This window comes from Synchiropus splendidus, chromosome 15, assembly GCF_027744825.2.
Source record: "Synchiropus splendidus isolate RoL2022-P1 chromosome 15, RoL_Sspl_1.0, whole genome shotgun sequence".
In the NCBI taxonomy this organism is placed as follows: Eukaryota; Metazoa; Chordata; class Actinopteri; order Syngnathiformes; family Callionymidae; genus Synchiropus; species Synchiropus splendidus.
Window position 1 is genome coordinate 13983618 of NC_071348.1, and position 70899 is coordinate 14054516.

A 70899-nucleotide genomic window follows, 5' to 3' on the forward strand; every position below is an offset into this window, starting at 1 on the left:
GGCTGCTTATAACAATGGCTGCTGAAAGATGGAGCATGTGCTTGACAGATGGAATCGGCGCGTCCTCCATCATAGGAACTTGGCCTGCTGTGGTGAAGGAAGAACTGAGTCAAATAGCTTTTAGGATGCCTCCTGGATGCCCAGCTGGTGAGGTGTTTGGACATGCACAGTTGGGAGGAGTCCGTGGGGCATGCCCATGACATGTGGGAGTTTGGGGTTAGCCAATATAGACCAAGTGGTAGGGTTTGCTGAGGGAGCCAGGTTTCCCTGCTAGTCCTTAGTTTTTGTACTTGAAGTGCCTTCATGGCTTGACTGTTTGTGTCTGTGGCATGTGGTATTTTGCCAGCTAAAATTCTCCAAGCATTTACATATTGCAAGCGCTCACACATTATTATGGAAGAGTCTGTATAAAGTCTGTATAATGTATATAAAGCAATTCGGACATAATGAGGGGGAAATGTATTGACAGATGCTGTGTATTACAACAAGAAGAATTTTACTGAAAAAAATAAACAAGGCATGTAGATTAATAAATATATAGGGAAAACATGTACACAAAGAAAAGTCATGAAAAGACACATTCTTAGAATGAATTACAAAATCCATTAAGTAGTAAATTACAGCCATTCACAAAATATAAACAACTCAAACGACAAGTCGAAATTTTACTTCTAGAGTCTTGTGGATTAATGAATAAGCCAGCCGTTGATAAATAATTCCTGTTATCATCCAACGGTTAGGGATGAGAGGACAATACTGTAGCTCATATACAGGTATAATATTTCAGGAAATACATGGCACGTGTCCAATTTCAGCAATTGAAACCCTGAATGGGCGTTTCAGATTCCCCTTGTTTTTTTAAACAGCGTTTCCACTGAACAGTTTTGAACTCTTTGAACTGAATGTTAGAATCATTTCGACCAAGCAAATAGCTCGCAGTGTGAGCTGTGTGGCAGTGGGTCTTGCCGATGGCGTTTTTGCAGGGCAAAGTGGAGTTACATGACTAATGACAGTGGACTCCGGGCAACCTGTCGTGTTGCGTGCACTGACTTTCCCAACACTGGTCAGTTGAGCAGTTAGTTCAAACCGGCGAGAGACCCGGCGAGTCAGTGTGGGTGTGTGTGCAGAGAGGGAGGGGGAAGATCTGGCAAACTGGTGCTGCCTCAGGCTTACTACTGCGTTCGTGCTAACACTACTACAACTGCACTCAGATGACCCACATCCTGTAAAGATAGAGCAAAATGAGGGGGGTGGGCGTGCGTTGAAGGAAATGAAGATCACCTGACAGTCACATGTTGCGAGCAGGGCACTGGGTTCACCCTCCGATTAGTCAATAGATAAGCAGCACTGACTCGTGCAAAAAAGCAGACGTTGTGTCAACACTTTCAGAGGAGAAGGAAGCGCTTCATCAATAATGCTTCAAAGGAATATTCAGCGGGATTAGGTCCTTACATATTGTATCGACTTTTGTTCATTTACTTTTGCTTTTCTGATTGAACATTCTGGTGATGTATCCACTCAGAGGTCATGACTCTCGGTCACAAAACAGGGGGGATGTCCTGACCTGGTTGGACATGAACTCCTTATCCAGGTGGGGGGTTTTACCCATCTTAGGGTCTGTATCTTAGAGCATCAGAACGCCCCCTCCGCAGTAACGTTTCCCGCTTCGCAAGGGACAGAGCCGCTCCAGATCCATCGAGCCATAACGTCCCGTCACTGGTTTTTGCAGTCCCTCGCCAGCCCGGTGGGTGGCGATAATCAAAACACACACATACTACAACTGCGCGGGAAGTATCGCGAGATAGAACACAAATATCAGTCACTTCCGTTTCCGGGGCTTCGGCTTGGAACGTCGTGTGATCGCACACAGAAAGTTTCAAAGAATACAACTGGTAGCCTCTCAGCTTAAATCCTTGCGACTTTACTATATATATTTTTAATACATGTGGTGGGCAGAACGTGGAACCGAATATATCTGTAAGTTTTACAAAGTTGCTTTCGTCCTCAGTCGTTTTAAACTCGAACCGCTAACGTTAACTTAGCTCTTAGCTATTTTTTTTATTGTGGTTGAACGTTTTCACTTGCTGAGTTTCGGTGCAACCAGATTCCAATGGGACTTGACTGTTTTTGAAATTGCTTTCGTTTTTCTGATGGTCGTGGATTCTCTGGCAGAGCATTATAATGTCTCTACCTAAACGGGAGGCGGAGGACTTGCGGCCATGGGTGGAGAGGACAGTCAAGAAGGTGCTGGGTTTCTCTGAGCCCGCCGTGGTCACTGCCGCGCTGCACTGTGTTGGAAAGGGATACGACAAACGGAAAACGACCGGTAAATATACGCACTGCGTGTTGTCATTTAATGTTGCACAGGCTATGAAAGACTTCGAGGATACAAATACTGGCACCTGGCTAGTGTCATATAACGTCAAGTGTCGATTCAGACAAATGGAGAGCCGCAGGAAAGTAGAATAATTTAATGCATAAGAATTGGTTATTATAAGTTCCTTGGTAAACGTTAGTGTAGCAATATGTGTCAACAGTATTGTAACTTTATTATTGTGTTGTGGTAGGCCTTAATTCCACAACAATATTAATCTGGTGCTGTGACCCAGATATTCACTCAAGTTCTTTTAAAAAAAACTAAAAATTGTTTTGGAAACTATCCGACTTACATTCATTCAAGTTAATGTTCTATTTTCTTCTATTTTTATTTCTGCCATGGTGTCGTTTTAAGCAGCATCAGCAGCAAAAGCGCAGTATACGGCATATTACAATTCCAGTTTGTGTTGCGTTTTAAATATTTGTGATTGTAGTGGTTTCCAGAGTCTTAACCAGCTAATCCGAAAGATTGATGAGTCACTTGTGCAATGACAATGAGACAGAATGAACTATTCCCATGAATATTTGTTTCAAATATTTGAAAAAACAGAAAGCTTGTGGAAGTTAAAAAAAAAACTACTTTTTTAAGAATAATGTTTAATACTTTTTCAATCATGTTTCTTTCAGACCAGATGCGTCCTTTCCTGGATGAATCAACCGGCAGTTTTGTTGATCGACTTTTTGATGCTATGGAGGAGACGCGCAGTTCCCGTGGCAGTAAAGGAACAGGGGATAAAAATCGAAAGAGGGAGATAAAAGTAAGCATGTGCACACAAATGTTTTTTTCTCTAATTCAAACAGAAAAAGGCTTTGCTCTTGTCCCCCATTTGTCACTGTGTCTTGTTTACATGCACAGAATATTCAGACTAAGGCAATAGCTTGATTAAGCCTGTTAGTGCGTCGTGAGAAGTTGCCGTGCAGGTGAGAAATCAAAATTATTCATTAATTTGTCCCCTCCTCTTCAGTATGGGGCTTTGCATTCATTTGGGCTGGTAACTAGACACTGAAATCAATTTGAACAATTTTAAACGTGATAGTGAAAGTTCTCATCCATCAGTCCAGTTTGAGCCGAGCTTTCTGCATGAAAGACAGCAGTGGCGAAATTGAGCTACTAACTAGATTATCTAGACGGGTTAGTCCAAGTGTAAGAAAGTAAATTTCCTGTCTCACAATGTGTTTATAGGCTTTTAAAAATTCTGACCTTAGTCGGACATGTAGCTGTACTGACAGCTGCTGTGATGTCAGCTGTTATGTTATCCTTTGCTGGTAAATGTTTTGGGTGCCTTGACCAAATGAACCTTTTCCCCTAGGATGTGTTTGAAACTGAACCTGTCAAAGAAATTTTGGAATCTGGAGATGCAGCGGCCCCAAAACGAAAACGAGTGCATCGTTTTCAAGAGGTAGAAGATCCAGAGGTAATACCAGGCCCACCGTCGGAGAGCCCTGGCATGCTCACCAAAATGCAGGTAGGGCATATGTGGTTAACTGCTTTCATTCATTAATCATTTTGGAGTCGACTAAATGTGTTAAATATTGTCATCATTTCTATCTTTAGATCAAACAGATGATGGAGGCTGCAACAAAACAGATTGAGGAGAGAAAGAAACAACTAAGTTTCGGCTCTTCGGTGTGAACCCTTTTCTTCCCCAAACCTTATATACCATCAAAACGATCACAAGCATCACTAACTTGCCTTCTACACAACAGGATAGTCCCGTGGCACGGATTCTTGGAAACTCCGCGGCTGCTGTTGGATCTATCGGCCCCTCCCAGGCTGTCAGTTTCATGAACGATGCTATAGAGAAGGCCCGTAAAGCTGCAGAGCTCAAAGCTCGCATTCAGGCTCAGACAGCCAAAACTGGCATTCTTGGTACTTTGGGGACACCCACACCCCAGAACCAAGCACTTGCCAGTCTGCAAGCAATGGGAATTGCACCACTGTGAGTGAATTGTTGTGAATTGTTGTTTGCTAAAGACTATTGAGTTAATAGACATTTTGTTTGTTTAGAAAAGTGGAAATAAAGGAAATGAACAAGCCAACACCACTTATTCTGGATGATAAAGGTAGAACGGTGGATGCGACAGGCAAAGAGATTGAGCTCACACACCGCATGCCCACACTTAAAGGTAGTTACGCAATGGACTGTGAGACTCTTGATGAAAGAAGGCTGTCTCAAGCAGCTACTTGAGTTGCCTTTTGTCAAACCTGTGACCTGAACAAGTGTTGCATTCCTTTTCTGCAGCAAACATCCGCGCTGTCAAAAGGGAGCAGTTCCGTCAGCAGCTCAAGGAAAAGCCTGGGGATGATTTAGAATCCACTTCCTACTTTGATGGGAGGGTGACTCTAACAGCAGCACAGCGGGCTCGCAAAGGCTTCAAATTTCATGAACAAGGACGATTTGAGAAGATTGCTCAGCGAATTAGGACAAAGGTTGGTAATAATGTGAATTAAAAATGTGCATTATGAAACATACTCACATAATTTCCTGTTGCTGAAAATTTCAACAATAAAATATCTATTTTCATCCCACATTCTTCATTTAACAGGCCCAGTTGGAGAAGCTGCAGAATGAAATTGCTCAGGCAGCAAGAAAGACAGGAATTCAGACTTCCACTAAACTGGCCCTCATTGCGCCCAAGAAGGAGATTGGCGATGAGGAGGTGCCAAACATTGAGTGGTGGGACTCTTATATCTTGCCCACCAACTTTGAAGTGTAAGAAACAACAGCCGGTGACAAAACATACTTTTGTATTTCCCATTTTGATTACTTTTGTTCAATGTTATAACCCTCTGTGACGTTTGTGTGGGCCATACTCACCCTTTTCTTACTTTGTAGAACCCCTGAAACAAATCTTGCTGAGGTTGTGCTCTTCGGTGTGACAAATCTGGTTGAACACCCTGCCCAGATCAGCCCTCCAAGTAAGTTAGTTATACAGCATACATTTAAGTGTAGTGTTATTGCTGTATAAATATCACACTGCTTTCACTTTCAAACAGCCAGAAAAAAGCCTTTTTTGCGCCCTGCCCCACTCTCATTTCTCCTTGCTCTGCGCCATCACTAGTGAGTCAGGAGTCCAAAACATTCACATCTGAGTGGTGCATTCTCTGTGAATGGTGGCTCTACGCTAGTGAACGGGTAATCACCTGGTTTGGTCAAATTGTCTACATACTACACTGACACTGTTGGTGTACTCGTGACTGTTTTAACAACACCAATTCTGTGGTTCTTTGCAACGTGAAAACTTTCTGCTGTAGTGTCTGGCAGGACCACATGCAGAAGATGTGACGTCAGTGGATCACGGCTCTCTGTGGAACCCTTTGTTTACCTGTTTTGGATTGTGTTTATACAGTATACTGGCAGGGTTTTTGCTACATGTAAATGTGCATGTAGCGATGCCACGGCTTCAGAACAATGATCTCTTTTTAAACATGAAATCTCAGGTGATCAGGTGTATTTAAATGAAGTGGAAACCTCAAAACAAACTGACAGCACTGCACGTCATATAATTTTAAGCTAGCGTTATTATTGTCACCAATTCAGTAAATGTCAAATTTTCCCCCTCTGATTCTTTGTTTCTCTATCACTTAATTCTCTGCTGCATTCTGTTGTGTGTTTTTTATGGCGGGGGGCACAGTTAAAAAAAAAAAAAAAAAAAAAAAGAAGGGAAAATCCTGGTGGAAACCCTGCCCTGAAGGTACACGTTATGCACTCGCTTAATCTGTTCCCGCCTGCCATTTGAGTTTAGACTTCAACATGTCACCGAAAATATTTGCATGAGAAGTCAATATTGGATTTATCTAATTCAGCCTAAAAATGATCATGAGTAATAGTTTGTTCTGTGGTCCATGGCCTCTTTACTTTTTTTTAGGAATATTCTGTTTGAAGCAGGTCCTCTTACATTTGACAAGCTTTTGATTGTCCGTTGCTTTTAGTGGGACATATTCATGGATGAGACAGGCCCTTGTGCATCTGTTTTTATGTTTTCATATTGATCCATTAAACACAGGTCCTGTGTTGTCTAACCCCAAAATGCAGGTGTCATGCCATGGGCACATCCTTTTTTTTATGTGGCTACAGTGATGTTGTTTTCGTTTGCTTAGTTGACCATGACAAGCCTGTGCCTCTGGGTGTGTATCTGACAAAGAAGGAGCAAAAGAAACTAAGAAGACAGACGCGCAGAGAAGGCCAAAAAGATGTTCAGGAGAAGGTCCGACTGGGACTGATGCCACCACCGGAACCCAAAGGTGCCCTGCCATTTTACAAGCACGTGTTCAATAACAAGTCTGGCATGTCAAACCTTGACCGTTGTTTTACTGTTTTTCAGTACGTATCTCCAATCTAATGAGAGTGTTGGGGACGGAGGCGGTTCAGGACCCAACAAAGATAGAAGCCCATGTCAGAGCACAGATGGCCAAGAGGCAAAAGTACGTGACTCACTGTTTCACGGTGGACAACTCATTTCTTGACATCTCCTCGTAATAGTGAATTAAACTCTTTCTTCAAGGGCTCATGAGGAGGCAAATGCAGCTCGCAAGCTCACTGCAGAGCAAAGGAAAGAGAAGAAAGTGAAAAAGTTAAAAGAGGACCTCTCCAATGGCGTTCACATTTCAGTCTACCGGTTGGTTCCTAATCCGAATGGTACTGTTCGTGGTTAAGAATTGTCAAAGTAACGCACCTTCTGCCTCTCTGTAGTATCCGTAACCTGCAAAACCCTGCTAAAAAGTTTAAAGTGGAGGCCAATGCTAGCCAGCTCTACCTAACGGGCACTGTAGTACTACACAAAGATGTCAACCTGGTTGTGGTGGAAGGAGGTGAACTGAATGAGCATTATACTTTCATTTCCCAGCCATTTCAATGCATTGAAGCATGAAAGTGACACTGACCCTGTATTCATTCTAGGTCCCAAATCGCAGAAAAAATTCAAAAGATTGATGATGCACCGTATCAAATGGGAGGAGCATAACTCCAAAAGAGACGGTAAGGTGCATCGAGTGTTGGGCTCAAAGTAATTTACCAGTATTTGCTGACATTGCTGTGTTCTGTTTAGACCCAAATGGAGATGACGACACAAGGAGGAATAATAAGTGTTGGCTTATTTGGGAAGTGAGTAGCTACAAGCTGATATGCTCCTTCAAGTTTCTTTGTTTTGGATTTTGATGCATTGAAACGACTCTCCTCCTCAGGGCACCGCGAAAGACCGCAGCTTTGGAGATATGAAGTTCAAGCAGTGTCCTACGGAGAGCATGGCCAGAGAACACTTCAAAAAACATCGTACTGAACATTACTGGGATCTTGCCCTCAGCCAAAGTGTGCTAGAAAGCACAGATGACTAAAGGTGTACCTCATTCTGACGCTGCCAGAATCCCACTTTGGAAAAACGGACTTCATCACATTTGAGTTTAGATGATGTGTAACAATAAAGACGTGCAGATTTTTTTCAGCTGCTCACAGCATCACATGGCACTGGATGTTACAGTTGGCATCTTAGAAAGTGTGTCTTTAATTATAACCCCCAATTTATCAATCTGAATATGTTTCATTCGCATAATCTGTTGGATTGTGTTATGTTTTATGTGAGGGAATAAAGACAACTGGGTCGATATGAACCTGGTTATCGTGAAGCAATGTGACTTTTCTTCTTGCAATTATACATAACTCCACCTGTGACGTGCTCAGCAAGTGAGTTTAACACTTGATCTGCCCAACTCCAGTGTTATCCCATGGCGGGGATTCATAGTTGCTGTAAATGTTGCAAAAGTCTGGTATGAATAAATCACATCAGATGGAATTAATTCTTTTGTCTACCTCAACGTGTGTGAGTATGGCAACATTTTATTTATAGACCGACCTCAGTGAACATAATGCGTGCTCTCGTCCAATGTTTTTTTTTTTTAATGAATTCGTGGGTGTATTTGCTTGGACTCGTCCTACATGAGCTGCTTCACCTCCATCGGCAGCTTGCGATAAGCTCACAGGAAAGATGGCGGCCGATTCTGCGGCTGCAAGTGGACATGGCGCTCGCAGCTCCAGCGCTGCGCTGGAAGCGTCTCTGGACCGAAAGTTTCAAGGAGTTTCCAATACCATGGAGTCGATACAAAGCCTTTCGAATTGGTGCATTGAAAATAAAAAGCACCATGGACTCATCGTTCGCTACTGGATGAGGTGGCTCAAGAAATGTGAGTAGCATGCTAATGTAGCTAAAGCTGGCCTTTTGCTAATTCCTGCGATCACTTTGGGAGGTTGCTATGAACGAAGTGGACATTTTCATCATGGGGACAGTCTTATTTTTTGCATTTTGCACAGCAGTCTTGTATTTACGTTTCTACCGGGAGTGAATGACAAATGTGTTTGTTTGAAGGCGCCATTTGCTAACAGGCGAGTGTCGCTCTATGCTAGCCGTTGTTTACGTTCTATCTCCGAGACCGTAGGTGCTTAATTAATAGTTAGTGTTTTTTTTATTATTATTAATAAGTGTTCTGCGTTGTAAACACTAAAATTGCGCCATGATGTTTTTTTTTTTGCACGTATGATCGCGAGTTTTAAAAACGTTTCGTGTTAAGTGCTACTATCATTTTTAATATCAACTGTTTTTGTTTAAAGAATAACGAACCAAAAAGTGACAGTACTCTACTAAACACTCGAACACTTATTTACAAACTATCTGCACTGGGCTCACAATTATAACTCTAAAATAATTGGCTTAATCTTACATTTAACCAAAGTTTTGTCTCTCGCCTGAATGGGTGCAGAGTGGTGGTCTGACCCCTTATGCACATCAAGCACACGTTTCTGAGGATGAAAACCCTCTGTGATGGACCTCTTTTCAGATCGCTGCATATGGGACACATCTCTCTACGTTATAAATAGGGCTGCCAGTAGGTTACATTTTAATCGCAATCGCACTAAGGCTGTTAAATTAATGACACATTTTGTTTCTATTCCAAGTGTAACTTAAAGATTTAAACACCAGAGTGGCCAATAATAGTTTGCTCATGCAAACGTTTTCCACAAAAATCCAACATTAGATTAACCTCAGAAGCACTGAAGAGGTTAAAAAAAGCATAAAGTAGACATCATTGACAGATACAAAATGTGTAGTTTTCCTTCAACTTCAGTGCAATTGAGAGTTGACAGTGCACACTCAGTGGTTCTATCAGACTATTTATTGTGTGTCTTGTGATTATGGCCATCATTTTAATAAGTCCACCAGCACAAAAATGTGAACTTAGTCTTATTTCACTTTTAAACTGCCTCCCAAAAAATGGATATTCTCATCCTATGCATGGATGCTGCTCGACTGCCCACCTGCTCTCATCACCCCTTCCTCAGCACAACTGTCTTATTCCAATATGATCAAACTTTCTCTACGATCACGTTGAGAACAGGCTTTTAGCTAGCTGCAAAACATGAAAAAATGTCCGACTATTTGTGGCTGTATAATACGCTAGTCGTAGTGTCATCACACTTGCTTGATTGAAAAAAATTGTTACCGCCTGGTAATTTTGCAGAATATTATCGAAATTCACTGATTCTCAACCCTTTCGAAGCCGTTGCTTGGCCATCAAGGTTGCCATATTTGTTTACCGGCGTAAGCTTGTGGTTATCCACATCTTGCGAGTTGTGATAATTGCGGCATAGAATTGCGCTGTTATTGATGGGATGTTGGCTGGTGACAGGAGGAAACGGCAGATAAGTTCCAACTTTAAATAATTGTTTACAAAACCAACTCATACATTTTTTTATTTTCTTTTTTAATTTGTATATATATATAATATATTCATTCAGTATATATTTGTACATTATATTAATATTATATTCAGTATGTATTTACAGAATGAATGCTTGTTTAAATGTGTGAAAGTTTAGAAAACCATCACAGATACATGGCTGATACAACTGTGTGCTTATCTTGCATAAATGTATAAATGAAGATGAACATTAGACATTTAGCTTGTAGCAAGGGTAAGAATCATTAAAAAATTCTGGGACAGCCAAGTAAAACAACGGCCCAGGAGGCCTCTGCATCTAAAAGTGTTATTGATAAAATTACAGGGTGTGGGAAACTTGGCAGAAATGGTTGATGTTGTACCTATGCCTGGTTGTTGAGTGGCAGGGTATTTTTGGGAAAGTCACTGAAGATCAGCACACTGCGCATGCGCCACTGAAGCAGGAGCTGCGTGTATGTGTATATCAAATTGAACATTCAGTAGCTTGCGGACAGGACGTGATGCATAAGTGAATTTGGACTGAGGGAGCAAGCCTTTGGCAGCTTTTGAGTTTAACTTCCAAGTGGTCATTACAAAGACTGCAACAGTGTGCGACAAGTTCCTGCTCTGTGCCACCGTCATGTCCAGAACACAGTGCTTCAGCGGTGCCCACAGATTACATCAAAAAGAACAGTGTACTGCACTGTGAGGTACCAGCACACTTTTGCTGAGGTGGACTATCAACACAGTGCTTCAGTTCAGTTGCGATGTAATAGATATAATAATGCTTTCAAATTGCACAGCCAGTAATTTTTTTATATCATTGCATCACAATTTTCATTTTAATAGATATTTTTGTCTTTAAATATTGTTTTCCACAAGCCATTTTTAATGCAGCTGTAATCTGAACTGTAGGAAAAAGTAATCTAATCATTTTGACCCTTTCACAGCATATTAAAATTCAAGTATGGAAACTATGCTTAGAAAGAAATTGTTTACAAGATTATATTTACTTTATTTGCTTTCATGTCTAATAGTACAGTTAGATTTTTGTACAATCTCCTCAACGCACTGAGCTCAAGTCTCAGGAAATGACATCATGCTGCATCGATTAGCATGGCGGCGAATGCTGCACACATTCTCTATCCTCAGCAGCAAACGTAACTCCTTATTGTCAATGATTATTGATTTTAGTGATGCGTAGATGCATTTTTCATCATCCATTCCTATTTTACCGGGCAGTGGGTCCTGAGTGGGTCTCCATAGTTGTGGGGGAAACACTGACATGATTGCTCAGATAAATGCATCTCACCTCTGGCAAGGAGGTTATGTTTTCAATGGCATTTGTGTTCGATATAACTTAAAATTATGGAAGGATTTGGATGACATTTTTAGGAAATGGGACAAGGACCAAATTATGAAAATTTTGGAGATATTCAGATCACCCTCTGGATCTAGAAATATTTATTTTATACACTGCGTGCATGCATTTAGCTCCTTTCACATGATAATGTGTATATGCTGAAATGGTACAGTTGTGAGTGCCAGAACAGCTCAAGGTCTCTGGTTTGATTAAGGTTTTCCGTGTCACGTGGGATCATGTGAATTAGTATAATTTTCACATGCAAGCTTATTAATTATTATTGCCGCCAAGGAGGCTATGTTTCAACAGTGTTGTGTGTCTGTGTTTAAAATGGCTTGAAAAGTTATGGACGGATTTAGATAAAGTTTTGGTGTGTGTGTGACATAGGACCAAGAGACATGATTCAATTTTAGCATCACAGTCCGGATCCATGTATTTTTTTTAATTTTGGCGAAACCTCTGCTGGGATAGGCTCCAGCACTTTCCGCTACCCTGAACAGGACTAAGTGGTGCTTAATTGATGATGTATGTATGTATTTATTTTATGATGTATTTGATATTTTGGTTATATAGAGGAGCATACTTTGTTGTTCACACAAACTTGGAATTATGTTGAGATTGTTATTATACAGTATTATGAATATCTGCTGGAGAAACTGACTCATTTCTCTATGATCCTTATGTTGGTAAATAAACCTATGTAATATAAATATTTTTCAGCGGGTTCTGATGTACAGCTGCTGCCTTTCAATATGAGAAGTATTGAGTCATGTTAGGGGAAAAAAATAAATTTCGGTTGACACTTTTGCAAGAGGAAAGCCAGATGGCAAAGCTTTTTAATTGGAATTTATTATCTGATCCCCAAGCTACTGTTTGACACCAAGCTGAAAAGCTTCTTTATGGTGTTTTACCCCAGTTCTTAGCTCCCTTCACATGCACACATGAAAATAGAATGAATTTTCAACATTTTAAGAACAGTGCTCTTCACAAAATGCATAAACACGTTGCTCCTTGAACATCCTTGATCTGTTTAAAGTAATTATTTTAAATAATGACTGGATATAGTAATACAACAAACATATTCATAATAATGAGGAAAAGGTGACTAAGGGGCTTTTCACACTGCAGATTTTGTCTCGGTGGCCTGAGTCCTATATGCCCCCTGCTGTGTAGCCTTGCACCTCTGCACCTCAGGCGATGTCCTTTTTTTTCGTCTCAGCTGGCGGCGCTCTGCTCAAAATAGCTGGCTTGTGACCCACGACAAAGCACGTCTGAAGAAAGTCGTCATGAGCCAGGCGACAACTTTATTTTTTTTAATTTCACTTCTATGAGTCGGTTATTAACTGATGTCGGATCTCTGCCACGGTTGTAAAAGAATGTGGTGTTTCACAACCAAAAGTAAACATGAGAGAGTCATGTTTATTTTCCAAAAAACACAAATGTGGAAACTAGCTGCTTAATACAAACTGTCTTCATTTAGCCATGCTACTCTCACAACACGTTGAACAAATTGAGAGAAATTACTGACCATTGAGAAGATTTCTATCAGTGTAGTACAAATCCAGACGTCAACAATGATCAATGAATAGTCTGGTAATCTTCAATCTTCTCTGCCCAGAACAAGGTGCAGCTCTCCAGGCAGGATCAGGTCCGCGGCCAAAACCCAGTTAGCTTGTGTTCACATAAGCCGAACACACTTTGTCTTGAAACAAAATTCCACTGTGTGAAAAGCCCCTAACTGGTGCGCACAAGATACTCTCTGCTGTCAATATAAATGCACGGACTACGAAAACAATGTAGTACCTATGCCAGGACTGTAGTGGCGCTGCTCTATCAGATGAAGAAGATGGCATGTGTGCATGAAGTTTGTGCACTAATCTTAGCTCAGGAGTAAACAAATAGATCATGAAGGGACGCTAGTGTATACCGACGATGGAGTTGAGCTTATGACGAGTCAACAATGTGAGAGTGGTTGGGGAGGTGTGTTTCTCAACTCTGTTCTAGGCCTCTGCAATAAATTGTGGAAAAAAATAGTGATTTTGATTCACCCCTGAATTTGATTCGCATTAAATTTACAAACCGACTGAATTTTCATTTGAGTTTTACGCTCCCAAGCGGCGATAAGAATCGTAATGCACCACTTTTCTCTCTCTTACATGTGCTTGACACACTACTGTCTGTCTTGAAAGCCCAAAAGTTTAATGGTTAATCTTATCACTTACGATCTAGTTGTTGTTTGCATTACTGAAGTGTGTCTCCAACATTAACAAAGAATTGTGTCATGTGAAAATAGACAATTCAATGGTTGTATTTGTAACGTCACAGGCTGTTCTGCCAGTTTTATTATGTGATATAAATGGGACAGTTTGAGACATGCCAAAATGTTTGCTGCTGAGTGGCCGCTGGTGAAAGATGTGGTGGAGATGTTGTTTTAAGGTTTCCTATAAGATAAATAGCTGTTGCCATGACAGAGTGCAATGAATATTAAACCTGTTGTATGCTTGATCCTGGGATGTATGGATAGGAGGGTGAGGACTGTGATGCAGAATGTGCTGGGTATGGAGGCCAGTGTGGTCAGAGTAGGGTAGAGTTTAATTTGGAAATAACTCTCTAAAAAGCTGTTCCTCAGCCTGGTGATCTGAGTCCAGAGGTTCCTGTAGCACCCACCGGAGGGCAGAAGTGCCGAGAGTTTGAGAGGGATGGGATGAATGATGGAGGATGCTGCATGCTCGATGTAGGCAGCGTTCCCTCTGAATGTCCTCAATGTATGTTGGGCAGTTTTCACCACCGGCTGCAGTATTTTCAGTCTGCAGTAGTCCAGTTTCCATTAGGGATGCGCTGTATTGAAAAAATTAAAATGCCTGGCCGAATACTGAATAATATCCAATGTGGTTAAGCCTTTTACTGTTTTTTTCAAAATATTGCTGAAATAGTTGAACCCATTTATATAAATGTTACTCAAAGAAATTTAGAGTTTAGATGTCTGACTGTATGATGGACTTTTTGACTTTTAAGATTTATTTTAGACTTGGATTGTCAAATAATAAAAAAAAAAAAACAATCACCAATATATATTATAGGCTAATAATGTAAACAGAAGGGTAAACAGAAAGTTTGGTAGAACGCTTATTGCAAAATGCGATTGTTTTTTAAATAATCGCATTTTAAATACACTTTATGTAGATCAAAGAGGAATTGTGTGATACTTGGGTCGGAAAGTCAAAATTATTTCGACTTGTATTGAACAGTCCAGCTGCCCGGACAGCAAGCCAGGGAGTCTGTGCTGTCACTGCTGAAGTGGAGGATTGTGTTAGCAGGTTATTCTCAGCACACCAAACAGCCAGATGCTGTACCTCCTTGCAGTAGGACATCTCATCATTGTTGCTGATGAGGCCAATTGCAGTTGTATTGTCTGCAAGTTTTATCATGTGTTGGAGTCATGGACGGGTCTGCAATTGTTGGTAAAAAGGGAGTACTGGAGTGGGCTCGGTACACTGCCCTGTGGTACCCCTGTGCTGAGTCTGTGGGTCAGGAAGTCCATAATCCAGTGACAGATATAGGTGTTGATCTTCAAGTTTGGTGGATGAATTGGAGGGGATGACAGTATTGAACACTGAGCCGGTCAATTTTCAAAGTTGAATGAATGAATATTTCAATCATCGCAAGCAAGTTCAACATTGTATGCACACTTCATGCAGAAGCGTCACCACAATGACGGAGCCGGCCACCATTGATACTTGACATGACAGCCGACATGGAAAGTGATCAAGAGTCAACAATCCGTCCAATCTGTCCATGAGAGTCAGACGTGTCATCAAACTGATCCCTCAACTGTTTGTGCAGTGGTTTGGTGCTGACAAGTTGTTGGACAAATATTAGTCTTTGATATAAGACCTTTCTTATGAAGGCCTTTCATTGTGTTGTGAGTTAGTTTGATGCGTGTATCAGGGATGGTTGTTAGTCGATGTATCCACTATTGTCTCTCATATAAACGCTCGGCGTCTCAAGTTCATACGAACATTCAACCATTCAATACTCTGAGTCAGAAGTAGGCATTTGCTTGTTGGAGACAAACACGGAACATAAACAACGGTTTAAAATGAAAACGACTGCACATCAGCTTCTGTAGCTCAACCGACTGCTGTGATATATAAATCACATTGAACTGCATTGAACTGTTGGGACAAGGCAGAATGAGAGCTGGTGTAAAGTGGATACAGTTAAAGGAATGATAACGTCTTGTACTAAGGCTCTCTTAAAAGAGTGAAGCAGAGTGAAGTAGAGTTCTTAATTTCTGATCCCTCTTTCCACTTTCCCCATTTTTCTGAACAGTGTTTGTGTGTTGCTATTTGTAAACATCTCGTGCTAACTAGTGATGTCCAGAGTTTGAGATCCCTGGTTAAGATGTTGCCATTTACTATATATTTTGACTATTATCGGTCAGCAGAATGAACGTCATGAATGAAGAAACCTTGTGGACTCATGAGCGAGCCGTGATTGAAGAATGACTAAGTGTGGTTATTTGCTGTAAATGTTTGCTATTTTGACTGGACCTTTCAGTAATGAATGATGTTGTAGTCAAATAACCCGGAACCAGTGGGCGTGCTCCAGTAATGCAGACATAATTCTCAACAATGCACACACCACATGCTGGATTATCCAAGTATCCAAGATGATGCTTTGTAAATTTAAGTGCAGTGCTTTTCACATCGTGATCTATATTCATTGTTTGAACACATAGGGCTATACAATTCCGCTCAGGTACCTAGAAAATGAGAACATGAAGGGGACAGGTATGACTTTAGAGGATGATCTTTTGGCTCAGGTGGAGGAGCCAGACTTGCTATTGCAAAACCTGGTGTGAAATGGGGAAAGAAGACCGATTTTCAGGGACAATGGTGTGTGGTAAATATTGTCAATTGTTGTTGAATTTTCTGTGAACTTCGGTATCACTTGTGGCTCACTGTAGCAGCAGCTGTGCAATAGGCTTGTGCTGATCTCTGTGTGTGTGTGTGTCAAATATTACCAGTTACCCTTGAACATTTATCCATGGAAGACTGTCGCATTCTGTAACTATGAAACTAGGCAATGTAACAATGTGTTGCAACATCTTATCCAACACCTTATCCCTGTTTGTTGTGGAATCTATTATTTGAAAAATGTTTGTTATTTCTGACTGTCACCTTGTCAGGAAAGGTTTTGCGTCCCATGTTTCAAAGCAACTAGTATTTTGACTGCCTTTACTGAGATTTTCCCAGAATTCTGTTGGTCACTCTGTGTGAGTCGCACTATCAGCGTAACTTTGCTATCCACACCTCGATGGTAAGAAAAGATCCTGGCGAGAACTGAGTTGGAGTTTTTCCTCCAAAGGTCTATTGGAACACACAAATTTCCTGTATAATCAAGATACAGAAGAGGCCTGGGCAAGGGTCTCCCCCGGAGACAAAATGTTCGTACAGCCCCGGTTATGAAATGAATCATGGTAGTTTTGTTTTCATCTGTGACTTATGCAAATGTTGTTACTGATGGTTCTCTGTGGAGACTCTAAATCAAACTGAATGGGAAAAATGTGCCAACATGAATATTGCAATGATTTTGAAACATTGTTTGCTTTTTCAGGCTTTAGTCTGTTTGTCTTGGCATCTTAAAGATGTCAATTCAGGAAGTAAATGATCATATTTTCATGCAGAGAACAGTCTGGTTAAGGCAATTGCTCGAGTAAGGGTTCATTTGATACGGTTTGTCCTGGTAATGCACAGAATTATCAAATATGTCGCCTGCGTCATTTAAAACTGGGGTCTCGAACTTACAGCGTGTGGGCCATTTGCCCAATTTTAGCCTGAGAGTGCCCCCCACAGGGCACCCCCTCTGTGTCCACTGTATTTAAGTAAATTCCAATTGGTGATGTTAAGGTTTTAACTTGGTGCAAATGCACCAAATCACTCAAATGCTACGAATTACCACATCTGATTTTGACAATAAGACCAGGTGACATCTGCATGGAAGGATAAAAGAAAGTATTGTACCAAGGGTCATGCAGGGGCTGATCATGCAGTCTGATCTTAGTTGAGTAATGAGTCAAGTAAGTAATAGTAGCCTGTAACAGACTCCTTGTTGGAAAACGTAGTAATTCGCATCCCTTTCACTAGACTAATAAAATAATTTCTCTTCACTTTTAAGGTTTGTTTCATAGCTACTTCATTAAGTATGGTGCATTAGCCAGATATTTGGAGTAAGATTCCTTCATTCTTTCTTTTCTAAGAGGCTTGTGGCTACGAGGTGGCGCTATGAGCAAATGGACTCCTGTCTCCTTTTTGTCATTAGGAGGAGCTGTTGGGCTAAGAACTTGTTACTGGTATATGTTGGGTGTGAGATCTGCAGACAATAAGAATGATGAAAACATTTTTACACAGTTTCCATGTTCCTCATCAAAAAAGTCAAGCTCTGGCCATCCAGCTCTCTTCAAGGAATTAGATCTGGAGTTGTACCACAAGAAATGTCCATAAAAAGATGGGGAAAGCTGTATCATGCTCGCATAGGAACCAAAAAGTCTAGAAAAATCAGGTTAAAAAATATACATTCCTGAAGCGAAGTTTAAGCACCTCTGTGGTTGACTTCTGAAGAGTTTGGGATGGATTTTTTAAAAGTTGTTTCTGAGCTGAAATGTATCTATTTTCTTTCAGCTGACAACAGTCATCGTCTGAATCTTTTCTACCTCGCCAACGACGTGATTCAGAACTGCAAAAGAAAGAATGCAATCGTCTTTCGCGCATCCTTTGGCGAGGTTCTTCCAAATGCCGCTCAGCTCATCAGGTAGTTTTGTTAAAATTGTGTGCATGGAAGCTCCTGTAGTTGCTAACTGCTGCTGTTCTTTTTAAATGGCAGAGATCCAAAAGTTTGCAAGTCAGTTGAAAGAATCTTTTCCATCTGGGCTGAGAGGAGTGTCTACCCAGAAGAACTCATCACTCAGCTAAAAAACAACCTGAACAAGAAGGACAAGGACCGAGAAAAGCTGAAGCAGAGGGAAAAGGAAAAGGAGAAAGAGCGGGAAAAGGAGAAGGAAAGACTGAGAGAAAAGGAGAAAGATAAAAAGACTACTCCATCCTCAAATGGTTTGTAGAGTTCCAAATCATGTGATTTTTCACTGCTCTGTATATCATTTACAATTCACATTTTCTCATCTCAGTGTCAGCAAACAATAAAGCAGCTCTCAAGTCGAAAATTTTGGCCGAGTTCACAGTGAGTATGTCTTGCTGTTAAACATTGTCATTGTTGTTTACATGACTGTTCTACTTCTTCTTACATCAGCGCTTTCTCTTTTCCTCATTTTTCTCCACAGCCCCTCTCATTAATTGAGCAGCTGGCTTCATTTAAAAAAGCTGTTGCAGAAGAAGAGTACAGGGAGAAACAACTTGCAGCTTTGAGGGTTGACGTCTGCAGCACAGAGGCCCTAAAGAGACTCAAAGGTAGGAGTGAAAAATCACATTTTTGTACCATAACCTTGAGAGATGTGCTCTGTGAATAACAACTTATAACTTGTCTCCAAATGTTCTGCATTCATTTATATTGATACAGATAAAGCTGGAGGGAATAAGTTTGCGAAGGACTTCGAGGAAGGAAGTCTGAAGCTGCAGGAATTTGTTTCATTCTTAGACAAACAGTTACCCACAGGAGCACCTCTTCTTGATTCTTTGGGCAATGCTGACATCTTCTATGAAATGCAGTACAAGGAGGTCAAGATTGTTGCTAATGTGAGTGTCATTAAAGGTCTTCAGTTCCTATTTTAAGTGTCCTGCCTCTGGATAAATTGCTATATTGTATGGAGGCCATGACTACCCATTATTATGCACCGTAATCCCAACATATCTCTCTCTTTGTTTTGTTTTAGGCTTACAATGCCTTTGCCAATCGTGTGGCCAGTCTGAAAAGAAAGCTGGACTCCCTCAAAGAAACACTTCCTGGGCCTGATGACTCCCCTATCCCCTCCCCCTCTGAAGACGCCCCTTCTCCAACAGGGTCTGTTTCACCTTACTTAGGACCAGGAGAAAGCAGAGCTCAAGTGGATCCAGAGCTGGATGGCAAGGCCATGGATGAAGGAGATTTGCCTCCTGACAATCGAGATATTGAAGACATGGAGGTGTCCGATGAAGAGGAGTCTTCTTCCACTCTGAAAGGTTTGTGATTTTTGTTATTGCAAGTGACTTTTGGTAATCTAATCTAACCCTTTTTCCTCACGCAGGTGAAACCAATAAGAAAACTGTTACAGCAGCAAGCGTGACTCCGTCCAAGTTGGAGAAGGTGTCACTGCCTCCAACATCACCTGCCAAAGTGTCGAAGGCGACGGTTGTCCCTACTACTTCCCCTTTAACCCCGTCCACTGCTACAACTACTCAGAACACTGCTACCAACCCAGCACTAGGTGTCAATCTGGCCAAGGTGGATCTCGGAAAGATCAGCTCAATCCTGAGTTCACTCACATCTGCCATGAAGAGTACAGGTGTGTTTCTTCAGTGGAGATTCCAAGTGACTCATCGGTTGTTGAATTCTTTGTTTACATTTGACCTCCATCACTAAAAGGGAATTTTCATCCACGTGGCTGCTAAAATGTCTGGACATGGCTATGCATGACTGGTCTGTACGGTTTGAGACACTGCCATCTCTCTTCTGTTGACTGACCACTGCAGCCATGCAAGCTCTTTGATCATATCCATGTTTCGCAGTAATTTTCTCAGTATATAAACATCCATACGTTTTAAGGGAGGCTTAAATAATGTGTGTCCAGATAAGGTAAATATTGTTTTGTTCTCTGCCTTTCACTCCTTTCAACTGTCTTTTTGGTCCATTCTTAAAACAACACTGAACATCTCTGTCTGACAAAAAGTGGTCCTCTTTTTTACATACAGTGAATAAAGACAGCCTTATCATATGTATGGAACCATGATATGACTTCTAACTTGTTTTGTGTTTTGCTGCAGCTGCTCCGACAAATAAACCCGCTCCTGGAACACCTGCTACACCATCATCACAGACACCAGCTGCAAAGCCGGCCCCTCCCTCCACTGCTTTGGCCAGCATTTTGTCACGTGTTGACATCACACCCGAAGGCATACTAAGTGCTTTGTCTAAAACCAACACAACAGGTAATAGTGATATACTGCGCTAATCATGAATGAAAATGAAAATCTGTTTTTTTTAATCCTCTTAAATGTTTCTTGTTGCAGGGTTGTCTTCTCTCCTACAGAGTGTTGCAACAACCTCAGCTCCTCCTGTACGACCATCAGCAGAAACTTTAACAACCACAACTGCAACCCCTCCGAAACCAAAGCCTTCTATTGGACAGGGCATCAAACAGGAAACACCGGGGAAAACCAAAAGCTGGGAAAAGGATAAAAAGAGGTCCTTGTCACCAACTCCGCCCACCTCTTTATCGGCTGTTACAACTGTTTCTCCACCCAGTTTAGAATCTAAGATCAACAGTTTCTTGCAAGGTAATCCAGGTTTTAGTCTGGCTCTCGGGGATCTCAGTCCAGATGGTGTTGACGGGACCCCAGTAAGAGATGAGGCTGCTGGCACACCCACCCAGGACGAAATCATGGACACCCCTGCAAGTGTTCCGGAGTCACTAGGGTCAGCTGTAGCTAACAACCTCTCACCCACAGCCTACTGCAGTGACCCTTGGGATGCAGCAATCTCCTCTTCTGGGGGTAATGCCAGTGACTTTCAGAGCAGCACTTCCTCACGATACGGAACTGTGAAGAAAAGCGGAACGAAATTAGACGACAACTTGAAGATTGAGCGAAAGAAGGGCTCAGAAGCCCCTCAAAACAATGAGATCTCTAAAGGTGTGAGAAATGGACAGCAAAACCTGAAATTCAATCCCATGGGAAATGCAAGGGGCGAAAGGAGACACGGTTTAGGCCCAAGGAGTCTGGATGAAGGAGGTTTCGGTGCCCAGCAAGACCGGAATAGTGGTAAGTCCCCTGACAATGATGCAAAGGAGGGCCCTATCCAGCGAATTGAGACTTTGGTTTCCCCCTGCACTGAAGGTGCCCCCATCCAGACTTTGGGCTATTCCAACAGACATGTCACAGGAGAGCCCATCAAGACAGTGGAAAGCATCCGTGTGATTGGTCAAAGTTCACGACGTGGAGGAGGGTCTGTTGGACGGCCTGGAGTATCCATGTGGTACGAAGAGGAGGAATACATGGGGGCTGAGCCGCCCTCACCACACACTGCCCCCCCACCTCTAAACTCCCGAAGCGTAGATGACATGTCTCCATCAATGCCTCCTCCACCTCCAAATCTCTTTGTGCCTCTTCCTCCCCCTCCCCCTCATTCACTTCTTCCCCCCCTTTCTCCATTTCAAATGGCTTTCCACATGGATGGAATCCAGAGTCCTCTGCCACACCTTCACCAGCCCCCCCCACCTGTTCCCCATTTCTTCAGCGCCCCACCTCCTATCCCACGCCCTCCTCCACCTCCCAGTCTGCTGGACCGCCCTTTAAACCGTCCACACCCTGGCAGATTGGAAGATGTGGAACAAGGGACAGTTGGACCCAGAGGAAAGAAAGTGGGCTCTACTTCACACATACCGTCATTGTTAGGCGATCTGAGACTGCCTCGTCCTGGCACTGTCAAAGAGCACCTGGTGCGGCATCACACACCCCCCATCCACCGGCCCTGTCCTCCTGTTGTTCCCCCACCTCTACTAGGCAGAGTCAAAGAGCCTTCCAGTCGTCCGCTCCCATCCCCTCCTCCCAAAACCTCTCCCTCAAGGCCAGACTCCCCAACGGTTGACCCTGGGCCTGTTCCCTCACCCAATCAGTCCACCCCTCAGTCTTCACAGGAACCCTCTGCTAGTCCACCTGATCAGTCTTTCCAAGCTCCCCACCCAGCTCCTCTCTTGCCAAATCCCCCATGTCCCATCCTCCCTTATCCACAGAGACCGATGCAGCAAGGCCCTGGGCCTTCTCATCATTTTAACCAAGGTTTCCAGAGAGGTGGATACCGTGGCATCAAACGACGTGGTCCTCGATATTCAAGCGGTCCCTTCTATCGGCAGAAGAGACCCTACATACCACCGCACTTCTGAGGTGTACATCAATGGCATGCTGAATGAGAAGAGAAACCGCTCGATACTACTGCAGTGTGCGTGTTAGCCTGGCTTCTATAAGACTAGGTATATATATTTTTTGTTCAGTAGCTTGATTCAAACAAGTTTGTATATAGTTGAGTGAACGTTCTTGCTTAGAAGGCAGTAATTACACTTCATAGTATAACTCTGTGTTGTTACTTCACATGAAAATACATTGTTCAGTCCATCTTCACTGATTGCGTTCTTATCAGAGTTTTAATAGCTTCATTTAAATAGTACAGAAAATACCTGACCGTAACAGTTAAATGCCTTGTGTGCTTTTTTTTAAGTTACATTTCTTTAGTGATGAAGCAGAAGTGTTTCTGAGATACAGTAAAATATTCATTCCCCCCCCCCCCACTTTAGTCTCTCTGCGTGTGCTGTGTGCGAGCGTTACACCTCTCAAGACAACTTGTTTTCAGCTAACAATTTTTTCTTTTGCAGATTCCTTGTTGTAAAAAATGCTTTTCCTGCTTGATCTTTCCCACTTTTTTGTCTTCGCCCACTGTATAATTCTGCACCTGTAAATATAAATATTGACTGAGTTGCTATTTTCTCCTAATACTGTTTTCTTGTTCTGAACAAGGGCAAGTCACTGTCTTCAATCTGGAAGATGCATTGATATTGATATACTGAGGGCCTGTTTTAGCTTTAATAAAGTCCACAGTTCCCACTAAGTGAGTGGGGTGGGTGGGACAGTATGTTATTCAGCTGATTCACTTGGCATTTTTCTTTCATTACATCATTTTTTTTGGTTGAAAAGAAGCATTTTTAAATGAAACTGTCCTGAAAGAAGCAGGGCTACTGTAGAACAATCTGTTTTCTGCACCTTAAAAAATGTTCAAAAAGGTTCATTAATATGTTCCACCCATGAGTCTTCTGCTCAGATTTGACTGAAGCACATCTTGATGGCAGCAACCACTCCCCATTGAGTTTTTTTGTTTGTTTGTTTGTTTAGTTCCATGAATAACACAGCAAAGCATGATCATTTTCTTTTTTCTGCGTGCCGCTTGAGTTGATTCCGGCCTGTCAATATCCAACATATTAATTTCATCTTAACAGCTCTGTCTTTCTGCCCTGTCAACAAGTTGCACATCTGTTTTTATGAAACATTGTTGGTTGTTTATTTTGAGTGCCTTTACCTAAACTCTTCTCCGATTCCTGTCACACCAGCTCAAGCAATTTATTAACCCGTGACTCAATTCATCATCTTATCTGCTCCAACATGAGCCATGGAACAAAGCTTGGTTCTTGTGTTTGATTCATATCGGAGGTTTTACCCTGGTGCTTATCAAGGATGTAAAACAACCAGTCATGGAGTCTCCAGTCTTTTGTGGTGTGAATTGTCACGCACATGTACTACCGCAGATATTTGTCACTTTTCAGTACTACTTCAAGCCAAATGTCTAGATGTTCTATTTGCTGAGTGTGAGCAGTAAATATAGCACAATTCTAGATAGAAATTCACCTATGATTTAAACCCTAATCTGACCTCCACCTACTCCATAATAGACATTCACTCACTATCAATATTATATTCAGCAAATTCTACCTTAAATTTTGAGCATGGAATTGCTTTCAAAACCTGGTCCTACTTTTAGATCCGCATTTCTAAATGCATCCAAACATGTTGGTTTGGTGTGAAGCCATGACAGACACATGATCGACTTTCACTGCCAAAACTGCTGCCTTCTGTGAATCCCCATCTGCCATGGTAACCATGATATGTGGTCTATGATAAATAAGGGGTTGTAATTCATCTCCTGATTTAAAAAAGAAAAAGTGCCAGAGCTGGCTCCACTGCTAAAATATTTTGATTCCATTGCCATAGCCCTGATTTGGATCCCACTATTGGTGCTCGTTCAGATGAGCCTGGTCCTGTGTTGGCAGTGGAGCCGGTCCATTGCACTCATATTACTCCTCCGGTCATGTGACAGTCAACGCCATTGAAGTTTTCTTCTCGTGCCCGTCAATGTGTCTTACCTGTGAAGGACACTGTTGCGGGTTCAGTGTCACATGGGCCGCTTATAATAGCAACTGGGATCAGCACCGCAAGACCGGCAGTCTTGGCAGTGCAAGTGGGACGTCCTCAGCACCAGACAAGAAGGGACCTAGGAAGGAGGGTGGTTTGGCTCCACCTAGTGTTCATAGGTTGTAGATCTCTATACTTTCATCTGGGGTGGACCAACGCATTCACGCCCGGCTCTAAGTGTAATTACACGCAAAACCACTGTTAAAACCGGTTTCATTTGCGTCCCCCAAGTCTTGATACACTGTCACAATTTCAATTTTAAGAAGTGCAACTCTTTTTTTTTTTTTACCCGAACGCCACGCTATAAAAATGCGATGTGCGGTGCCCCTTTGTAAAGTGACCACAGTGATAAAAACAGTTTGATAACGTAATTGATTTTATGACAGAGCTGAGGGAAACACGTTGTGTCTTCTTTAACGAGTTCATCCACTATAATATAAGGAAGGTGCATGTGGCCCTATCTGGCAGCTAACATTTGAAAGCGGCTTATTTGTTGATCAATTGTCTCTGCGTCTCTTAACATGGTCGTACGTGTGTGTGTGTGTGGGTGCATGAGCGCGCTCTCCGTTGGGAGCGCGTACGCAACGGAACGGCTGACGTCAGTGGTTGACGTCATGGTCATGTGTGTTTCCGGCGATATGGCGGAGTGTAGAGATCGGGGTGCTCGTGATGTGTTTCTGTGACAAGCGTGACGTTAGACTGCGGTGGCAAAAATGACAGTGGCGGGGTTGTCGCGGCTTTTAACCTGTCGTTTGGCAGGTCATGCGGCTCTGCGAATGCGCCGGAGTTACAGCAAGGTGCGGAAGTGTTTTCGGTATTCGCGCTAGAGAGAGTAGCTAGCGTTAGCACGCCGCTCAGTTGTATGGCAGGAGACAGAGCCTCTGCGTGTCGTGTTGACTCGCCTGTCCGATGATGGATTGCAGTTGAGCGGGTTTCTTGTGAAGTTTTTTTTTTGTCCGAAAAAGAAAAATGACTCTTGCCTCGTTGCAAGTATTTCATCAGACTAACTTGACCTTCCCATTTCCTCTTGCATCATCCTGGCACATTATTGCTTTTGTCAAGTTCATATTTTAATATTGGATTAATACGATACTCAAATCCACAGGAAAAAAAACAAAAAACATTTTAGCTCCTTTTGTCACTTTTGCAGCCATTGTGTTGGTTAGCCATTAGATCATTTAGTGACTTTATTTCACAGTTTCACTTCAATCATTTCTGGACTTTTGTTAGAGCAACACATTATAATGCCAATAATTATATTGGGTCAATATAAGACTTCCAAATCGGCTCAGTTTCAGACTTTCACATTATCTGTTTTCTACTTCACACCCCCTAACAATTATATTTTCTTTGTATACTTGCAGGTGTCACCTGTAATTCTGGAACAATTGCAAATCTTTGAGCATTTCGCTGAGAAAAGGGCAAGCACTCAGACAGCTGAAGAAAAAACCCTCAGTGTCCAACTGGTTGATGGTCAGAAAGTGAAAGGAACTGCTGGGGTCACAACACCTCTTTCCATTGCACAAAGTCTCCGGTAAATATTTCATTATAATGTACTGTATATTCTCAGTATTTTACTAATTCAACTAGTTAACCCCCTGCCTTTTTCTGCAGGTCAAAAGGAATGATTGTCAGCAAAGTGAATGGTGAGCTATGGGACCTTGGGCGACCTCTAGAAGCAGACTGTGAATTACAACTTTTCACTTATGACACAATAGAGGGCAAACAGGTAATCGAGCTTTGAGACTTACTCATTACTTTCTTTGTATCTAGGCTTTCAATTTGAAACTGAAAGTGAATAACCATTCAGTGTCTTTTCCATACCATATACGGTTCTATTTTAGGTCTTGTCTATTTTCCTTCAACTAATTCACTGACATGTTCATACATAGAATTAGAGTGAGATACCTGGGGTGATTTATTTATTGTCTTTAAATGCAGAATACCTTATTGGTTTGCTTTAACAAACAAGTTTCACTTCCCACCTTTTATTGTCCTTTTTTGTAGATGTCACAGGACTACATTGATACTTTCCATTTGCAACTCAATCGATAAATATTTATTTAATTTTTGATTAAATGTCATTGGTTAAGGTTCCAATCTTGTTCCCTAAATTCCTACACTTGTGGGACCATTTTGTACATGGACAAATATACATGTTTTTGCTGCTTGGAATTTGTTGAATTGTGAGGTCTGTCAAAATTGTAATGACAATTCATCGCACGGCAGCTAGATGGCTCCACCTGCAAAAGTGTGTCCTCTTCTGTTTCTCTCAGGCTGCATGGAGAACTGGTGCATGCGTACTTGCTGGAGTTTTGGAAAGTGTCTACGGTGCCCACGTTTGCAGAGAAGGGGTGTCTGAACTGGGGTTGTTCTGTGACCATTTGTTAGAGAATGGGTGAGACTGTCAATCCACTGTGAAAATAAGTAGAAGCCTTGTATTGTAACATGACTAAACATTTTTAGGTTTGATGATAAATTTCTGGAAATATGACTGGTGCATATTGTTTCATATGTTTTATCGTCAGTGCTTTTAGGGATACATTTGGATTTGTTTATTGGTCATTATTGGTACAAACCAAATATTATTTGAACTTGAATTCCAATTTCCCTTGTCATTCTTTTCCGCCCTCTGGCTGTTGTGTTTGGTATTTTATATTGAAGACTTGCCTCTTCACAGTGACGTGTCTTTTACTGAAGTGGAGGAGAGATGTAAAGAGGCCGCAGCCCTTAAAATTCCACTGAGCAGGGTAGAGCTCAACTCTACTGAAATCAAAGAGCTTTTCCAGGTATCAGTAATTGCTTGTTTGCTTAACAAGTTGCTGCGTGTTGCCTTTGGAAAGATGTCTGTAGAAAGTAGCATGAGAAATGGCTAACATTTTATTGAGTTATGGCACACTTAAGGCCTTAACTGAGTCACTGACAGCGGTAGCAGTTGGAGACCTTGACACCACCCTGTGCTGCTGAAGTCAGTTAATGATATATGAAAATTGATATATCAAAACTATCCCAGCCAGTTCAAGTCTTTTCTTGCATCTCTGCCAAAACATCTCTCCATGAGTCACACGACTGCTTAGAAAATAGCACAGCAGCATAATAATATGTTGTAAAGTAATGACTTCCTGAAAATTCCCTAGTGTTTATTCATTGTACCTGTGGCAGCTTGTGTCCGAGGTCTATCCTTGCTATGTCATCTGTTATGAAGCCATGTCTGTGTCCTTTTTGAAATGTGTTTGTTTCTTCGACAGAACAATAAGTTGAGGCTGCAGCTTGTTGAAGAACAGATGAACGGTCCGACAGTTGGTGTGTACAGGTTTGTGTAGCTCATTCACTATGAAATGAACTTAACTATGAAATCTTAAAACGTATGTTTTGTCGAAGAATCTGACATTGTAATATGATATGAATTTCAGTTGGGCTGGCTATTGCCAAGCTCAGAATTCGATTTCCATTCTTTAGGTTGCAATTCGATTCACTTCGATTCTCATTCGAAGGCTTTGATGTTAATCGAGCAGTGTGAGTGTTGATGTCCCGGAGTCTTTACACTACACTACTTTTTTACTTCACATGTAGTTGTTGGAGCATATTTGCTCTTTAGAGTTGCATTATTGTCATGTAAGCTAAACAGATTTTTTCCTCTCCTTGACCAAAAACATTTTGTTACCAGGTGTGGCAACAGCCTCGCTGTATCTCATGGACCCCTCCTTCCTCACACTGGCCTCCTGAAAAGCTTCAAGATGCTCCAGGTTTGATGTCTATTGCATGTTTTGACTCATGATGTTTTATATATTTGTTTTAATCCCCTTCTTTTACTGCACATTTCCCCCACATTGCTATTAAATTAAATGATGGTGAGATGAAGCAGACCAGAACCTCCCGTCACAGGAACAGCTTCTTCCCCTCGGCCGTCAGACTATTGAGTTTGTGATCAGCCTTTGTTGTTTGTGGTTTATTTTATTTTGTTGACAGCACTTTATTCTGAAGCACTTTCCTAGTTGGTGGGATCCCCGTTGACCATGGCAATAAATTTGATTCTGAATTGCTCTCTGGCACCACCAAGTGGACATTAAATATAAGATTCAGCAAGCATAAGTTGCCCAGTGCTTGCGGTAGGATTGTCCTCAACAATATAAGGCATAGATGGGGGTAAATGCTGTAATGGTGTTTGAGAAGACATTGATAAGATGTACACACACACAAAGCAAAATTTTATTTCAATTTTTATTCAAAAAATGGATTGTTGTTTGTTTTTGGACTGAGCTTGTTTCTTTGACAGAATTTCCCCTGCTATATCTGTAATACATCGTACTTACCTTGTTGGCAGAGATCAGATCCAAGTGTTCCCAAACCGGGGAAAACGTACAACTGACAACAGTAATCGATAATCGATACAGAGCTGCTCACAAAACGTGACACAACGGGGGAACCTCGTTTCGTGCCGCTTCAATCTGGAATTGAACTGTTCAATCCACTTCCTGGACTGGTCACGTGGTACAGCCAGTTCGAGACTTTGACCGCCTTCAGCTACGTCATCAGCTACGTCATTGGAGCATTGTTCATATACTTGCTGCCAGATTGCTCGGTACACGCACCAAAGGGTCACAGCGAACACATCACTATATTAAATGTTGACCAGGTTTATGAAAAAGGGTCTGGAGTAGATTATTTTGGCTCAGCCCATGCTGTGCAAATGGAACTTTCCTTTACAATTATAGAGAGAGGCAGGGCCTTTCCTGATTGAGCTTGTCACTGGGCAGACTGGGATTTCATGGCAGCCGCAGGGCAAACATCAACAGCAGGGGCTGTGTTTGTCGGAGCACAGTTTCCTCTTCTGGGGTCTTCCAAAAACACTGCTATCACACATTCTTTCACTTTTTTGGTTCAGTCATTTATTTTCCAGGCCCACACCTACTCTTTTTTTTTATTCTGCCTTTACTCACTGCTCCTATAATTCTGTCTAAATGGAGCACCATGTCACTTCATTGCAGCTGTCGCCTGTCACCCTGGCTGGACAGACAGATTCTCAAGGTATGATGCGTCTCCTCGGTGTGGCCTTTCCACAAGAAAAGGACAGGGAGGAGTGGGAGAAGGAGCAAGAGGAGGCAAGAAGGAAGGACCACAGGCGAATTGGAACTGTACGAAGACTGTAAAACTGAGCCAAGCAATTCAAGTATTCGAGTCACCGTGGTGTTTCTTTTTTTATCTTCAGGACCAGGAGCTGTTTTTCTTCGATGATGTCAGTCCAGGAAGTTGCTTCTTCCTTCCAAAAGGCGCTCACATCTACAACACGCTTACAGACTTTATTAAGGTCTCAACACAGTTCTGTAAATGTAGTACATGGACGAGCCTCTTCCTGTCAGGGTGCAGCTCAAGTAAAGGTGACTTTCCTGTTTTCCAGAGTGAATACCGAAGAAGAGGCTTCACTGAAGTTGTGACCCCAACTTTGTACAGCACTGCATTATGGGAGCGCTCGGGCCACTGGGAGCACTACAGTGAGAACATGTTCACAGTGACGTCAGAGGGCTCGCAGACCTACGCCCTTAAACCCATGAACTGTCCTGCTCACTGGTGAATTTGCTCACTCCCGTCGTCTGATTTATCGCTTTACAGTTTGTTGACTCTTGTGTTGTGTTTTCAGTCTCATGTTCGAGCACCGAGTGCGCTCGTGGCGGGAGCTTCCCCTGCGATGGGCTGACTTTGGGGCTCTGCATCGCAATGAACTCTCAGGAACACTGGGTGGTCTGACCAGGGTTCGTCGGTTCTGTCAGGATGATGCACACATCTTCTGCATACCTGAGCAGGTACTCTTTTATTGATGTACTTCATCAACATGCTAGTTTGTCATCATTTGGTTTGAGACGCACAGCTGTATCATGGTGATTCGATGGGTTGTGGAAAGACATTCCAGGAGGCCACGGCTCTGATGAATGATGGTCTTTGTCCATGCAGGCAACTCAAGCTGTGTCCGCTATTATCCTGATACCCAAAAACATTCCTTGGGCTTTCAATTTACTGTACATCACCCCCCCCAAAGCATTATGTCATTGTGTCTCTGGAGTCTTTGTCATCTTTGGTCTCAGCTGTTTAGGTTGGTAACCATGTGTTATTTTGCTTTATTTGTTCTAGCTTCAAGAAGAGATTGTGGCTTGTTTGGACTTTGTGAAGAGTGTTTATCAAGTGTTTGGCTTTACCTTCCACTGTCTTCTGTCGACACGACCTACTCCCTGCTTAGGGGAGCCTGAACAGTGGGACGATGCTGAACAGGTACTCACACATTTGCTTCTGCACATTGTTGAGCTCTTAAGAAGTGATTTGCAATCATTTTGGTATTTATAAGTCATTGCTACTCAAAAGAGGAGAATGACGTGCTTCACCTAATGAACCGTGGAATTGTTTTGTATGAGCGCAGCAGTTGGAGAGGAGTCTGCAGCACTTTGGCGAGCGCTGGGAGCTGAACCCAGGTGACGGAGCCTTCTATGGTCCAAAGGTCAGTAAAGCAGTCCAGCAGGCGTTGTTTTTAAGATTTCCACACAAGGCCGTATATTTCATGTTGCTTCACTGCTGCCGTCAGCCTAAACACACAGCACTGGACTAACAATCGTTTGTCTTATCTCATCTTGATATGCACTTTTCAATGAAAATCACAATGTCTAAAATAGTCAGCACTGCTTTTTTGGGTCAGAGATGATTCTTTTAAACTTTGGAGTTTATTATAGGCAAGATGGTTTCTAGTAAAGGTTAGCCTCAGAGGAGAGTCTCTTGATGCATGCCAACTGAGCTCATCTGTTTAAAAGACGACAGTGACTGTTTACTGAAGCTGCTTTTTTAAGTACAATTACACATGTTCAGCAAATGCACTGCAGTGAAATACCCAATAGGAAGAGAATTGTCCTCATAATGTGCATGTCGTCCAACATATTCCAAGAACACGGCCGGCTGCAGAAATGAGTCGGCCCTGTCTCTGAAGACACCCATTTAAGTAACTGTTCTCTTATTGCTGGGAACTGTCTCGGTTAGTAACACATCATAGTAAATAATATGTCATATGACTTCATAATGTTGCAGCACCTCTTTAAATAGCTCTGCAGATAGTGTGAAGAAAATGCAAGCTCAATGCTGGTGTAGCGGTTACCACGTTGGATTTTCATGCAAAAATGTCGCTATTGTAAACACATTTTCTCTTTATCTGTTTCTGTTGATTGTATGCTGTGTTTTTACGAAGATGTGTGAAATTAACTCCTTTACAGTTTATATGTTTATGAAGTGGAAACTACACCTTTGACATTGATCCTGACAAACTTTATCGTCAATAAATGAACAAAACAAATTTTAGCGTCACATTGAAGCTGAGCGTTAATGCAATTTCTGTCAAACTGAAGAGCAGCTGAAATGTCTGGTGCATATTTGAACACGACTCCTCTGTGAAGTCAGTGAGCATGAAGAAGTCAGCCAGACTTAACACAATCAAGTCGAAGTGAAGGCCAGAGAAGAGAGGTGGGTTGAGTCAGGGTGTGGTTAGACACACAAGAACTCCCGTATAAATAAACATGGTTCACAGCTGCATAGCGAGGGAATGTTGGCTACAAGCAATATGTTTATCTTCTCAGAGTAAAAGTGTCTGTTGTGTAAATAGCAGCTTGTTCCAGCATTGTCTTAGCTGTAGTCTCACATGTCAGAATAAGGCTGATGCTGTGTTGCCTTTCTCTCAGATTGACATCCAGATCAAAGATGCAATTGGCAGGCAACACCAGTGCGCTACAATCCAGCTGGATTTCCAGTTGCCAATCAGATTTAATCTCCAGTATGTCGGGTGAGTGACTCTTCTTTTAGACTGTGACCCAAGTTTGTTTAATATGAAATCCCCATTAAAACCGGGCTCAGTGTCGCTGTGCATCTGCCTGTCAAACCTCCCTTTCCACGCATCCGTCTGCCCTTATTATGAACTCATGCAGAAATATAATGTGCTGCTCTACGCTTCTTATCTAAAGGCATCAAATGCAAAAGAGTTTATCATGAAGGACCTTCATGTTCTTCAGTTCTTTTCTCCCATCATCAGAGCTCTTTCTCATGCACACGCTCCAGGATTTCTGAGCAAGCCAGATATTTGAGCCTTTGTTTTTGACATAACATTTTAACAGCAGCAGGAGTTTCCTGGTGATTAAATATTGTGTTTCAGGTTCTAGCTCCCCCGAGGAGACGCTTTTCAAGGCTTTTGAATCGTGGACCGTAATCTCATGGAATGGAGGTTTTAATGCTCTCTGACCTCTGCAATTGATCAAATCATTGTAATATTCAGACCAAACAATTCCGTCTGCTCTGCTGCCAAAGAGTCATAGTTTCCCACTAAATGAACTGTTGGCAGACAAATACGCCATTTTTGTCAAGTGGTTTATTGTTGCTTTATTTTTCAGGCGAGATGGACAGCTGCGCCGACCAGTGATGATCCACCGGGCGGTGCTGGGGTCGCTGGAGAGGATGATCGCTATACTGGCTGAAAACTTTGGAGGCAAATGGTCGGCCATATTCATCATACATTCTGTCTTTCATTGGAAGCTTGTGAATGTTGCTGTTTTAATGCTTTCATTCCCCTTCATCTTAAAGGCCTCTGTGGTTGTCCCCAGCACAAGTCATGGTTATTCCTGTAGGGGGAAGCAGTGAGGCCTATGCCAAACAAGTAAGTGACGAATAGCTTTTTCATTGCTTATGCTACATTGGGCAAGGTGCTGCCTGTGGTGCCCATGTGACCCCTGTTTTCTTTAATTCAAATCTTTCCTTGATCAACAACAATGTAAATATGAATTTTTTGTTGGTTTGATAATCAAGCCCATACCACCCATTATTTTCTTCCCTTCATAACTATTTTCATTTTCTCATTCATACTGTATGTATTATTACTGTTCTTCTAAATGATGACATTTCCCTCCTATTCAACAGAAGAGTCACTATGTCTTATCATTTCATTTTTACTAAATAAAATGAATACATTGATGAAAAAAATATTAAAATAATAATGTAATGTTTATTTGAGTTACATCGCATGATCTTTTAATCTATATTTTGTATTGCATCAGATTTTGAGTTATGTTTTTTTCCATATAGTTTAGGTTTCATCTTAACCAATTTCCGATTATTATGATTTTTTTCCTTTTCTTCTTTTTTTTAAAGTTATTTGTATTCATCAGTTGTTGGGTAATATTTCCCTGTTGCCAAATGCATGTAATACTTACTTAACCAACACCTTTTTTTTAGTATTCTTTCATTTTCTATTCTTATTTTTTATTATTATTATATCAAATATTTCAAATACTGATTTTTGGATTTGCCCATTATTTTTAAATGGACATTTTTGTCTCTCATAACAAGAGTCCCAGGTTGTGATGTAGTGAATCTGCAAAGATAGTTGCCCACGCTTCACATAGAGTTAGGGTTATTACATCTCTTCTGCCTGCTTCCCTTCCAGAGCATTTCTAAGTGTGTACTGCCTCTGCTGTCCTTAGGTGGTGCAGCAGTTGTGTGAGTCTGGGTTCATGGCTAATCTGAGCGACGATCAGGGAGCAACAATAAATAAAAAGGTCCGCTCTGCTCAGCTGGCTCAGTACAACTACATTCTTGGTAGGTTTTGTTGTCCCTCTACACTTCCTGTCAAGTTTCAAAATGTTACTTGACCTGACCATGTTTCCTCCTTGTGTTTTCCTCCAGTGGTGGGTGAAAAGGAGCAGGACAGTGGAACAGTCAATGTGCGAAGCAGAGCAGGGAAACAGTTAGGGAGGAGACCACTAGAGGAGGTGCTGACATGCCTCACTCAGCTCCGAGACACACGGAGCAACCAAGATGACTTTTGAAGAATGTACTTTTATCCCTCTTCTCTTTCGGGATTTCCTGTGAGGGGTTGCCACATCCTCCTCCTCCTCCACATCACCCTGTGCATCCTCCCTAGTGACACCTGTCCTCCCTTATCCATGAACCCAGGCATGTATGTTTGTGCAGTAGCTTTTTTAAAACTGTTTGTAATAAAATCTTTAAAAAATCCTTTAGTTTTGTGATTTTTACTCGAACGATTACTCGAGGTAAAACAAAAAAACTTGATGTTGTAACTGGTTGTCTAAATGATATGAAGTCTTCAGTCCTTCCACTCACCACATCTTTGTCGGAGCGTGAGGATGGAAAAGCTGGCACACCTTTAAAGACTGAGGTTAGAGGGAGGATACAGCGAATGGTTTGACTAAATTAGGAGAGCTGTGTCAGCACTGTTTTCATGTGTGTTTTGTGGAAACAGTCATGTCAAGATTAAGGTCAAAGGGATTTGGAGGATTTCTTTGTTCACTTGTAATCGTGGAGGGGCAGCAGGATGGAATAGACATCAGGCATAACAAAGACACTCCGGAGGGTCGAGAAACACACTGCACGTATTCTTGTGGTAATTCTGCGTTCTAAATGTTCTGACTCAAACTGATGTGTCGTAGTATTTGCTCTCCTAGCTAGTGCTTGATAGCTTCTTCCACTGGTTTCTGTTTACCGTCAACGTGTTGTGCTCGATACACACTTGAATTCCTGAGGATTCAGCCAGCTGAGTGGATATTGGTGCGAAGAATGGAGCTTTTGTTGGGAAGGAAAGCCACTAATTCCACCTGCACGTGTTAAATGGAGCAGCAAAAGCTTAACATTTCTTGTAACAGAAAATACCTGCAATTGTGCTCTACAGTTGCTACATGTGAGAAGATTTTATGATCCAGAAACCAACATGGGTTTGAGGATCTTATGTTGTTGTTTTTTTTTTTAAATTTCAGATTCTAAAATTAAGGGGAGGGATTTCATATCCCATGTTTCCCCATGGACCCACTGCATTTCCCTTGCTGTTCAGATATATCAGCTGTTAGATGTTACCAGCTGAAATTGCCCAGTAGTTGCATAGTGTTGGACCATTAGCTTCAGTAAACCTCTCAGAAGTCTCCTGATAACTATCTGGTGGCCGCCCTCCCTCCACACTTCAGCCTCTGCCCAGCCCCCTTTGGTTAGACAGTAAGCCTACTTTCATCTATTGTCTCCTCATAGGTTCAAGAAGTACCTTTTAGTTGCTGCGTGTGTTCGTGGTTAAGCAGTCGTAACAGCGGAGTCGAATGACTGAGCCAGTGTGAGAGCTTTCCAGAACTCACGTTTGGTGGAATGTGACACATTTTCGTGATGTCCTGCAGGGAGGCTGGTTGAGGGTGACCCAGGCGGGGAGGCTGAGCGGGGCCGGAGAAGATAAACAGGCTGCATTGTATTGTTCTCATGGTATCACAGGGAAGCTGTCAGCCTGACTGATTGAAAGGCCAAACTACCCAAAATAGGGCCTTTGAGGCCAGCCTGCCCTTTTTCCCTCCCACCCATTTATAAATAACCCCGCTACATGTGTGGCTGTGCACCATGCATTTCATGTTGATGTGTGTGCGCTTTAGAGATGGGCCAAAAAAAGCGCCGAATCAGAACGTGAGCGTTGCCAAGGCGGCCTCAGAAAGTGAAGCCACTCAAAACAATAACAGGAGGTCTGTTGGGCCGCCAGCCAAACACTGACAGAGACTCATTGGTCAGGACCTGCCGGTGACCTGTAAACCCTCACACACACACAGAGATGCAGGCTTTATCATGAGTGATCACGCACTCTTTAAATAGATCCCACGCTTGTTTCGGCCAGTAGCTTTCCACTCAGCTGGATTCCAAGTGTGACCAATAGCTCAGGTGTGTACACAGGTGGCACCATAGAGGACCAAAGAGCATGCAATGCTTTTACTAGCCTCGCGCTCTACAAATCTGAGGTGCTATTTGGGGCATGGAGGTTTAATAAGCTGATGAAGATGATGTACCACTGTTTATTTCAATGTAAAGATGATCATCCGTTGAGCGGAATATAATGTGTGTGACTCATTGAGCTCCAAAAAGGCCATTTCACTGTTTCTCATGTGTCATAGCCAAGACAGAAAAGTGTTTTTTCTGACACTGTTCATCAATGCTAATACAGCCTCCTACTCATAATAATATTTCTTTGTTTCCCCCCCTTTGTTTAAGGACATTTAAATACTTTTTAGTTTTTTCAAAACTGAATTTCTTTTGAGATTGTTATGGTTTTTATTTTATTTCAACAGTGTCGTGTACCGTGGTGACGATGAGGTTGATGCTTTTTGAACGTAGGTTTTCCCACACTTTCCTTTTCCGTATCCAGAAATGCTCTCAACCAGGGTGGGAGCTTGTGTTCATGGCTGTGTTCCTCTGACAGCTGGTTTAGCCTTCAAATAGATACATAAAACATCTGCTGTGCGCCAATTTCCCCAACTTCTACATCTTCTGCGCTGATTTTTCTGGCGAGCGCTTCGTCCTCTTATGCACTTCAGCTGGAGGCGGCAGTCGTGTGGAAAGTAAACTTATCTCTGCGACCGCTGCTCCCACTCGCAAACAAGACCTCCAGAAGTCAGCCGCCACTTGAAGGGAGCTTCACTGTGAACTCGTCCTGTCAGAGTTACAGTCTCTGATGAAGCCACAAATCCATAACATCTGTGTCAAGCCATCCGCACACTTCTGAACTGCAGCCACTCCTGCTCATATTAGGCCACCAACAGGATCATCCAAAGCATCTCCGTGAGCAATTGGAAAGCAGATTTACGAGTCAAAATGTGAATGCCAGAGCTGTCTTTGCTGTTGTGCACCAACATCTTATGAAGGATGACCAGTTGTTTCTGCTTTGAATGGATGAATGAAACCACAGCCCACCCTCACTGTTTGGCCTGACAAGCTCTTGTCCCGCTCGCCAGCTACTTTTCACTCTCTTTCCTCTCACTCCTCTGGGTCTGATCATCAGCCCGGCTCTTAAGCAAACCATGCTTATGCTGCAGCTCTCTGCCGTCACACTGACTCCACTCTAATCCGTCGCCATGCGGTTTGCACCTTAAGTTGATCTTCAAGTTACAAGTAATAGACGCTGCCTGAGTCTCTTCCAACGAAGTCACACAGATAAACTCATCCGCACACAGTATCACGTCGGCCTGCTCCAAAGAATGTCTGCAATGCTTGGGCTCACTGCTGACCCGGTTTTCTATCCAGCTCCGATCACCCAGTGTGAGAGAGCAGACAGACACTCTTTCTCCAGTGATGAGCTTCTGTGTGAAGACAGGATTCGGTTTATTGTTCGAGCCAACCTGCTGAATCGCTTTCAGGAGGGAGGAGTTTATGGGTTCAATGAGAGGCCAGAGGTCATGTTGACTCTGGGGGCCGACTGAGTAAATAAGGGGAATAAACTGAGTCCTGAAAATTTGTAAATATTTGCATCTCTATTCTCCTGCAGCTGTTCACTGTAAAGATGGCCGAGTTTGTGAGGAGAGGAGAGAGAGAGAGAAGAGTGAGCATGAGTTAGTGATTTAGTTGCCTGACTCTGTGCCAACCCACGTGGACGACGCCCTGCTTCTCCATATCCCATCCTGCTTGAGGAGTTGGACAGACAGCAGTGGGTGGGAAGAACAGTCTTCTGAAACCAGGCTCAGAAACACAAGACAACCATTCAGTAGAATTTCTTCGTCCAGAATGAGGCTTCCTCTGGATGATGTTTTTGTATGGAAGGATGATGATTATTAACCCATGTTTTCTCAGGTGCTGGCCCATTCTTGCGAAGGATGAGCTGAGCCATTCGAAAAGATAGATTTAGGAAATCATTCTCGGCTCCTAAATCTTCATGGTCACAGTGAAACTGTGAATAATGTGGCTCTATGTGATGAGATCTGAGAGATCCCAGTTTACTGGTTGCTCATTTTTGGTCAGGAGCTTTGGGAACATCAAGGATACTCTGAAAAGGTCATGTTTCTGGAGGTCAATGGATCACCTCAGTGTCCACCTGGAGCACCTGTTGAACGGGTAAAAAGCAAGCATAATGCAAAATCATTGCCGTAAGTGTAATGTGTTTTGTTGCTGCGTTGCATTTGGTATCGTTTACACTATGTAGTAGAGTGATTTGTTTGTGGTTTAGTGCTTTGTATGTTTAAAGGTTTTAATAAAAAGGCCATTATTGTCTTTTGGAATATGGAGGACGGCATGATGATACAGGTTTTTGACCGTAAACTTCTGGAATTCTTGATGTTCCTGAGCTCATAAGAGTTTGCGACTTCCAATAAAGAAAAGGATTTCAAGCTCCACGGCATAAGCTTCAGTTTGGTTTCTCTTTTTTGATTCCTGTCGGTGGGAAGCTCGGGGAAAATGTTCGTACGGCTGTGCTGTTGACTGCAAAGAACGAAGAAGCAAACACTCAGGACAAAGGTGGAACCAGTCAGAAACGAAACACTGTCCACAACATGAACCAGATAGCAAGCTATTGGAGTTTGCTAATACAGTTCCCTTGTGGGGTTTGTGGGGTTTGTGGGGACTGGACCAGTCCCAGGTGTGAAAGGGAAGAGATGAGTTACACCCAACAGGTCGCCAGCCTACCAAACAACACTCACACCGATGGACAATTTACAGAACTTATTCAACCTCTGTGGGAGGAAACCAGAGTGTCCAGGGTAAACCCAGAAGAACATACAAACTCCACACAGAAAGAACAGATGTTACCTCACAGTAAGATAACATGCAGCCTTCTTGCTGTGAGCTGGTAGTACAGAACTTTCCTTTTTGCCACAGTGTAATAACCAGGTCCACTGCTGACATTTAGAATCGTACTCTAGTCTCCACTCTCACTAGATGACAGGTCCACTGTACTCGTTCAAATCAAATTCTGACCTGACTGTGCGCGTCAGGCTCTAGGGGCCCACAATAATGACATGGTTCGCCAGATGTGGCCCTCAGGCCCTGAGTTTGACACCGGTGTCTTGGAGCTATGGGAGGCAGGGGGAGTCTAGTTATCTTCACTTCATGTTCTGCTCCAGTGCTCCTGACTCAGCGAAAAATGGACTTATTGCATTCTTTCTGACACAAGTCAGTTTGAAGATGTCTTTCCACTGGTCCTGGGTCAGTGGTCTCTGTCATGGTAATCTCACTGTGGTTTTGAAGGCCGATATTTCACATTTTTCTACAAGGATATGTGACATTTACTCTCCACCTGACACTGCTAACGTAAACTGCAGGTGTATGAAGAGTTTCTACACTCACCTTTACTAACTTTTTTTATTAACTTAAGATATCCCTAAATTCCTTCCTCACATTTATTGCATAAACAAAGGTTACATCCATTTCGGACCTTTATTATTATTTTCTTCTTCGCACTTTAAATGAACTTTAACCCTTGTTTCTCGTCTCAGTGTGCTGCTTAAAAAATAAAAGGTGGCTTTGGAAACTGAGTGAAGAAGTTGACCTCCTAGTTTGACCTCCGGTTCCTTCCAGGATTCCTGTTTTTGGAAAGTAACCCGAGCCAAGCTGACTCAGAAGCAGTGGCCGCTCTGTTGAAGTCGGTGCAGCCTTCAGCTTTGATTGTGAAGTTGTGAGTCGTGTTGTTGGTTGCACTTCGTGTGTGGTCCGCCATCTGCCCTGTGATGTTCCGGAGACCCATCCAGGGTGTCTCCTGCCCTCGCCCAGGTTTCATCATGAACCAGCCTTGGCCATTCACCATGTTTGGTCTCTTGATGTGTTGCTCACCGGAGCACAGTAAACTGACAGTCACCTCTCTCTGCAGTGGATTAGCCTCCAGCTGGGAAGATGCTTGTCTGTTCCAGCCCGTTTCTGATTTCAGTTAACTCATATCATTAACTTTGTTCATTCCTCACAGGAGCACTTCCAACTTTAAACCATGGTTCTCATGAGGAAACTAACATCCCCAAATGACCCTCACTCTGGAACGCTGCTTTAGATCTCCCCAAAATTGCAAGGACCTCCGTCATCCTCTGAACACCTGCGGAGGAAAGACACCACTTCAGCTGCTCTACTGAACTGGAGACATCAGCAAGGCCTGACGCCTCAGAATGTTGAGAACATGAGGTCATCACTATTGTTCAAGAGCAGGATCGGTTCACTTACATACAAGCAAAGGGGAAATATTTCATGAACTCACACGTTATTCACACTAACTCTACCTCAAGTTTAGATTTTAATCCATCTTCCACGACTCTCTCAGGGACGTCCCCAACAATCCGGTTAGATCTTGATCAAATGCAAATTTGTGTGGGAATATGCTGCTTTTTGCAGGGGCCTCATGCGTATCCAGCCTTTTAACTGCTGGGAGGAGATTTGGGCCCCTGCAATACACATCAGTTGGTTGGATCTCAGGGCACGTTTGTGCTTCGTGTGCACCCCAGCGTGCTAATCTGCTCCGGCTTTACATATGTAGGTAAATGGAAAGGCTTTCAAGATCCCTTTGCTAGAGTTTGGGGCCAATTTCAACAAGTTATCTGGTGCAGTTTAACTTTCGTCTCCAGTATTCTAGGGATGAATTATGACTCTAAGGTTCCTCCTTGGATTAGACCGAGCGATATGATGGGCTGTTGTGTGCCTTTATACCGGGTCTTTCAAAAAGCATGCTTCAGTTCTCAGACGTGATGATTTGAAAGGAGTTTTTAAAGTTTTAAAGGAGGCCCAAAACATTGCTCTTTGCGTGGCCTGTGAGATCGCAGTCATTTGTTATATCACGGTGAAAAGGGGTTTGGATGCTATAAACAGGTCAAGTTTCTCAGTCACTTATGGCAAATGTTTTCTGAAAGATGTGCTTTGGACAGAAGGTTTCCACCAGTCAACACCCTGTGAAGATTAAATTGCCTAGTGTGCCTCGAGTTCGGCCAGTTTTTAATCCGCTTTGCTCCCCATGAATCGCTGCCTGATGTTGAAGGAGTCATCTCGCGGACGGTGCGATCACTTTCTCATTGGCCTGATGTCTTCAAGCGCGCCAAGATCCGAGCGAACGATTTACAGTGCTACAGCTGTTAGTAGCACATGCTGTGGAGGTTCAGGCATGCATGTGTGTATCATTGCTCTGCTGTGTGACCCAGTGGCTCCCAACAGTGTCTCTTTGTCTGAGCAATTGGAACAAGGTTATTTCAGCATTATTGTTGGCCAATTACGCTGCATCTGAGGCGGCCGTGCAAGTCTAGCCAGTGCCGACTGTATTCCCTCATGAGAACACTTCACCGTTTCATGAGCCTTTTTGAACCTGTTCCATGTTTGCGCTGCCCCCTTCTCCGCTTGATCTTCATCTACTGGGACCGTTCCTCTCAGCATCTGTGATTATGGCTTCTCAAACGGTGGAATTCTCTATTTTAAAAAAAAGTACTTCGTGAAAAGAAGCAGTGTTGTGGCACTCATCCCAGTCCAGACTAAACTGTAAAGATGTCAGCTGGGTTCTCTGGTCTCCCAGAACACACACACCCGTGCTTTGATCAGAACCCTGGCACCGTGTTGGTGGAATGGAGCAAATATTGACTCCATCTGAGCCAGACAAATCACTCCCCCCTCCTGCCCTCTCCTCCGCTACTCGCTCAGTTCCCGCCTAATCTGCCATTACCTCTTTCCCTCACATTCCCTTTCATCCACTTCTCTGCCTCTCCCTCTCTCTTTACTGCCATTGTGTCCTTGTCTGTCATCCGCTGCCTCCCTTCTGCTGCCGACGCTTCACAGGCTGTCAGCACCGTCCGACCTCATGTGTGGTTGAAGATCGAGTCACATGTGGAACTACATATTCACCAGCAGGGTGGAATGTACACATGGGAACCACTCATGCACCATGCTTCAGTCAGCGCTTTGGACAGTCTTTTAGAATGGCAGTACCAGTCAAACTCAAGGCCCAGGGGCCAAATCTGACCTGCAAAGGTCATTTTCAGTGGCCCACAACACGTTGGAATGAAGATAGTGGCTTTAATCCAAATTCTAGTTACCAAGATGACAGTGAAGGTTTTGTCATTCCTTGTGTGTTCTCTCACGGCTGCTGTCCTCTGAGAACCAGCCAAAAACTTGACTTAACAAGACACTGCCTGTGTTAGAAGCCAGTAGGTGGACTGACAACTGTGAAACTGCCATGAGCCAGCTGAGCTAGTTGTAGTGGTCTGCACTTCCACGCAAACAGCATGAGCTCCAAGCCGCCTCAAGACTTGAATCGTGGAAATTGTTGATGTGTTTTTATGGTGATGAAATTAGCTCCTTAGTGCAGGTGGGTAAGTGTGACCCAGTCAAATAACCCTGACCACCACAGATAACACAGTGCGAAGTGTGTCTCCAGTGAGGGACCAAGTGCTACCACAGAGCTTCTACCATGAGAATCAGTCGTGACCCAGTTACTTTTGATGTTTTCAACCTCAAATTAAGGCATAGATTTGTGGGGACTAGCGAAAATGGCCACACAAGTAGGTGTGTTTCAAAAAATGAGTCCCCACAAGGATAGCTATACAAGTACGCACACACACCGGTTCACAATATGGTTTAAGAAATTCCACCTCTACTTTTAATATAAAGGAAAAATGTAAGAAACATTGGCGAATATTACAAATGCAATTCTTGAGAGGCAATTTCACACATGGAGGGAACACCTTGTATGGGCGTGAACCCTTCAACTCTTTGATCCAATTTACAAGTCTCCTGAAGTTGAGCTGGTGATTCTCCTCATATAATATTTTAGGGCACCAAAATAAGCTCTAAAGTCCAATAATAAATGGCCACCATATTGTCTACTTTATTTCCTCTCACGTGACATCAGACGGACCCTTGATTCTGGACTTTTATACATTCCTGTTGATACCAATAGCTGTTATTAGACCACAGACTGGAAGGGAAGGACAGTTCTGTTAATCCTCCGTGAGCGGAAAGTGAAAGATGGGAAAGTGAAATTAGGTTGAAGTGATCGTTTCACCGACTCAGTCATGCAGTGCGTGCGCCCCCTGGGGCAGTCAGGCATGTTTGAGCCAGGAGAGTTTATTAGTCTAGAGGTAACAGCTGAGCCCTGCGAAACCCAAATATTGGAAAGATAAGATTTCGACCCATTATGACCCGCACGGGTCACCTGATCAATTCCTCCAGGAGAATGGAAAATCTGTCTTTGTCTGGTGCCGTGAATCCTCGGATGTTGCTGGTTGTGTTCCATCTCTGAAGGGTGAAGTTTCACTTTCCTTTTTTACGCAGAGGATATTTCTGTGTGAAATCACACACTGACAACTTACGATTATGTGACACAGAGCCACGTCAGTAAGCTAGTGGATCATGGATTTCAACGCCAACTAGATCTCATGTAGTAACTGCTGGTTAGGTTTAAGATTCTCTGGTGGTGAGATGTTTTGTTTTCCACATTTTGGGCTTCCAGGGGGAAACACCATAAAATGACTTAATGGCTCCATGCAACTATTTCCTAACACAGACGTGGGGAATGAATTCACCCAGCACACATGAATACCAGACTCTCATCAACAAACCTCACTCTTATATGAACATAATGGGTGAATAAATCAATAAATGAGAAAAAATGTTCTGAAGGCTGAACTATGATATGAAAAAGGGGAAATATGTGGGGATGAAGAAAAGAGTCAAAACTGGAGGAAGCAAAACATGTCGATAATAAAATGTAAAATATAAAGGGGAAAGTACTGTCACTAAAAAGTATATAATTTATGAAAATAAATATATATAAATAATCATGACATTTAAAAAGACCAAAATGTAAATAGGATGTTTTGTTAAAAATAAATAAATATACTGTTAACATGTACATACAATTAAAACATGAGCAAATATAGTTGGTTGCCCTTGAATCTTGAATGCTAATACGTAACAACTAGCCTATATTTGTGTGTGTATGAATGTGTACATGTCTGTCCCGAAGAAAAGTTTCTAACTCAGTTGTTTTATCACCGTCAGTTGCATCACGGTGAATGAAACGTGTTACACAATTGATTGTTTGATTGACTGTTTTGACGTTGTGTGTTGACAGAGCTGTGAAACAGCCGTGTAGTTACCAAAATATGTAGATGGTGAGTGAATGTTTCACGTCCAACATTCTATCAGCAGACAGTGCTTTTCTGTGTGCAAAAGCAAAGCGTTACGGGTTATGGATGATCTGGAATCTGCTTTTATGATTTTATGATCTAACGCTTCATGAAGGTCAGTTATTTTAGAGAGCAAACTTTTAGCAGTTGGTTCCATGGGACGTATCTTTTGGTCCTGCCCCACACTACACCCTTTCTGGTCCACTCTATCTGAGTATTTGTCTTAGCCCTACTCCAGACACATTCATCCAAACTACCAACTGCCATTTTCAGATGTTTCAAAGACACTTCTAGAATGTCTTTGCCAACTCAGGCTCCTCTGGTCTTTGGGCTGAAGGTTGCTAAGAAACTCCCGCTGGCTCAACGAAATCTGTTATGGGACTGGAAAAACTTTGACTCCATCAACCCAACAGGATGAGGACATCTGCTCTTGAACTATTCAAAGTCTTGGAGGAGTTGGGAGATGGTAAAAGCTCTCAAAACTGTGATTTTTCAAATGCTTCCATATTCAAATATGTGTTTATCTGAAGCACATTTCTTTAAGAGTTCTTAAGTGTAACTCAGTCTGGTAGCAGGGGGAATTTTTTTTTGTCTTCCTGTATTATATCTTCACCCATTACTTATCGTCGTTGTTGTAACGTCCATCCATCCTCATCCGATCATGCCGAGTGGTGGGGGCAGCACCATCAAAAGGTCGTGCTGCAACATCCACCAGCTCCGCCTGGGGGATCCTGAGACACTGCCAGGCCAGTGTAGAGATAAGTAGATAATCCCTCCATGTGGTCCCGAGTCGACCCCTCGGTCTCCTTCCACCTGGCCGTGACTGATGCTGAACCACTTCAACTGACTCCTCACTACACGGAGAACTAGTGGCTTTACTCCAAGTCTCTCTCAAGTGACAGAACTTCTCACCCTATCTCTCAGGAAGACACCTGCCACCCGTCACACATCTCATTCTTTCGGTCATGACCCACGCTCATGACCATAGTTGAGGGTCGGGATTAATATCTATTGGTAAATATAGAGCTTTGCCTTTTGGATCAGCTCTCTCTTACACACAACAGTGCGATAGTGCAACTGCAATACTGCACTGATTCGCTGACCAATCTGTTTTACCCTGAACTCAAGATGGAGATCCCGAGACAGTTAAACTTCTCCACTTGAGGCTGGGACTCATTCCTCACCCGAAGTTGAGAACCATGGCCTTGGACTAAGATGTGCTAATCCTCATGCCAGCCTCTTCACACTCAAATGCAAACCTATCCAGTGAGTGTTGAAGGTTGCACCGTGATGAAGCCGTGAGAACTAAATCATCTGCAAATAGCAGTGACTGGATCCTCAGGCCACCAAACTGCGCACCAGAGCTTTCAGAGATTTGTAGCAATGGATCGATGCTTAACACTGTCCACTTAATAACAGTAAATCACATATTTCCTCCAATGTTCTTGCTCCTCTAGACTGAACCTATGGAGAGAAAAGGGAGTCTCAACATAATGATAAAGAGTCTCAGATGTGGGAACAACCAGTGTTCACACTTTCCATTGGTTTGACCTATTTAAATGACTGACCGCTAAACTGAGGGCAATTTCAGGTGGTCCTATCTAAAGCACTGACCTTCTGCTGCTCCCAGGTAGCCAGAGGGGTTAGTTAACTTTAATAGAAAAGGGTCTCGGGACTGCTGCGCCTCAGGCTGGGGTGTGTGAGCAATTTCTGGAGGGAGGGAGTGTGTGTGCATGCAAGAAGTTTGAGAGTGATTTATTGCTCCCACAGGGCTCTGCTGCTCTGGTCTGCAGAGGTTTGACTTAGCTTGTCCATCGGAGACAAATCACAGATCTGGAGCACCACATGGATCTCTGCTGACACACGGACACGTGTAAACACTGCAGTCGAGCACTGGAGCAGACAATCATGGCTGCTGTTGCATGTCCAGCATATAGAATACTGCTCCTTTGGTATTCGCAGAGGAAGAGGCAAACAGAGGGAGGGACCCCGGCGCTATAAGTGGTTACGGACCACTGGTGGTCATGGCAATGACCTCTGGCTAATTGTAGTCACTGATAGACACGCTGCTTAGAAGTACAAAGATATCCATTTCACAACTCTCCCTGGCGTGCTGGCGCGGGAACCTCCGGACACATTCACTGTTTATGCCTCTCTATTTTGACAGATGAAATCTTAAGCCTCTCACTTATGTGGTCGAGTCCTAAACTGTGGGCTCAGCCCCGCGTTTGAAGTGGCTAATCCGTGTTACCGTCACCGTGTTGGAGGACGCCTGGACAAGTGAAGCAGGGCTCCTCCTGGGATCGTTCAAGCTGGGGGTTTACAGACAGAACACTTGATAAACTCCCCAGCACTCCACATTGAAACATGCGTTTCACTTGTTGCTCCTCATGTCCCTCTGGTCTTGAGCTTGGCTTCCTTTATGAGTCATACACTCACTCCTCAACGTTTTTGTAGTCGAATGAAGTCCAAATGTAAAAAAAAAAAAAAAAGAAAAAAGAAATATACATCGACGCATTGAGTTCACAATATGCTCATGATGTAAGTTTGTATTTTTTTTTAGATCATAGTACAAGGTTGAGATGAGGAAATACTTTATTTAATGATGTTAATATAAAAAAAACTGCACTCTCTGAAGTCAACCACCACAAAGCTTTTAACTTTTTTCACATCACAAGACACTGGCCAACCGAGAACATGAAGACTTACCCGCTAACATGAAGAGCCACTGTATGGGCTGGTAAGTTGTTTAATGACTACACTTTGAGGCTTTCATTTAACATATGGGAAGTGTTGATCAAATTTTTGTCATCTTATTAAGCTGCCCGAACACAATTTTTCTGCCGACATGCTGCTGCCGCGTGATGTTGCGGTGGTGGAATTCAAAGTTGCTTTGACTGGAGCAACAGTCCTGATGAAGGAGAGCTTTGTGAACACTGTCCGAAATCACATGATGCTTTTAAAAGATAATAAAATGTCAGGTATATCTTCATGATTGTCACGAGGAAGCGCGCAAGTAGCTTGTGTTTGTTTTCTATCTGGTATTGACAGATCACACAGATGTCACATCTCGAATTGAGTTTCTGGGATCTCTGTGATTCACTGGGAAGTCCAGTGGATCAATGTTGTCCAAACATGTTTCCACATCTGCTCACACAGGTTCCAAACTACACCCACACTTACAACACCTTTAGACAGCAGATTCATCTTTCACCCTCCATGCACAGCTCCCCACCTTCATGTGTGACATCATTGCAGAACAGTTGGTGTTTACATTGGCACAATGGCCAGTCCATCATGCTTCCTCGCTGCAGATGCTGCCAGCTCAGAGCTGTTTCCGACTCGGAGCAGATCACTAGCCCTGATCACTGGGGGCCAGCACAATGGAGCAGTCTTATGTCGGATTGTGCAGCTCTCCCAGTTATTACAGCCCACTGTGTCGTGTGTATGAGAGAGTGGGTGTGTGTAAGGTTTATGCGTGTGAAAGAGAGAGGCAGAGTTGTGTAATCTGTCCATTTTGTTGTCTCCTGACTCCCCACTCCCCCCTCCCCCCCACTGGCCCCCCGGCTGCCACACGTCACACTGCTTTATAATAAGGACCAAAAAAGTTGCGGACCGAACGGAGAGAGAGAAAAAAGAACCCTTCCCACTTTTCAAAAAAAAAAAAAAAAAAAAAAAAGGAAACTCACGGGGAGTGACTGTGACAGGAGGAAGGGGACACAGAGCTCAGAGACTTCTGCGCTGGACTTTTCTCTTCAGAGTCACTCGGACTTGTGGAATCCAATAATCGATCACTGACTGTTTTGAGATCGGTGATCCAGTGGTCGTGGGAGACTCGGAGGAGCATGCTGCTCGGATTTCTGTACAGGTAAACTCCAACCTGCTGCGATTGTGTACAGCGACACATGTGCTGCGATCTGAGTAGAAAGTTTGTGGCATTTGAAAGCTGTTTTTGTTTGTTGCGGATGTTGGGGCTTTGCGCGCTACGCTCTCCGGTTGCGCGTCAGATTTACGAGATAGCGCTTCCCCAGAACATCCACAGGTTGGATCCACTTGTGTCCCCTCGGCTAGTGTTTCTCTGGCGGAATTTCTCGGTCTTTGTGCGTTTAAAGCTCTGGGATTATTCCACACTGTGTCACAGTTGCGGCCGGGAAACGTGGACTCGGGTAGGGGGTCGTTACTTCGGCCTGAGCGGCTCTCTTGTGTCGGACTGTGCGGGACCTTTGTGTGTGATTTTTGGGGGTGATTTGTGTAGTCTACTGAGGGAAGGTTTGCAGAGAACACGGCGGTGCACCACAGCGGAGAGAAGGGCCCAATTACTCTGACTACATGTGGCTTGCGGGCTGTGGGTTGTGGCGGTGGTTAATTTCTGGTGGTGAGCGTTGAAATGTCTTTGTGAGTCCTTCAGTATCATGTTGGGATTATTCTCCTGGCAGATGGAGTGATGCTGTTACACTTGACTCGTGGACACTTGTCTCAAGCACAAGTGACACAAAGCAGAATCTGCCCAGATTCACGTTAGAGAAGAGCCTCATGAGAGACATGAGCTGACCCCCAGTGTTGACCAGGAGACTTGAGGAGAGCAGTTGTAGAGGTTGAGGGAAACTTGCCATTAAAGAAATGTGTGCCTTGCATTAAAGCTCAAAAGTGGCACTTTATTTTCAATAAAGTTAACTGTTTATCATATCCGAGTTAATGTTGGAGCTTTTGTGCCTCCTCGAACCCCAGATCTTCAGTGTGTCCCTGTTAGCCAGGGCTGCGTGGTGCAAGAGCTTCTCCTGCTTTGACGAAAGTTACTGATGCTTTGCTCAGGTAGACATGCTCAACTATGGCCGCAGAATGAAACTTGACAAACAGCTGTGAGTTCAGAGATAACTCCACTCTGACTAGGGAATCTCTCAGATTCTACAGTCATCTGTCAGAAGTGATGGAGGTAAGGGACAACAGTCAAGTCCATGAAGTCACGCAAGAACTCTGAGAGTCAGAGCTGTTAATCTTGAGTGAGTGATAACTGACATGTTATAGATGTTGGTGGGGTAACTGTTCCAGTATTTGGGGGCCAAGACAGCAAACAGTCGGATGATCCTCTGAGTAATGCCTGCAAACGGATTGGTCGATGCTTAGTAAAGTGCAGGCCAGGGTGTTAACCATTTCCTGTGTGTACATTGGACTCCGTCCATTAGCTGCCCAGTGGACAAGTACTTGTGAGTCTTGAAATGGATTCCATTGGAGGTGTGGAGTCATGGAGAACTTTTGACCAGACAGACTTCTGCATTCTTGGAAACCTGCCTGCAGGGAGAAGTCAAGACCAGAACTAGTGTTCTGTGTGAGTTAACAGGGGATGAATCCTCCTGTCGTGCGAAGTCGGGGAGAGTTGGCCCTTTAGTTTCGGCCCCCAAGGGTGATGTAGGGTGATCCTGATGTCTCGGCTAGGATCACTGGAAGAAACAGCGACTCAGTGAAGTGACTCCTATTTGGAGATGTGAGAATTGATCTGCCACATTCACTGCAGGCTGGGTCCGTGAGAAAACTAGTTATGAGCCATCACTGTGAAAAGAAAAAACACCAGAGTGATGTGTAGATTTGAAAGTAAAATGCATCACTCAGATTTTTTTTTTTTACAAATTATGGTTTCCATCAGAGGTGTAAGAATACAATGATACACTCAAGTATTGTAATACTCGATTGCACTATATTATATTGATATTTTTGCTGAAATATCGCACTGCTTGACTGTGTGATATTGTCTACATATTTTAAGTTGTCTGTATCAATGTTTAATGCATGGATACTTGCTGCTGCATTTGTGATGTGTAATACAAACGTTTCTTTTCTGTACTGGAATTATTTTGTTGATTAGCGTTTCATCCCTCAGTTGTACTGTGAGATTTTACTGAACGCGAAAATGGAGTTCATAGCAGTAAACTTGTTTTCATGCACATGATGTTGTGTTGAATTATCTCATTTTCCCCCGTAAAATGATTTGTCTTCTTACTGCTGACTTTACAGTATCACAATATCATGCAACATATCATATCACCACTCCTGTATTGGGATGCGTATCATATAGCAAGATACCTGCCAATACACAACCATAGTTTTCATTCATACTTCAAGTAGCGAAACAGATGGATGAGAGGATTTGAATTGTTATTTGTCTTGTTTTAATTCCATCTTATTGGTGTAACAAAACACCATCTTTCAACACAACAAATGAAGAAGAACAATGGAAACAGTTAATAAATGTTGTCAAAAAGAGCACAATATTTAATGGAATGCAGTATTACTGTATCTGTTAAACCTTCACTTTCTTTATTATCTAGGTCAAGCTAGGTAAACACTTGTTTCATGGGGTGGAAACATGTACTTTCACATGCCCGTCTTTTATTAGACTGTCAGATCGAGATTGAGAATATAAAAGTACTTCACTTTCCTTTCAAAGTAGTTCAATCTCTGTTGAAGTGCTGAAACTCATAATTAAAGGAAGCTGTTATCCGAAACCATAAACCACCTTCTTTGAACTGCCAACCTCAAGTGCCTTACAGGACCAGATCTTTTTTAGATGTACGAGTGATGGCACCTGCGGGTGTGTGTTTCGCGTATGTGCAACCACATCCACTGGGTGTGTTCAGCCTCCCAGAGTGGCATGTGGAGGGAAGACATGCTGGCTGTTTAAATCCATTCGTTTGTACCCGGGTTGGTCGAGACGTTTGCTGTCAGCCTTTTGTTCTGCTGCTCGCTTCCTGTGCCACCTGTGGCTAAGAATGTGTCGTATTTGTTTGCAAAATGACAATTTTACTGGGTAGGTTTCAATTCAAGTTTCAGCTTACAGTATTCTCGCGGAAGGTGGAGAGTGACGGGCGAAATAACAAAACTGAATAACATATAGGACACAAAACACTGACTCATATGTCCATCACTCGGTTTTACTTATAGTTTCTCATCTTTTTTTACAGCACTTTCATGTGGCCCCTTGGGAAAAAAATTAATTGCGGCCCCCACTATTAGGTCACGGTGTAAACCTCCTGCATGAAAGACTGCATTCATCTTGTCCATGTTTCTAACACTGTCTTGCTCTGTCCTCGCTGCAGGATCTATGTGCTGTGGGCCTTTGTGGAGGTTACGACCTCCGTGACCAAGACAGCGAAGAGGAAGGTGAGTCATTAGCTTCCTGGCTCACCAGACGACAGCGACACTATAGAGAGGTGAAGGGTGGTGACTTAAAACAGTCATTCATATCATCTGGCCTTTTGTAACTTTCTCTGCTTCTTTAAGACGTTTACGAGCTTTATTTATAGCATGGGACAATGACATCGTACATTATTCAAACTGGGAGGTTTATAAGCCTATTGAGATTGATTATCCTCAGAGCAAGTGTGAAACAGAAACAGTATTATGCTGTCACGCAGAAGCCATCCAGTTTTTATTGAATTTATTTCTGAGGATTTAACCAATGAACAAGTCAGAAACCAACAAGGATTCGGATTGGATCATTCCTTACTTCAGTAAACTCAATGCCAGGAAAGTATCTGGGCCCTGGAGTCTGGGGTGTTGTCAGGGCTGCAGACAGTTAGTCTTGGTCACCCGCCACCCTGGCTGGTGTCCCTCCCTTTATCAGGGTTTCCATAGCGCGTAAACGATCGTGGCGCACCGCCACAGCTTAAATAAAAATAAAAATAATGATCTCTTTTCAAAGATCCAATGATTACATGATCAAACCTTTTGAAACAAAACACACGGAAAAGACAGCACATCATGGAGTGGACATGATCATGGTGTTTTTTTAGGTGTATTTTTAACGGATACAAATCCTGAAAGAGAAATAATAAAACTGAAGTCCATTGCTCCCGGAACTCAAGTCTCGCATTCAGGCCAGAGGAGATGGACCGCATCATGGCGGCTGACTCACTTCTCATCAATAAAAAACACTGTTAATAGTATTCTCTTGTCTCCAATTCAATAAATGTCAAATTCCTTGGCTCATTGAGCGCTTTAATATAAATAAACCACCAGAGATGTCATCAGTCTGATGTGAGAGTCTAAATATCGTGGCAGGATGAAGCTTGTTACAGTTAAAAACTGTGAAGAAACCTTCTGAGTGTCTCCGAACCTCTGTCAAAATATTTGGTAGGGAATGCGCATCATTTTTTACAGACCCTCAGAAGTGTGCGGTGGGCAGCATCAGCCTGGTTTTTTAATTGAAAATTAGCCGGCCTCTTCATCAGAAAGTCCAGTCTTGTAGGAATGTAACCGGTAGCCATGGAGGTCGGCGGCAGCTCCTGCTGGGTCACTGCGCTCTGCTCATTAATGGTCCCAGTTATGTGGCAGCTGTGTGTTTGATGTCACTTGGTGAGACAGACTTTTCCTGCTCTTGAGAAACAGTCATTAGGCCCGTGAGGGTCGACCCCTGTCTTTTTCCACTGGGTCTCCTTCACTCTCTGTTTCCCTGCGCTTGCCTCATCATTTACATCCAGGCTGGGAACATACAGCCACACCTGACATCACTGCAGGCCACAAAAACTGCATTCATCTATACCACCAGCCATTTCGTGCAGACTGAGAGAAGTGGAGCGCAGATTTATGGTTTGGTCCCTTCTCAATAGAAACGTTTGTTCTGCCCTCGTGTCTGGGGTCTGCCAACCAGGCCAGTGCTTCTGTTATGGAATTAGATGGGAAACATTTGTAAAGAGCCACAAAAGGAGACACAAAAACTCTGCCTGGCATCTTAGAAAACATGCTGACTGGTATACAAATTTGCAGCGTAGCCCTCCATTTCATCCCTGATCGGACCATTTGTTCTGCACTTCCATGACACAGACTTCAGTGAATTTATCCATCTGCTCATAAGCTGTTGGCCTCAGACTGAATCCCTCCTAAGAAGGAGTGAACTGTGAGAGGTTCAGGATTTAGAACTTGGCCTTAAAAGAAAGGAACTCACCATGCAGCGAGGACTCACTTTCTGTGATTTGGAGGGGCATTTCTTCAAAGCACATCCTCCGCGTATTACACGGTCTCGTGGTTGCATGTTTAACATTGCTGCTCACGTGATTGAGACTATTAGGCACCTGTGAAGTGTACAATATGTTGAGTGTAGTTATAAAACTGCACTTTCCAGGTATTTACATTTGACATTTATACACTAGAAAAATTGAAAATTGTGGTCCCCCACAATCATGTGTGGCTTATGATGAAATATTTTATTATGTAGTCGCTGCAACAAAGTCTTGCTTCCAGGTGTGAAGTATCTCTACTCTAATCCTTTCTCTCTATATGTCCAGGTGACTGGTCGAAGGTCGAGGCAGACTTTTGAGCCAGAGCCTGTGGATGGGGAGTGGTCACCATGGGGGGAGTGGTCAGAATGCTCGCAAACGTGCGGTTCTGGCGTGTCACAAAGAAGCAGGAAGTGTATGCCGCCGCCACCCCCACAAAATCCACTGGTCTCTCTCTCATCACCTAGCTGGGCGGGCTACTCGCCAGGGGCAGTAGGAGGACCTCCTGTCTCACCCATGCGACCATACTACTCATCCCGTTATCTAGTACCACACGCACCTTATCGCTCTCCTCCAATCTCCAGCAATCATAACCCTGGAGTTTCTCTGTTCTGGCATGGTCCTGAGGGACCTGGAGCAGCGCCTGTGCCTGGACAGGGGAACCGCTCACCTCCGTATTATCAACCAGACTTTGGGTCAACCAGTCCCCAGAGGTTGTCTCCCTATCAGTCTCCCTACCACCCATCTTCTCACGGACACCACCAGGCAAGTCGGGTCGCCAGGAGGCCGACCAATCCAGGTGCAGTGAGACCTGAAGGAGGCAGCAGCAGAAGGTCTGTCTCCAATAGTCGAGAGGGTTTCCAAGCCAGAAGGTTCGTTCTCAGGCTTTAAGAGTTGAAATCCATTGTTGTTTTTTTTTAAAAACTTTTAGAGTGTCAGTGTAAGCTTTGATGAGTACATACAGTTAAAATACAAAGTAATTTAAAGTGCACCAACAGAGCATGATGATACCTGGACTTGCTGACATTAGTGTTCAAGCTCTCCACTTCAATGGCGAGTGGAGTTCATAAAATATCAAGAATTAATTTATAATTTGCATTTCATAATGTACTCAGAGTGTGTCATCACTCTGTAACAGACTAACAGTCTCAAAGCTAGAAAATGTACCGTAAAATGTACCGCTTTGCTGTGTAAATCTGACAACATTTTAAGATCTATGCATCTGTGCTTCCATCTGAGCAAGTTACATGAATATATCATTCTCCTAATGCTGGGTGATGTTAACAATTGCAACACGAGGAGAAAGTACATTTTAGACAGTCAACAACAGTGTGACATAAACCTTTGCAACCTCCAACTTTGCACATTGCAATTTTTATCACTCGTTTCAATGTGCAATCCTCCATGTGGAGTTCTGTCAACGGGTCTCTTTGGGTATCGCAGAGCTTAGAAGACATGTGTTAGTTCTCACTAAAGGTCAAATGATTTGAAGGAACAAAGAATGATTGAAAAGGAATTTTTACATTTGCTTTGCTCAGCACCCTGAGCAGGCCAGTTCCAGGAAAGTGACTGCATCACACAGGAAATGAGTTTTGCATGACCAGCAGAAGAATACAATCATTTGTTGGAAAAGCTTTGCCAAACATATGGGTGTTACCATGCCAACTTAAGTATGATAAACCTTACATTACTCAGTTTACTCACAAGACTGCATGTTATCACTGTAGGTCTGTCTTTTCTACTGATAATGAAGTTGTGTGTTGTGCCACTGTAAGTCGCAGAAATAAGAGGTTGCACTGTTAAGTAACCCCTTTCAGTCAAAGATTCGTGACTGTTAGAAGTATTGAGAGGGTTTGAGCAACAGCAGCAACCATGGATTTGGAGTTTAATAGATGACCCTCCGTATGTCCGGTTTCTTTTGTTTCATTACATCATTACTTCTGTTTAATGTCAAGCCAGCAGGCTTCAGTACACTGGCCCTCAACACTTGCTCCATGTAACTCATAACCATACTGGACAAGTGCAGATCTGGATCATGTCCTCTCTCGCTGCCACAGACTTGATTTCTCCTCATAAATGCTTGATAGTCTCTTCATCTGTATTTTTTCATTCCTGCCCTCAGGTCTTCTCCGATACGTCCAGGCCAGTTTGGTTATGGAAAAGTTCCCTTCTCGCTGCCATTGCACCGGCCCAACCGACAAGCTCGCCACACTCTGAACAGCACCGAAGCTCCGATCTCATCCACAGGATCTGCTGTCAGTAGAGATGATGCACCAGATGCTGAAGATGTGAGGAGCAGTGATGACGACAGGGAGGAAAGAAATACACCGCAGGAGAATTCAGAATCAGCCCTTGCTTCTTCTGAGTCACCGATACCTACCAGCACACCTCGCTCTCGAACCAAAACTGAGCACGGGAGGAACAGGGAGCGAGGCCACTCTGTCTTCTCCTCCCCTCACTCCTCTTCATCTTCTGTGATATCCAGTCGGCGGGCGTTTGACTGGCAGTCTGTCACAGCACCTCCGCCACCATTCCCCTCCCACTCACACCACAACGTACCTTCCATCGGGTCACGTTATTCCTCGCCTTTGCACCGAGGAACCCCGGTACTCAGAGACAGAGAGCACCATCAAAGTATCAGTCATCAGGCTCAGCACTCCAGAAATGTCTACCCACTGCAGCATTCCCACGTCCCACTCATGGGAGCTGGAGAAACTCCTCGCACCTTCAAATGCTCCGGTCCAGAGACAGAGTATCGCAGGTGCTTCACGCAGGTAAAGTCAAATCTTTTTGAAGGTCCACCTCTAACTGTCTGATGGCTTGAAGTGATGCAGTCTGATACTCTTGTCCCATGTGGCTAGCATTGCCACCAACCCTTCACAATCCTTACGTAGGGAAATAATAATAATAATAAGGCTTTGACCAACACATGAATGCATGTGTCACTAGGTCAGATTTGTCGCCAAAAAAAAAACATTGGACAAGCTTGTTTCCATTACAAGAGATTTTTCCAGTATTATGTTCTGCCACTTTCGGTATTGGGTTGAATTGTCTGTGGCGGAGCATGTGAGGGGCCCTGCACAGGTGAGTTTATGTCTTCCGCCTCTACACCACATTGCAGAATGCAAGCTCCAAGTTGAATATATTGCGACAGACGTCGTGCATTTTGACAAGCTATGTAGAGTACGTATATTAATCCAAATTACATCCGCTTGCTCTGTCTTGTGCTGCCTTCACTGAGCATGTGCATCATTTCAAATCACTTCTCCATAAGTTAATTTTCCCTTATTTTTTTCCCTATTTCTTACTGACTTCTGAGCGTGAAATAAGTTCTCTACAGTCTGGGCTACAGAGACAAATATAAGAGCCTCAGTTGGAGTTTTCCTGCCTGGTGCCCCACTCCTGATACCGTAGAGCTTCCTCCTCGGTCGTCCCGTTTCCTCTTACCCAGCACATCTCAACTCAGGAGTGAGGATGACAACAGACGCACCAGTTTCTTTTCTGTCAGTGTTACTATCTGCTACCTTTGTTTTTCAAATGCTCAGTAGTCACTCACCTCCTCCTGCTTGCGGCGACTTGTTTCACCCTCCTCTGTATATAGCCTGCAGTCTTGCTTGATTTATATGAGCAGCATGTGTTGAAGGGAGCACTTTGATGGCAGTAAACTGAGACGGTGAAGGTCAGCAGCGTGTATTTGATCGGTTGATCATTCCCCAACACCAACACTGGCTGGTTGTCCATGAGCACTGAGACGGAAACTCAGCGCTGGAACCGCCATTGCTTGGGGTCTTGTGTTTATTCTGGGTCACAACCAGGATACACACCTCTGCTATGAGTCTTTGCATATGATGACACCAGCACGTGTCTGCAGCTGGTGTGTTGATGACAACGAAATAGCTGCAAGACCAGCTGGACGTCTTATGTGTGGCGTGTTCCTGACTTTATCTAAATCGCTGAAACGTCCTGGAGATCTCTAGTTGGAGTGATGATTGGGGTTGTGACCTGCGACGCACCTCACAGTGAGAAGTGCATCTGTAGCAAGTGTGTGTTCACAATGATCATGTCAGCTATGCTAACTCACACAGCAACAGGTGAAGCGCTGAGGTCACTCCAAGTCGAGACAGGAATGCCATGCTTCAGTTCACTCAATTAAAAGTGAGATTAAGAGTGAAAAATGTTGATGAGATTTTTTTTTCCAAAGCCTGTCAGGAAGACACAGACAAGGCTTTACATGGCAAATTCCAATCTTAATATGGTTTAATTCCAGCAGCACACGCCAGAAATCTCAATTTCATAGAGGCTATTTTTACCTTCACAGCCTTAATTTTCAAAAAATAAAACAGTAGGAGCAACCGCCCCAGGTAACCCACGGTTGCTAACTAACTAACAACACCATGTCAAGATGCTACTGCTTGAATTGCCTTGATCCACTTTCTCACTGTAACAGAAAGGCCAACTGAGTTACTGGAATGCAAAATATATCCCCCCAAACTCTAGAGACACCTTGTTATTCAACCAGAGGGAGTTTTGTTCTCAAGTCTGCGGAGATCCACAGGACATGTTTTGTCTACTTCACAAGCCATGGTACAGTTGATGTCATCGAAAGCCCCTCACTGACATTAGATGGTGCTTTCTGTGACAATTGGTGATGAAAATAAAAACAAGGACGGTGATGCGATAACACATCTGCTTCTCATTTCCCAGCAGCAGTAGCTGCTGCTTGTTTCCATGCTTGACTGCCTCCGACATATGGCCTTCTATTCTCAGCCTTCAAAATCAATTTTACCTTTTTCACCCTGAGAAAATGGACCATTGATGGGAAGACAGATTGATGCTCAGACAGTCTTTTCTATTTTTACCTCAGAATTGAATGCCGTCCACATCTAGTGATGGTAAATGTGTTTTATAAAAGAAACTATTGTTTTGTGCCCCCAGGCTTTACATCTACAATCGAGTTGGGTGGAGATAATGTCCTCCTTTTGTTTCATGGAAATCGATCATAAGTCAGTGATGGACGCAACACTCCAGCATAGATTTGATCACAGGCACCAAAATAGTCAGGACACGTGACTTGGTTGTTATGTGGCGCGGCCTCTTCTGTCAAGGGTAGGGTGATTAGATTGGGTCCAAGTGAATACGCACACTTGTGCGTTTAACTGGTTGTGTCTGTGACCGGCTCTCATCATGTGGAAGTCGACACTTGAGGTTGGCACTCATTTGCCCTTGACTTCAGATAATTCACCAGAGCTGCCTTCTCTTTTTCATCCCGCTCTCTTCTCTCCACCGCTACATGACTTGGTGTGATACTCCCTCTGTTGAAGCAGATTTAGTCGCTGGCAAAAATAAGACCTTTTTCATGCCAGCAGTGCTAATAGCAGTCCGATGATGGCCAGGCTTGACTCATGAGGTTACGCATCGACCGGCCAACTCTCTGTTTGCTTTCTTTAGTCCTGCAAGAGTCTGTTTTTACTTCCACATTTGTGATGATTAAACATAGGCTTCAAGTGTTGATGAACCGAGGACGTTGCCTGGGCATGTATCTGCTGTACATGTGTGTGTTTCTGAGAGTGTGACACATCCTATTATCTGTAACACGCAGTGCCTGTGGCACATTAGGTTTATGATGTTGTTATGTTTTATCTGTTGCGCAGAAGCCACCAAAGGAAGTTATGAAGGAAATGAGGAGGTTGTTAGGGGAAGTTAAGAGTGTGTGAGATTTCAAGCCGGAGTGAAGGTAAAATGGTTGTGGACATGAGAAGAAAAAGACAGGTAGTTGAACATAGAAGAAGGCTGCACCATTCTTTCAGTTTCCTTCAGTTGTCACCATATCCACACGTTGCCATGAAGTAAATATTTAGCGTGATGCTGGAGTTTGCAGTGCGCCAGCAGATAAGATGTGTCCACAAGATGAAGTGCTCTCAGATGTAATATGTGAGTGTGTATCATTCTGGCAAACAAGTGGGTTTGTCTGAAGGATGCTGTTAAAGATGGATAAACAACGCGACCACTGCTTCTGAAGTGTAGATGCGACCTGGGATTTTTGCAAGCTCTTCCCCTTTATAATGCAGTTGGAAGTGAAAGGTATCCATCTGCTGTAATCTGTGACCCACAAGAGTCTGATATTCATGTGTTTTGCTGGATGTACAATCAATGTTGGTTAGAATGGATAAATGAAAAGACATTTTTTTGGTGGAGAAAAGTTGTGACTTATGTATTTTTTTAAATGTCAGTGAGACTATATGAGTTATACCTGCCCGTCTCGTACCGTCCTATTTTATGTGAGTTAATATGAAGGACATCATTTTCCTTTATTTCTCTGCACGCTCAACTGAAAGAGTTGTCCTAAATATTTTCAACTTTGACATCGGCTTAAGGCTCTAACAGTCTAATAGCTGTGGCGTCATCACACAGGAAACCTGTTATTCCAACTATCAACACAGAGCCACACTCCTGCGCTCTAATAACAGTGTCCAGATGTGAAACAAAGTGTGCTCTCCAGGTGACATGCAAGCCCAGAAGTGTTGCTGTATAGTACACAATACAGCTTTGACTCCTTCTGGCTGATCTGGTCTGTCTCCACATTTCTGCTTTAACAAGCCGGGTTGCTGGCCTCGCTACAAAAACCAGATATCACTGCTAGTTAAAAACCATTTATTTTAGCTTCTGTGTGTGCCCAGTTCCCACAATATTTATTTTTGTACCCCTTTTCTGTGTGTGTGTCAGGGCGGGGCTTTTGCTTAAAAATAAATTCTGTCGTTAAAACTGGATTGCTTCGACTTTTTAAGTTGTACACCACTGCAAAATCACTGGCTCCAATGAGGCTCTGTCTATAAAATCGCTGTAAACGGGCTGGATGGTTTCAGGAGGTCTGAATTTTACTCATAAAATGCATCACTTAACACACCGTCATTGTTCCAACACTGAAAGTATGTGCTGAATTGACCTGGCATTATATCCACAGCCTGAAAGAGTTCAGATGTAAGTGCTCTGGTTTCATTCATGGTTGTTTAGGAAACAGTGTTTATCCATTTCTCTAAAGTTCCTCCTTCTTGTCAAGATAAGCCCATAAATCTTAAATCGGAAATGAGTCACAACTTGGGAAATTTTAACCTAGAAACCTACATACTTGCAGGGTGTTATTATCACCAACACAATATCTGCTACACTGTTAGCCATGGATTTATAGTGGTTTAGTCTTTTTAATGCTGAGGATAATGGCCATTGCAGGCAGTGTCTCGAGGCACACTTAGACTCCCTGCTTCACCATCATATCACAACTGTTGAACTGACAGTGCGGCTATCAGGTGACGGAATGTTGTGAATGTCTTCAGTGTAGGAGTGGGCAATATCGAAATATATTGTATTAGCTTTGCTTTTACAGAATAAAATATTTTTTATATTTTCACAGTCTTACATATATGGCAAGTTTCTGTCCAGTGCAACCATATCCATACTACAAGTAAAAAAATAACATTGAAAAAAATGACATTTTAAAACTTCCTAAAACAATTTTTGTTCAAATTGTCAGTTCTGCCAACATGTGTGTAAACATACCAAAGGATAAAAGACACACTGCTTTCGACTGCTGCTTTCGATAAACATAAAGCGCTGTCTAATATCAGTGGAGGCACGACTGTTTTCCTTCTTCAACACTGTCATCTTAACAGCATTTATGTGCACCAAAGCACTAAAGAGTCAAATGATAATGCAGACGTAAGTAACCCTGATCGTTTTTAACACATAAATATCAAGCTGCTATGAAAGCCAAAATCTAAGACAAAATATTGCCTAAACTATATATGTAATGAATTACAAGCAATGTAATATAACTTATACAAGGCAAGGAAAGTAGGTTATTAGATTACATTAGATGTCCTTTATGTAAGTGTAAAATTGAGTTAGAATCTGACTTGAGTGAGTGGTGCCTAAATTGAACAAGAGATATTGGGCGCCCTGTTTTTCGCGCTAGACTCCCTAAATTTCTGATCAATAGATCCTCTGTAGTGCACTAACCGTAGTGTTCATACTGGTACTGACATAGCCATGGGCGCCATATTTGTTTTCAGGTTCAGACACAAGACTGATTGCTGTCAACGGTCGTTTTGTCAGATCAGCGTTTCACCCGAGAGACAGAAAGAAATGAAGAAATAACAGTCCAGCGCTATGACGCGTGCACTCCCGCAGTCCATCACGTTTAAATAAAATATATATATATTTTTTAATTTCAGCCTGGTCACTTTTTGCATTTGCCTCCCCACTTCTCAAAACAAAACTGGCATTTGATTTGTCGATGCGGCATGAAAGAGGTGGCTGACGCTGTTGTGAGTTTTACTAGTTTTACTACTGAGGTAAACCTTGAGGCTTTAGGAATGTAAATAAAGGATTGAAATAAAACGTCTTGCTAATCATTAGCTGCCAAGCATTCAACTCATCAAAATGAGTTGAATTTCCTGAATATTTTTGATGCCATCGTCCCGTCGTCGCTCAGGAAAAACCACATCCAAATACCACCCAAGAGTTCGACAGTAATTTTCCAACAAACAAGGTCTGGAAAAGTCTGTATGTTTAGGGACTAATTCGTTGCTGCTTGTCCTGTAGGGGCAGCCTCATATCCAGCTGATGTTTTTTCCCAGCATGGGGCCTCATCCTTCAGCCGCTTGTGTTGTTGATGGATGAACAGAGTTTCCTCTGGAGGACTCCTGACTTCCTCGCAGGGTCAAGGCAGGGCCCTGGGTGTCGCCTGCAAATCACCAACTCTGTCTCAGTCTCAAGATTAGCCCCAGAATGTTAATCTCAGAGGACAAACACATGTTGCACCTTAGCTTTTAAACAAGCTCACGCTTATTGACTTGTCACGGATTTCTGCGTGTGTGTACGCTGTCATGTGACGTGTGTGATGTGTTGCTGCAGGGTTGATTCTCATGCTTTGTCTGCGAAAGTCTGCAGTAATACCTGAGGAATGACCGTCCAACGCGAAGCTGTGGTAGTGAGGAGATGTGGCCAGCTCTGCAGGCAGGGACTTGTGTTTGGGAATGATACTGAAACGTCACCTGCAGAAAAAACATGTGGTGAAAGGTTCTAAATGGCCTGCTCCTACCCAAACTCATTAGTCTTGTCTCTCTCTGTTTGTTTTTCACATTTCAGTGTGATGCTTGATCAGTGAGCACTTGACTTGTGTGTTTATTGCCTGTGGTATTTAGTATCTACGTGTGTGTGTGTCACCCTGCCCCCCAAAACCTTTGTGCCTTTATATATGACCCCCCACCAGACTCCCCCGGTAGTTGAACACATCTAGAACTTTCACAGCTCCCATACGAAAACACTGACTCTCTGTGTTTCGCCAGCTGTGTTCACTTTACTTTCACCTGCTCCCAGACGATATCTGACTTTCCGTCTTCGCCACATCACTTCATGCCTGTTTGTGTACAGATTGTCAAGCTGCTGTGTGCTTCGAAGGAAATCATTCAAATGTTTATTATTGGAGGAATTCCTTGCGAACTGGAACTTTCTGAGTTTCAGTCAAAGCAGGAGTATTGACGTGAGTGGACTGACTCACTTAAACTAAACTACATATTCCATCCATTGGCGTCACTGACCACTATAGGAGTGTATAGAACCCACAGCAGCCATTGGAAAACTTCAAGAAGGAGTTGTTCAAATTCTAAAGGCACACTTCTTAAGCCTCTTTGCCTAGACTGCAGCCCCTCCAACTCTACCTCATATGAGCCTAGCAACAGTGATGCTTTTTATTTGTTTGTTTTTATGGAAATGAAGAATGCCCTCTTGTGCACCAGGTGGAATCAGGTCCACAGACTCTGAAAAAGGTTCACGAGAAAACTGTTTTTAGATGTTATCTTAGCTCGTGTTACGTTGTGCTGATTTCTGCTTTCTGACTAATGTAACACTAAAATGTTTCTTCCTTTAAATGTGTCAAGTCAGTATTTATAACTGGAATTATGACAGCAATGTTCTGCAAAGTCCAATGTCAGCAGCAGACTCATCGTTGACATCCAGACCATGTCACGCAGCCTTTGTTGCATGCTAAACCCTCTGTTTCCTCTCTTTTCAAATAGCAGCGGAGGGGAGCATGTTAAACACAAAATAAATGTCCAAACAAAGGCCTCTCTGATCAGATTTTGCCTTAAAACTAAATAGTAAATAAACAAGCGTATATGTTTGTCAATGGAACAGCAAAGGTTTGTCATTTCATGTTATATTGGGGGAAGGACAGCTATTTCTGGGGATGTGGATTTTCACCTCCCTGAGAGCAGCTGAATTTAAATTTGTGTATGAGGTACAGCTGTGGGAACAGTTGAGTGTGTGTCGTCTAGAAAAGCGAAGTGCAGAGTCGATATAACAAAAAAATAAATAAATAAAAACCAGATATAAATGTACAAAATAAAACAAGATGAGGACCTTAAACAATGCATTGTTTTTTGGCCATCAGAATGAATCAAACTGGGTTAGCTGAAACGCGCTTCAGCCGTAGAGAAGCGCATAGTTTCAGACTGAGGAATGAGTGGGAACAAAACTTATTAAGAGTGGAGAGCGTATCAATAATGTGTGATGCATGAAGCACTTTTGTTTTTGTTATACTCCAACAATGATCATAAAAATCCCGTCCGTTTCAGTGACTCTTCCTTAGCCTTCAAAGAAGATGACATTGACAGTAGCAAAAAACTGGCACAGAGTTGCAACATTATTTATTCACTCAACAAGATAAGGCCAGATGAGTTGAGCAAGAGGTGTGTCATATATGCTTGTAGTTTTATGTGCTCAGTGAAGCGATCTATTCGGAAGAGTCGGGGTGAACATCCACACTATCTCACCAGCTGATTTCGTGACTTATCACTCTGGCTGATAGCACTTAAGTGGAGCCAAGCTTGACATCACGTCTGCGAGGACTGATGTCAATGATTACTGGGGATGCATGTTAAAAAGTGTCCAAGCACATATGATCTCTTGACTTCCTAAGACCTTAAATGTTGCCAAAGTGAGCGCTCCCAACCATTTAGTGAGTGCACTTGAGGTTTTCGTGTTTGGGTTCCCGGGACTCATCCTATATGCCTTCCTCTCCCCACAAACCCTCCAACACCTCTGAAGTATTTTCTTTTCTGTGAAAGCTATTAGTTTCTCTTTCACTCCATGTCACTCCGCCACTCCCCTGCACTCATGCTCTTACTCCCCTTTGCGGTTGAAGAGGAGGGACCCCGGATCCCGCCCCACGTGAAATGAATGGACACAAAAGTATTGACGTCCGTGCAATAATTACTCACAAATTCTCAGAGGAACCATGAAACACTTGTGAACACCTCTGTTTGCTCTCTCACTTCTCCTCCCTTCCCTCTTTCCTCCATTCAGTCCATTAGCCTCCCTCTGTTTTTATACACCCCAAACTCTGTTGGGAGCTGAAACTGCTTGCCTCTTTAGTGCATACAACCACAGGCGCATGAATGCAAACACTTAGCTTTTTTTTTTTTAAACCCCTGCTTTTATCCTCACCTCCCACATGACATTCCTTTTTTGTGTGTGCGCACGGTGATCTGCAAATTCTCATACACACGTACTATGTACTAAAAATGCAATTGGCCAATCATTGTTTAGAGTTTTTAACTCATGCAAACTCTCTGCTCCAAGTGTTTATGTCGAGCTGAAATATTTATAACCGGCACAAACTGCGTTTCACGCGCAAACTGAGGCAGATTTACACGGCCACTTAAAAAACACAGGGTCACATGTGTGCTGTGACCTCAGGTTGACACTCATTCTGGTCATGTAACTTAGACGCGTATCAAAAGAGGCCGTTGATTGTAATTTGCAAACTGAAATCACACAAAGAGTCAGTTCAGAACATTTTTCTGACAGTGACTTTTGACATGACGGGCTCATATTTAACGCAGTTAAGAAGGAAATGCATTTGACTGTTCCGTCTTTAGTCACACTAAGGGACAGTCTGGTTCACATGGGAACTGTTGATCTGTGTTTGACTGCGTGTGTGTCTCTCTGTTCCTTCTGGTGAGCAACGTGGAACCCTCCAGCTGTTTGAGACAGCTGCTGGAATCCAGAATCATTAAAAGAAGGAACGAATCAATGAAAGAGAGGGGTGAAAGACAAGAAGGTTGTGGAGATGCCAGGGATTGTAGCTGTGCTTCTGTGTGTGCGTGTGCAGGTTGAATGCCAACATGAGCTGTAGATCAGCGAGCTGTTAGTCAGGGGGACCAGGATAGCTGTAACATGGCAGATTGATGACCACCATAGAGTGTGAGGATCGTGAGGTAGTAAACCAGGCGGACATTCTCCACTTACAAGCGCTTCTCTGAACATGCTAAGCTCTCTGCTGGTGTTCGGATGCGTTTTCCGTTTTTTTCCCGCCTTCCATATCTTTTTCTCCATCCACATCTCAGTTGCAGACATTCTCTGGAATTTGAATTAACACCTTCGTCTACCACTGGCATGGTGGTGGTATTGTGAAAAATATGCGAGGAGTGAGTTTCTCCTTTACAAAAAATCAATTAATTTTCAACGTCTGGGTGTTCCATTTCATTGTGGATAAAAATTTTAAATGAAAAAAAAAAACAAATTTTTTCAACTTTCAGGTGTGTAAATTGGCATCAATAAGTAAACTGACATGATGAAATTTGACTATAAACTATTTGGAAATATTTTCTTTAGCTGGTGTGGTAAGACTGAGTGGTCTTCTCGCCGACATAAAACTACACTCCGACTCTCACATAATGAGCACTCAACAATCGTCTTCATCTCCTTCCCAACGAAAGCGTGCAATTAGCAAATGAACTTTGTGTGTGAAGTAGCATCAGTCATTGCAAAACTTTGTTACATGAATGCAAAGTCCTCTACTTCCAGATGATGTGTGACTTGCCTTGGAAGGAAAAACTACAGTAATTTGAAAATGATATATCATGGAGCGCAGAATTGTCATCAAAGGCATAATCCAAGAATGTCGAACCACAATCTTTTATTGAATAAACTTTTTTTTTATTTTTATAACGTACGATTGTTTTCTGGTGAAGAGTCTCCCAAGCAGGCCAAAGGTCAAGTCTGAACTCTGATTGATGTCACATGCGTATTGCTTTAATGTGCAGTAAATGGCCGGGATAGTATACAAACCTGGCTTTACACATTTCTTGAGTGTGTTACATAAATATTAAGCACAGGACATGTAGTCCTGATGAGCAGTGTATGTGAGTTTTTGTGTATTTATAACTCATACAACTGGTGTTAACCTCAGTTATATATCGGCAGTGGGGTGAAACCCACCGTGGTTGCATCTGCTTGATGTTTCAGCTGACGTTTTAATGCAGGTATGCAGGAACTCTTTCCACCGTATTGGTCCATGTGGTCCCTTGTTGCATCTAGAAATGTGCAAAGACATGCACACACACACACCAGTGTGCACTAAAGCCACAGTGGATTTATGTGCGACGCTGCTTCCAGAAATTCTATTCTTTCCATATGTTTTTAATGCATCGAGGGCTGCCAAAAGGGGCTCAGAGTTCAGAGTGTGTTTATCTGTGTTTGTGAATGGTGTGTTAGTGTTTACTTCAAGAAAGATCATGGCTTAAATCTCCTCCTCATTAGAAGCTTTTTCCTGAAGCACTCCACCCTCCCGTCTCCTGAGACTGGGAGAGAAATGTCGATGGCTTTAATAGATGGCTGATTTCATATTAGTTCAATATGTGGCGCAGATTTGACTCTGGTGTTTCTCTTGTCAGGTTTGTGGCGGCGCTTCTCTGGACTCCAGAGCGGAACAGTGTGCAGACTTTAACAGCAAGGAGTTCATGGGTCGGCTTTACAACTGGGAACCCTTCACAGAAGGTGAGACTGCGGTTTGAGTTGCACAACACAAATGAGCTGATGAGGAAAGCAGGGTGGTAAAAGTTACACACAAGTTTTTTTCCGTTTCCTTAAAAAATAATCCTCCTTTTGATCGAATAATAGGTATGCAGCGACGCGGGTGGTGCGAGTCATGAAGAGGAGAGATTGACTGAAACTCTACTTTTATTCTTCATACAAAACATTCTTTCTTTTTTCCTTGCATTAATCCAACATCTCGCTTTCTCCCCTCTGCTCCTGCCAAACTTCTCCTCCCTCCTCTGTCTGCGCGCACAGATTCCTACCGAGTGAGATAAAGAAAGAGAGAGGGAGGTGAGAGGTGATGGAACGTAAATGTTTTGTCACAAGATTTCAGGGAGAAAGAGACAACGTGGCTGCAGTGAATCTGTTGTTTATTAGATTTTATGTAGTTCTCCTGGTAATACTTGAAACTGAGATTATGTCTGCCTTTTGTTTTCAACTGCTGGAGGGTGAAGGAGAGAAAACACTGAACAGATATTAAAGGAATTTTGCAGAGGAAGGAGGGATGAACAGGGTGGTCACAGCTGTGAGATGTGAGCGGCCAGTTAGTTGACCACTCACGTGCAGGCTGCTGTGTTTTTCCACACCACAACTGCCAACAGATGATAGTGGAATCATACAGTTCTGTTTGTTGACACACTTATGATCGTAAAAACAGCCGGATTAAATTTGTCAATGCACACAGGAGAGAGACGAGCCAGCAGCAGCAAATTATGCACAGCTTGTGCAACCCGACAGCTTAACAACAAAACATCTCCCACAGCAGCAGAGTTTTTCAGTGAAACTGCTTTTCTCTGTGGGTAACACTGGGGCGCAGAAGGTCTGGAGTTCACCTCCCCTTGAGAGCTAGAGACACACAGAAGGTTGTTGACTCAAGATTTCACTTGAGGGAAATAGGGAAAACTTTGTCTCCAGATGAATTATTGACATTTCTAACCTCTGCTTTCTAGACATGTCAGTGACTAGCATTCAATTGAATTTCAAACCCTACTGTATTAATTTAAAGTTCTTGCAGTGTGAGTTTAAAGTCTGGGTGGGCCGGGGTTGGAACTTAGGGCTTTACTTGGACACATATGCCCTCAGCTATTTTGCTTAGTTTAGCTGCTCTTTAACAAAGCAGTGCACAAGAGGAAGACAGGTCTGTAATAAACGCTGGAGTCATCGGCGGGGTATCAGCTGGATCAACTGTCTGCATAAACACGCCGAGGCTTTCCCTCTCTCTTCCTGTGTGCATCCACACATTATTTACTGTATTTATCTAGAGTAAGCTTGGCTTAAATATTCTCTGCCCCTGACCTGCGAGCCAGCGTTGCTTATCTCTACCAAAATGTTCCTGAGCTCTCCTGAGAAAGAGGCAAAGACAGGACCGGAGGGGGGAAAAGCAGCCTCTGACCCTTGATAGGGAGGTACATGTACACATGAATAAATCACGCCGGTGACATGCACTGTAGAGACACGTACCAGGAATCTGGGCGGTTATTTGGATAAACTAAAAGGCCACAAACTGACAGCCAGGTTTATTGGTCGAAAAAAAGGAAAGAGACAGGATTAAAGAAGAACATCACTGAAGATGATCCTGTTCCACTCTGCTAAGTAAACTGTACAGTGATGTTTACTCCACTGTGGTCCAGCTGGCTGAAACTCATTTTTAACATCCAGCTTCTATCAACACACTGAAGCTTGTGAAGAGTGTGTGCATGTTTCAGAAGCAATGCATGGCGTGTGAGTCATTTTTCTTCCTAATCTGTTTAAGAATGTCAACAGCAGTGGGTTTTTTTTGTGTGTGTATGTAACAGCTCCAGCTGCTAAACATAGATGTTTTTAATCCAGCGTTAATGTGACTTCATTTGGAATATTTGGCAGGAAGTTTTACATTGCAGACTAAATCCTCCACGAGTATTACTCACAGCTTTGCTCAGAGGAGCAGACAGCTGCACGTGCAGGTGTTATTTTACTTAAATATTCCCTTTTTGCAAGCCTTATCCCCTCATGAAAACCCATCCTCTCCCCTTCCTGTCCCGCTGCCTCTCTCTTTCTCTCTCTCTGATGGAGTTTGTTTAGGGGGAGAGATAGTGGCCAGTATATTTAGACAACATGTATTCCACTGTCTGAACACTAAGCTCTGAGTGGCAGCCAGATAGACAGTCGTACAGCAGTAGCCAAGAGAAGTGGACTATCAGACCAACTGATAACGAAAGAGAGGCAGTCTTTCACAGCACTTAACATTGTGCAAATAGTACTAGATGCTTTACTCACAAGGTAAATATGAATGACAGCAAGTGCCCTTCCCCTTAACCTTCAATCTTTATGTTTGGTGAAAACAATGAAAGAAAGATAAGCCTCTGACAAATGTCGGTCTTCTAGACTTGCAAAATCAAGTCTTGCTAGCAAGAACTAGGAAGGTTTTGGAACACATTCGAAGTGTGTTTCCCATTGTTTGGAACATGTTTAATTCAGGAATGAAAGCAGATTTTTGGATTTTCCTTTTTGATGGGGTTACTGTTATGCGAGAATCATTGATGACTCATACACACTCCACTTCAAGTCCCATAAACCACTACTAAGTGTTAAAGTGTTGAAAACAGCAATATCAATGTGGAGAATTTAGAAAATGGTTCTTTTAAAGTCTTCATTCAACTTTATCTTATTTGCCTTTTACTCCATTGGAAAAATAATGGTTCAAGCGTTTTAAATGTTTTAAATGAAACGTCTACATGAAACCTTTTACATGATAAAAGTTCAGCTTATTTATGCCTGGGTGGATCAGGGTAACTATCAGTGGGGGCAGTGTTGATTATTTGCTTCAGTTCTCTCTTTTCAAGTCATTGAAGTTGTTTTAATTCTCATTGTTAATCATTAAGTTGCAGGGAAGTAATTAAACAAACTCAGCATAAGCACGGAAATTTGAATGAATTTGAGTGCCCTCACTGAACCCGAAAGTCTTGACCAGTCAATCCAGTTGGATAAATATTTACTTGTGGAATTGTTCCAGGGTGAGTTGATGTAGTTCTAAACTAGTTTCACTTCCTCAAAAACTGGTGAAAGATAAACACTCGGGTCAATTGCTCTACTTGTGAGACTTCCCGGACACTTCCAGCCACTTAGCGGGATCTCCTTAAAACTCTTGGTCTGTGACTTCACACATTTAGATCTCTTGTTCTGTCAGAAATAAAGTCAGTTGTTTTGAACTTTCTGATGAAGTGTGTCGAGATGTGAAGCTTCCAAACGTGCACGCCTTCCCCCAAAAAATCCCTTTCTCCACTTGCCTGTGGGGCCAGATGTCCTCAGGTGTGGTGAAGTTCAATATTTACTAGAAACCTGTGGCATTCCTCCATGGACAAGAAGGTGAAACAACAAATCTGGAATTTGACCTCTGTGCTGTGACATAGAGGCTCACCTGTGAACTTGTTGACCTCATGCATATTTTTGGCTTCTTGTTGGTGACTGTTTGTGAACCGGGGGGCAAGGCACTTGTGTGGATAATTGGATCAGAAAGTGGGGTCAAGTAGAATAT

General features: G+C 43.0%; 3 protein-coding genes across 8 annotated transcripts in view; all 3 read left to right on the forward strand.

The window, feature by feature from the left end:
- Positions 1-1813: 1813 nt before the first annotated feature.
- On the forward strand, positions 1814-8166 carry prpf3 (PRP3 pre-mRNA processing factor 3 homolog (yeast)). Of its 3 annotated transcripts, none has more exons than XM_053887153.1 (17): positions 1814-1892; positions 2173-2326; positions 3004-3134; positions 3687-3842; positions 3932-4003; positions 4084-4316; positions 4385-4503; positions 4620-4807; positions 4924-5090; positions 5214-5296; positions 6479-6622; positions 6703-6802; positions 6883-6996; positions 7071-7189; positions 7278-7355; positions 7426-7481; positions 7562-8166. In XM_053887153.1, exons 2-17 carry the CDS (start codon positions 2182-2184, stop codon positions 7709-7711), a joined length of 2055 nt encoding a protein of 684 aa, XP_053743128.1. In that variant the 5' UTR covers positions 1814-1892; positions 2173-2181; the 3' UTR covers positions 7712-8166. The 3 variants fall into 3 exon arrangements, with proteins under 3 accessions (XP_053743128.1, XP_053743127.1, XP_053743129.1); XM_053887152.1 differs by having other exon boundaries at positions 1833-1977; positions 7562-8165; XM_053887154.1 differs by lacking the exons at positions 1814-1892; positions 2173-2326 and adding an exon at positions 3233-3297 and having other exon boundaries at positions 3070-3134; positions 7562-8165.
- Positions 8167-8324: 158 nt separating this feature from the next.
- LOC128771634 (threonine--tRNA ligase 1, cytoplasmic-like) lies at positions 8325-34621 on the forward strand. 4 transcript variants are annotated; one of them, XM_053887150.1, is made up of 18 exons: positions 22537-25410; positions 25978-26147; positions 26228-26342; positions 26890-27011; positions 27294-27402; positions 27862-27926; positions 28281-28359; positions 29602-29748; positions 29823-29921; positions 30012-30181; positions 30252-30414; positions 30740-30877; positions 31023-31100; positions 32323-32423; positions 33025-33126; positions 33215-33287; positions 34111-34225; positions 34313-34621. In XM_053887150.1, the coding sequence occupies exons 1-18, from the start codon at positions 25327-25329 to the stop codon at positions 34453-34455; spliced, it is 2073 nt and encodes a 690-aa protein (XP_053743125.1). In that variant the 5' UTR covers positions 22537-25326; the 3' UTR covers positions 34456-34621. The 4 variants fall into 4 exon arrangements, 3 of the variants coding, with proteins under 3 accessions (XP_053743123.1, XP_053743125.1, XP_053743126.1); XM_053887151.1 differs by lacking the exon at positions 22537-25410 and having other exon boundaries at positions 26042-26147; positions 26228-26259; XM_053887148.1 differs by lacking the exons at positions 25978-26147; positions 26228-26342; positions 26890-27011; ... (12 more) ...; positions 34111-34225; positions 34313-34621 and adding exons at positions 8325-8554; positions 18131-18260; positions 18333-18559; ... (5 more) ...; positions 20423-20587; positions 20669-21418 and having other exon boundaries at positions 21494-25325.
- Positions 34622-48154: 13533 nt separating this feature from the next.
- adamtsl4 (ADAMTS-like 4) overlaps positions 48155-70899 on the forward strand; it is a 32678-nt gene continuing 9933 nt past the window's right edge. The window contains exons 1-5 of the mRNA XM_053843765.1: positions 48155-48388; positions 51612-51675; positions 53799-54382; positions 55633-56284; positions 67244-67346. Coding sequence (XP_053699740.1) covers positions 48366-48388; positions 51612-51675; positions 53799-54382; positions 55633-56284; positions 67244-67346 — 1426 coding nt within the window. The 5' untranslated portion in view covers positions 48155-48365. The remainder of the gene's footprint in view (positions 48389-51611; positions 51676-53798; positions 54383-55632; positions 56285-67243; positions 67347-70899) is intronic.

Bases quoted from the DNA above. Each gene is read 5' to 3' on its own strand.
- prpf3 (XM_053887153.1), top strand. From the start codon at position 2,182: ATGTCTCTACCTAAACGGGAGGCGGAGGACTTGCGGCCATGGGTGGAG. The intron at 3,843-3,931 runs GTAGGGCATATG...TTCTATCTTTAG, and splicing joins GCATGCTCACCAAAATGCAG to ATCAAACAGATGATGGAGGC. The intron at 5,297-6,478 runs GTAAGTTAGTTA...TCGTTTGCTTAG, and splicing joins TGCCCAGATCAGCCCTCCAA to TTGACCATGACAAGCCTGTG.
- LOC128771634 (XM_053887148.1), top strand. From the start codon at position 8,359: ATGGCGGCCGATTCTGCGGCTGCAAGTGGACATGGCGCTCGCAGCTCC. The intron at 18,261-18,332 runs GTAGTTTTGTTA...TTTAAATGGCAG, and splicing joins AATGCCGCTCAGCTCATCAG to AGATCCAAAAGTTTGCAAGT. The intron at 19,945-20,422 runs GTGTGTTTCTTC...GTTTTGCTGCAG, and splicing joins ATCTGCCATGAAGAGTACAG to CTGCTCCGACAAATAAACCC.